Raw genomic sequence first — 72,089 nt, 5'->3', positions numbered from 1 at the left:
GGGCCTCAAAGAGATGCCCTATGCAGCTCGACTAAGGAAACTCCAGCTCTACTCGGTTGCTTACTGCCTGCTCAGAGATGATCTATGCCTGACGTATAAGGCCATATCCAACCTGGAATTAATGGACATGCTCCACCTCAAGAAAACCAAATCTCTTAGAGCCACACGCTCCAGTGAATTAAACCTCAGCACAGCAATAAACATGACATGCTGTAGGGATAGAGTCCTGTCGCAGAGACTTTCCTCACTCTTGAATAGAATCCCAGTTTATGTTAGGCAGAGCCCCTTGCTGACTCTCTTCAAGAGGAATTTTGACAAGTGGATGGGAAATCATAAATTTACCCCTGGGATCACTTCAGTGGCCCTGCTAGACAGAGGCCCAGGAAACTAATTTAAAAGGGAGGTGAAAGCCAACACATTCTGGCTAGGCTTATAAATGCCGTTGGGCAGATAGCCTAGTACCTACCTATGAACCTATAAACCTACACACTCTAAGGACCTAAACCTTGTCACCACAATAAACAGAACAGGCCAGAGGGATAGATTCCTTTCCCAGAGACTTCCCATACTCCAGAATAAACTACCTATCTATATCAAATAAAACTCCTCATTAGCACTCTTCAAGAAAAATCTTGATTGGATGGGAAATTGGAAATTCACCCCGGGGATTACTTCTGTGTCTCTGCTCAACAGTGGCACAGAAAAATAAATATCTTGGGTGGCAAAAGCCAGGGTACCTTTTTGGCTGGGCTTGTATAGGCCCCAGGGCCTACCTATGAACCTATGAACCTTTGCACCTTGCCTAAAAAGGTAATATGGGGACAGCAAGAGCCTTGGCCAGTATTCAGAAGTATAGGGGCGACAGGTGCAAACCATCTGTAGCGAAGCAACAAGGCTTGTCTATCATGTCATCACAGGCAGACATTGACCGGATCCCCTTTGAATGACACCAGAAGCTCAGCCAATTGTTGAAGTTTATCATCTTTCGGTTATATTGCAGTATCATGTAGGTGAAGATAAGATGCTACTCAAGGTCAGGGTCATACCAGCCTGGGCTACATGATCATAGAGCTACTATATATCTCTTGTCATGTTGTCCTGGGAGGTATGTTTCAGATCATTCACACTGACATGTACAAAGAACACGTCATATATGTACCTGTTCTGGAGTGATGTAAGTGCTTGTGTTATGTGGCGGATCATAGCACCTGACAGACAACTGACAGTAACCTTCCCCTTGTCCAGCCGAGTGGAACATCTGGGTGCCTGACTATGAAGTCACCTATTACTAGTGTGTTGGGCATGTTGTTTTGCCTTAGGGCATGTTGTGAGGCACACTGCTTTGGTGTATTATGTGTTTTCTGGTGTGTGCTTGGAGGTGCATGTTGCTTGCTTGTCTGCTTAGGAGGACACTCTCTCTTTTTCAGATTGATATTTGTATTCTCTGAGTATAGTAATGTGTATTTATGTGTGTGTCTTGCTGGTGCTTATATTTTAGGTCTATGTAAGGCAGTTGGTGTTGTGGTTGTATGACCCTACTCCTCCTGACTGGATTGTCCAATATTGGGTTGACAGAGCTTAGCCACCGGTTTGACCCTGTGTGTGCCAGCATGTAGTGCATCATCCCATATATGATATGGTCATGGCCTATGCATACAATACACTCACAAGACACCTAGTATGATAAGCCTGCTGAGGTTAGCAAATGTATAAAAAAACCTTTGGGCAAACTGTCAGCAAGTAATGTCTATTGCACCCTGTAACTCCATATTGCTTGCTGAAGTGTAAAGACGTACTTAGTTTGGATTAAGAACCCCGCACTTGCCAACTGTGTGTGTGTGTGTCTCCCTGGGGTGGAGCAACCTTGTTGGAAAATACTCACACCCCTTAAAAGTGGTATACTCATATTTGTCAAGTCTGATGATGTCACCATCATACAAATATACCTGTGGAAAGAAGAAACCCCAGTAATATGTATAGCATGTCGTGTAAATGTGTACTGCAATAGCATTATAATGTAGTTAGGTAGGGGTTTGAATCCTGCACTTACCAACTGTGTGTGTCTCCCTGAGGAAGAGCAACCTTTTTGGAGAATACTCACACCCCTTAAAAGTGGTATACTCATCTTTGTCAAGTCTGATGGTGTCACCATCCTACAAATATACTTGTGGAAAGGAGAAATCCCAGTAATGTGTATAGCTCATCGTGTGAATGTATATTGCTGTAGTATCATAATGTAGTTAGGGAGGGGTGTGAATCTTGCTCTTGCCAACTGTGTGTGTCTCCCTGGGGAAGAGCAACCTTTTGTGAGAATACTCACACCCCTTAAAAGTGGTATACTCATCTTTATCAAGTCTAATGATGTCACCATCCTACAAATATACCTGTGGAAAGAAGAAATCTCAGTAATGTGTATAGTGCATCATGTAAATGTGTACTGGTGCAGTATTATAATGTAATTAGGTAGGGTTTTGAACCCTGCACTTGCCAACTGTGTGTGTGTGTGTGTGTGTGTGTCTACCTGGGGAGCAGCAACCTTTTTGGAGAATACTCACACCCCTTAAAAGTGGTATACTCATCTTTGTCAAGTCTGATGATATCACCATCCTACAAATATACCTGTGGAAAGAAGAAATCCCAGTAATGCGTATAGGGCATCGTGTAAATGCATACTGCTGTAATATCATAATGTAGTTCATTCGAGGTTTGAATCCTGCACTTACCATGTGTGTGTATGCCCCCTGGGGAGGAGCAGCCTTCGTGAAGAATACTCACACACCTTAAAAGTGGTATATTCATCTTTGACAAGTCTGATGAGGTTACCATCCTACAAATATACCTGTGGAAAGGTGAAATCCCACTAACGTGTATAGCGTGTCATGTAAATGCATGCTGCTGTAGTAATGTACTTAAGAAAGAGTTTGAATATTGCATTTGCTGGCTGGTCTGATGAGGTCACCATCCTACAAATATACCTTTGGAAAGATGAAATCCCACTAATGTGTATAGTGCGTCGTGTAAATGCAAGCTGCTGTAGTATCATAATGTACTTAAGAAGGAGTTTGAATATTGCACTTGCTGGCTGTGTGTAAGTGTGTGACACCGTTGGTCAATGTGGAGTGGGTTTTGATTTTTTTAGTGTATGACATATCATAATGACAACTGTATGTGCATTACACATGTAAGGTAGCTGTGGGGCAAAGCCATATACATACATGTGACCTCAATTATTTCATAGGTGGGTACTCTGCTTTCTTCATGAATGCATCTGTTATCTTTGCCAGAGCATGCTGGCATTTTCCAGACCTTAGGTCACTTCTGTATGCTATTGACAAGCTTAGCCACTGCAGTGATCCCTGGGCTACGTCTTCTGTTTCACATCCACTCATCAAGGTTTCTAATAAAGAGTGTGAGTGAAGGTTTATGCTTGAGGTATATGACAGATAGCAACAACAGCATCACCCACAGCACAGTGTCAACCCATGTCATACACACACATGCATACTCAAGTTCCAAAATGTGTGTAGTACAATGCATACTGGCCACCAATAGAAACTATGGAGTGTTAACACTGGCCAATACAGGGCATGTCACCCTGCCCATGTGTCCAATATGCATGTACATGCAGACAGTGCACCTTCACCATGTTCACAAATGGAAACCTGCAAACCTGTGCTGCACACACCCTACACTTACTGTCCACTGTATAATGCATGCTGACACAGCTACACACATCAACCAAGTGGCACATGGGCAAACAAAACACAATTGGAATAAACGCTGGTGAAAACAATACAACATTGTTAATTACAGCTTTAATGCATCATGCCTGCTCAGCTACACCTTCAAGGATATCATTACACTTTACTGCTGACAACATGCTACACATATCCAACTATTGCTATACTTTATTAAAGTCACCCTGTACATCATTGATTGTGTTTGTTGCACTGCGTTGTGTTGGCTGTACTTGTCTTTGTACCTGTTTTTACAAGAATAAATATCCATTATTGCTGCAGATACTTGGAGAAAACTCTTCAGCGTGGAATTTTTGGTGACAGTGATAACAGTATAACTTTTGTGCAAGGAGGTAACGTGCATCCGCTGTGGTTTATCCCGACCGTGGAACTTCCTGGTCATATTTTACTAGTCTGCTAGGACAGTCTATGGACAGCCCCCCCCCCCCAACATTGCTGTGGCTTGTACTGGCACTACGGGAGAGGCTGTAAATTGCTGGATGTCCATGTTGACCTCCAGCTGCTGATGTTGCTGGCATATATCCATGTTGATGTCTCAACCATCCCGCACTGTCCTGACACATGGACATGACATTGTGGAGGACATCCAATGTCTCACACCAACATCTATCAATGACCTCAGTGTAGTTACGTATGGCACCTGCTAGGTCACGGATACTGTCATTTACATAGGTGTAATTAGCCCTCTGTGCCCTTAGCCCCTGTCTGGTGTACTGCTCCATTCATGTCTGTGCCTCCATGACAGCCTGGAACATGCGTGTGGTAGAAAGACATGTGGCACGTCTGCCAGGGGCATGATGACCAGCAGTGCTCTGACGAGAACCCCTGTGCATCTGCCTATGTGATACCGTTCCAGACATCTGGCTATGGCTGCTGTGTCCTGATACATGTGCCATAGATACCACACTGTCCTGGTCAGTGCCAACTGTACACTGTGCCTCAGCTAAGGGCAATGGTGATGATGGATGTACAGGCAGTATGACTGTGTGCATGGATGGGGTGGAGACTTGTGTACTGTCAATTGTTGGCCCAACAACAGACCCTGACAAACCTGCCTGTGCCTCAACACACCTATCCTCATCATCACTGTCTGTCTCAGTGACATCAGGTTCTCTGCTGTACTGAATCAGCCCCATCTCTGCACCTGTGAGAGGAAAACAGGAAACACACTTTAAGACCTGAACATGACTTCAGACCACATGCGCACATGCAACATGCACACATGTACACATGCACACACACACAAAATACACTCCTCCCTAAAGCAGACACACACAACACCAGCAATCACAGAACATACACAATAGCAGGTGATGGTGGGGTACAGTATCACAAGCAAAACAGTCATATCACACATGTCAGCATGCAGGACATGTGTTGCTCAACAGCATGCAGTGCAAGTGTAGTCAGTCCTTGTTACTAACAGCATACATGGCTTTGATGCATGGGTTTTGTTATTAGGCGATGGCCCTCCCCCTGGAACACAATGCATACATGGACACAACATTGCTGTGCAGATATTCATAACCCTGTAATGTACTGTGCACCATAACTCACAGGTGTACATACCTTTGCTGGATGTGTATCTGTGTGTCAGATAGGTATCCAATGCTGATTACAGCCTCTGTGTCTTTAGCAAATAATTGTGGACACAGTTTTAGCACATGCATGATGAGTATTCACACAACATCATCAGTGGTTCATGGATAATTGATGGAATACCATTTGGCCACATACCCAATGCATGGTACTTATGGTGAGTGTAGATCATATTGTGGACATGCCAGTCTCATCCATGACATGGCATGCTAAATCACAACTGCATATTTAAACACTACACATACCCAGTGTGTGTCATATGACCTAGCCACTCAATAGCATCACACGACATATATGTGTCAGTTGTGCAAATGGTGATTGGTATGCATACTGTTTAGAGGTGCATATGTGTGCACACATGCAACATTAAGGTGTACAGCAATGAAAGCTATATGTAGTACTGTGGTTACAATAACTGGATGGGGTATAGTACCATAGGCCATCATCATGAAGCATCAGGTGGTCACTCAAGGCTACACATGTTTCCCAAACCAGCACTAATCATGATGTGCCGGAACTGTACTACCTTGGCTAAATTCATCATTTCACAACCAGTTGTTACATGAGTTTGTAAGGAGACCAATAAGGAACATTCCCTGACATGAATGTGTAGTGTGTTGCAGAGTGTTTAAATGCCTCATGATAGGCCTCTACCCCTCAGGTATATTATGTGTAATGTGTGGATGAGAGTTTGGATACTGGAGTGTGTCTTTACAGAGGGTTTGGGAATCTTTTATGTGTAGCATGTTAAAATGCTCTATGTATGACATAGATGTGTATGTTATGTGCATGTTGAGTATCAACTAGGCCTATCCAACGGTCACAACAGTCTAGCCACTTTTGTTTGAGATGGTCTGGGTATTGCATGTGTTTGAGGCAGCTAATCACATTAGTGAGATGTGCGTGCTCTTACACCAAACATGCACAGCATGCATTATGGGTAGGTGTGTTACATGTGTACATGGCCTACACCTTAACTATGACATACACTTTTTATTTATAATAATAAATGTAGAACTCACTCACCAGCATCTGTCCGCTGCCTTGATGCCACCCCAGAGGGACCTACATAGAGATGAGACAGTTTGTCAGTGGCCACAACTGTGGCATTGCTACTGTGTGTTTGCAATCTTACAGTACAACAACAGTTTACATTCACAGGGATACAGATTATGTTCCAAATGATCAGTATTGTACAACAGGCTCCACATCTTTGAACGACACACTCCACATCTTACATATGCATGATCTACCAATACAGATAACAGTAGTGTACAGATATGCCATGTTACCTGCATGCTCCATGTGTGCTTGCTGGGTGGCTCCAACCTTGATCATGGTGTATGTCTGCTGCTGTTGTTGTTGGGCAGGTACCACCAGGCTCAGGAGCAGCTCCTCCACTCTGGTGAGGGGGGATGGATATTAACACCACCTCCTGTTGCAAGTTGTTGTCTACGCACATCAGCAGCAATCTGACGGACATGTCTGAGAAGATCACTGCAGTGGTGGCGTGCCTGCTCATATGTCTGGTTATGCAGGCCTACCTCATTGACCCTGCAGACAACATATTGCCACATTGCAGTACACTCCTGCTGGTCCTGGCTGGTTCGTGAGAACATGAGACGGTAGTGCTGAATCATACTGCTAGTAATGATATCATCTTCAGCACTACTGTAACTGGGGTTCCTGCGATGGGCCATGTTCCCTGGAAGACATAAATACAAAAATATGTCTGAGCAAGTCATATGGCACATTTAACATTATACAGTACAGATATCACTGAACTGCCATATATAGCAACCTATAAGCTAACCAAGAGTGAAACACTGTAACTGCCACTTATCACTGCTCACCCCACAACTGCTTGAAAGTGCCTTGCTCACTCTCTATTTAATGAACCATGTTCTTCACAGCAACAAAATAAAATCACTGTGTAAGACTATACAAGAGTACCTGGCACACTGTATGCAACACGATGCACCACTTAGACACAGCAGACATACATCAAGCTGATGTGTAAAGGAATATATCATCCATCACAATCAGTGTAAGGTCCAGTAAATGTATTACTATTATACCACACAACTTGTTAATGGCAAACCCGTGGCCAAAATATGCACACAATTGGGAAAATAGGTCGCATACTGCTGTAGTACACTATGAATGTTGCTAGATACGCAGTTATATGTTTTACCACACATATCTCAAAGGACATGTTACAGACATACCCACATACACATCAGACATAATTACAGGACACAAAGGTATGACAACTGAGATAAGCTTTCAGTGTGTACTATACAGTACTGTGTGTCAGTACTTACACAACCTTAATCTGTGATGAATACAGGGACCACACAAAACAGTGGATGCAAGCAATGTGGACATACACCATACTATGCTGTACAGGCCCAGAGCTTCAAGTAGTACTACAGTACACACAGGATTTGCATTCAACATTGGTACCAATCAATAATCATAGATGCAGTGCTTTAGCCTCCAATGACACACCCTAGTTAAAACCAAGGGACTTAATCACACTGTATGCAATAGCACTTGTTCTGCCTAGCAACAGAATACACAGCTTTTGCTAGGATCAAAGTAAGGACCTATAATACCATGACATAAACAGTTTCCCACTAAGCTGTCCCACAGATACATATCTTTGACGTATTCACAAACATATTGACCATCACAGTCAGTCAACAGTACAGAGAATCTATTGCAACAAGTAGATGTAGGTGTGTATGAATATATATAACTATATATATATATATATATATATATATACATATACATATATATATATATATATATATATATATATATATATATATATATATATATATGTATATATACATATACACATCCATTGGTCTACATATACATATATATGTAGGCACATATACATTTCACCTTTCATAGTGAGAATATCAATTATACAAAGGATGTAAGGTGTACAGTAATGTAATAAAATCGCACAGTCTTGGGATAAATGCATTGAAGGTGTTCACAGCTCAGGTAGCTTTAACAGTCCTTACTGGCTTCAACATTGCAAACTGAACAAACCACTCACAGTGTTTAACCACCACATGTCATATACCAGCACTGTATGCTGTCCTGTTTGTCACACACTAAAACCTACATACAAATATGCACATACTAACCTTCACCAACATATATATCTCCCCCATTGACAAACAGTTACAATATGTCCCCTGCTCTATGCACATATACAGCTGAACTGTTGGGCCTTGCTGCAACACAAACAGGTGTCACATATGAACACATACTAACATTAAGAGGGTATATATGGAAACAGATGCTAGATAAGCATAATAGACTGCTACAGCAGTTGCCAATGCTAAGCTACACTTTAATATTACTATCATGCATGTGTTGTTCTGTCACACCCATGTTTATACAATGTCAGCTCTAATCCCCCCAACAGCCATTGGCCACACTACTGTACAGAACACAGATAACATGGATCAGATCTTTGACATTTAATGCTGAGCTACACATTTCACAGGTATGTCCCACTCCCCACAGGTACACATAGTATTATCCATAGCAGTAGTTAAGCAGAACATCTGTGCATAAAGAAGTACTGCTGCCACATATGAATGGTTCACATTATGTAGACTATTCTTCAGTAACATCTACTACATGCCAGTAAATACATATGTGTCACATACCTTTCCTTTGTATGATTTGGTAATATTTATTTTTCCTTTTCTCTGTCTCTTTCTCTCTGTCTCTCTCTCTCTCTCTCTCTCTGCCAATCCCTGCAATAGAGTGATTGAGTTTGTTGGCAGAGATTGCAGCCTGCTTTTGTAGGAATTTGCACATGAGCATGTGATGGCCTCTGCACCAATTAGTGACCACTATTTGCTAATTGCATGTAGCCTGCTGTGTAGTAATTGCAGTAATCACTGTCATAGCAACCCAGTACTATAAATTGCTGACTCATATAGGCATGGACCTTTCAGCGTTCCAAGATGGAGATCATCCTTGTTTGCTGTGGAGATCATTGTTTCAGACAGAAGACTGGTATAGTTCTTATATCAGAAGCCAGGGGTGTAGCCAGAAATTTACATTTTGTACTCAGACCTAATGTTGCTGCTTCCAGTACCCACTTGTCAGTGTAGAAATGTACTCACCCCTCAAAATGCTACCCCAAGATACATGGAAAGATGTACTTTCTTTTCAACTGTTACAATTAACTGCCATACAAAACTAGTTATTGAGATGTATTCCTTTGGCACAAGAATTGTTTGTGAACTGCTATACTGTGAATATTCATTTACTCAGTTATAAACAGTTTGTACTTTTTTAGTGTTGACATTAGCACAAGCTGCTCAGAAAAACTGGACACATTTCAGTACTGTGAGTATGCTTACCAACATCCTTGGTAGACCCTGCACACACAGGTATATTCTAAATTTGGGTAGGGTTGCAGAAGTACAGAGAGCGTAAGTACTATTGTGTGGATTTTGTCTTGCTGGACTTACAGGTTGCTATGTACATGTTAGTTTATCAGTGCAAGTAGTCTGCGTATCTCCCAACTGTGGACCTATCCACATGATAGCCAGAGAATAGCCTGTTATTTTTTGTCTGTGCACCACACAGGTCTTTTCAGCAATAGAGCAATGACATTCTTACAGTTGGTTGCTACCAGTACATGGCTAAATCTATTTGTATTTCAGTGTTATATTCCTACATAAGGGTATGCTTCTGAAACACCTTCCAAAGCTATTTGCACAGTGTGTAACAGCAGAAATGCTGATATGCCTCTGTGTTTCTGCCTCTGCCAGACCTCTCAACCACTCAGGTACATATTTGAACAGACTCAGGGAAAAGTAAAGAAAAAGTCAGGGACAATCAGGGACACCTTTAAAATATTAGTGCCATTAAGTTGAGACATTGAGAGAACCGGAGCATATGAATTAATACACCTTTTCTGAAGTAAAAGAAATGTCTAACTCTTAATTATTGTCATTATTCATTAATTGTAATTCACTGCCTTTCTGGCCAAAGTCAGTAGTTTTCAGAGGGATTCAGAGGGACAGAGCTAAAATTTGTTTCAAAATCAGGAACATCCCTGAAAATTAGGGATAGTTGGGAGGTATAGACTTTGCCCTAAACAGATATGCCAGTGTTTATCCTGCTGTGATACTGTATGGGGTTGTAAAGTGATGGTGTAACATTATTTCCTGCTAGAATGGCTGCTTCTCTTATCACAGTCATGTAATATAATCCCACAACTGTTGGTCAACATCCACAGAACAAGTTGTGTGGTATGGTATTCCTATTTTTCCTTTGCATTCACTCATTCTGATGCATGATATATTTATTTAAACACCAACTTGATGGATATCTACCATGTCTTAGTGGTACTTCATGTTATGTAGTGTGTGCAAGGTCCGAGGTTCGAGACTTATAGAGGTGTTTTATTTTGCTCCTGAGCAGAACAAGGACCCTCACATACAGAGTGAATAAGGCACTTTTAAGCAGTTGTAAGCAGGTTTGTGCATGTTTGTGCATTGCTGCATATTGCTTAGCCAAGTGCAAACAAGCGCAAACTCGCGCAAACCCGGTAACTACTGCTTAATAGTGCTTGTTCCTGCTAACCCCCATGCTCATTTCTTTGAAAGAAAAGAAAAATGGGGAGATAGGAAAGTGGTGAAAAAGGGGCACATAGAGGGAAAGACAGTATGGAAAATAGCTCAGGATGTGCAGGATGGGTGTGGGGAAGGTCCATAGCTGCCCATTTCTTCAACAGCAACAGCTGTGCATATGCAATAAATTTGGAGGTAGATATGAGCACTTCAACCCCTGAGAGAGGGGTGAGGACAACAAAGTGTATTGTAATGCCAATTAAATGACATTTCATGTGTCCAGTGGACATGTGTGTAAAATGGGCAGCTATGCATGGGGCATATTTTTTTTTTTTGGGAGCAGATTGCCCTTTTTTTTTTAGGTGAGAGTGGAATTTGGGGTAGGGGAAGTAGGTATATTTGGGGAGGCAGGTTGTGGAGGTAAACGGACAAGACAAACAAGACACATACAGGGGTGGTATATGACACATGTGGTGGGTGAACACCTTTGACGGGGAGGGATGTTTGGAAATTGCAAGCCCATGAGCCCCCAGATGGAAACAGTGGGACTGAGGTCCCCACCCATGGGCAGTCACCACTGCACCTTCAGGACCCAGAGGGTGGCTGTGCTGGAGGCTGTGTAGGAGGGGCAGGCTGACCTGGGAGTTGTGCCACTTAGGCCTTAAGCTGGTGTAGAGGTTCTGCAACAGAACGTTCAATCTCTCTATGCACCACAGCCCGGACCGTTCAAAGGGTGATAGGTGGTCCTCCTCTGCCCATGCTTGCATGGGGGGGCAAGCCCCATCCCCTGCACCGCTTCCACCTGAAGGTGGCACAGGGCCAACAGAGGAGGAGGTCCCAGGCTGGGCACCAGATCTGCTGGTGCCAGGTGCCATGGCCAGCTGAGGTGGGACAGGCAGGTCTGCTGGGACGGGCCTTCACATACGAACTATGTTTTGGAGAGTATAATAAATATATGGGTTAGTAACATTCAACAGCATTCCCAATTAGTTATAACAGCATGCAGAAGTATTCACATTAACCCAACACACCAGATTTTCAACAGTTGAAAAGCAAGCATAACACATGCATATATAGAATAATAGTGGACATTACATTAGCATGCACGTTGAATTGATGGCAACAGGCCACCAATATTGTGGTATTTTAACAGGGCACATGTGTAGAAATAAATGCAAATATTTATAAACCAATAGGACACATGTCCCAACAAATGTTTTGAGATTAGACATACCGATTGAGGTGTGGAATTGCATTTTTTATGCACATACAGTAGGGTGGAAAAAGATAGCTCAATTAACAACTTATATATCCTTCTAGTTTTCACTACATTCCTATTAACTGCAGTTATATGCCCATTTCATGTATTATTACACTACCCAATGTCTTTATATTGTGCAATTGGATTTTGCTAGATCATTATATACATGAGCTGTATCTTACATACAAACTGTCCAAGATGCAGATGTTACTGCAACATATTTTGAGAGTTGCTCACACACACTACTGCTAAGATGGTACACTGACAGGTCTACTTTCATATAATTATCTAGATATATTCAGGTGAAGGTATCAGTTATATGTTAACAGCTCCCTAAATTTCTGGCAGCACACTGACATTTCTGGGGACCACAATACCAAGCTACTCATGTGCCAGATTAACCTGTACATGCTGGGCATGAACCAACAGTTGAGGGCTGTAAATATGCATAAAAGCTACTGGCACTCCCCTCATCCACATTATATGGGCCTATGCTTAATACAACACTACTATTTGTAGAATGCAAAAGTACAACAACATATCAAAGAAAATGACACAGACGCACTCTAGGAATTATACATTTATTAAAGAATTATTACACCTTTATTTATTGGGTTAAAACACTTTTTGAAGGCTCTCTCATTTATTTTATATAACAGTACATGCAGAATAATTACTAACCTGCCTGATGGCGCAGCCTTTGCAGCCTATCTTCATGGGCTTGCTGGTTTATAGCTCGGACACCTGCAGCTGTGAAGTAAATGCAGTGATATTGAGACATACCTATCCATAGTATAGACAAGCATAGCAATTCTTAACTACTTAATACAATGGTTACTTACTCACTACTGGGGCATTAGGCATCACACGGGATTCCTGGATCCACTGGTCCAGTTGATCCTCCCTATGATGCTTCAGGTCAGAATAATGGTGCCTGACCTGCTTACCAGTCCGAGGAACACCAGTGGCACTGGTGAGATCATGGGCAAGATGTTCCAGACCTCCGTTTTATATTGGGTACCCTGGTACTGGCCCTGTAGGAGTCTTTCCTCATGATTATGGACAAGGAGCCAAACCATTACATTGGACTCCTCAATGCCCCAGCATTGTGCTCTAAATCGAGTGCCTTCTCCAACACTGGCCATGCTGAATGCAGAAGGAAGCTATAAACAGTTATAGCAAGTATTCCTGCCTGTGGAGCTTAAATATGCCTCATTTCCCGCACTTATTTGTGATTGGCCACTTTTGGAAAAACTCAGCTGTAGGCATACCTGCTTAGCTGATGTTGGCAATGTTTAAAATTCCTTTGATAGATATGTGTCTGTTGAAAGTGCATGTTTATAAAATGCTGTCATGGCTTAGTGGGTAAGTACTGTGACTATAGTGCACAGTATCCTGAGTTTGAACCCTGTCACTGCTTTTTATTTTCCTACTGGGCAGACCTGACTGGTTAAGGTACAGTAAAGGAGGTATGGCCGTGTTTAACCGACTTTGCTCTACTTTGCCCGACTTTGCCCAGCGTAGCTCGACGTTGCCCGACGTTGCACTGGTTAGCACGATGTGCAGCTACGTGCAAAGACTTTGTGGTGGTTAACGCAGTGCGCAGCTACGAGCAATTGGATTTAAATGTGCTCAATACTGGTAAAATGTGCTTAGCAGTACTTTATATTGCTTGAAATAGGGTACTCATGCCTCAGAATGCATAACCATTTCACCTTCATATACATATATATATATATATATATATATATATATATATATATATATATATATATAAAATTCGTTCACTACTACATTTAACATTTCAATGCTTTTTACAAAACTTATACATAAAAAATGTCAGGAAATATTTTTGTATACAGATTTCCAACAGAAAATGGAACGTGCAGTAGTGAGACTTAAACCGGGAATGCCTCCTCTTTGTGCGAAGACTCTAACCACTACGCTATTGCTATTTTGCTTAATTTGCATATATTTTTCTTATTATTCTCTTCCAGTGTCTAAGCTGCTAACTGTAGCTAAGTAATGGGCAAACCCGCGCAAATACAGGCAGCTATATCGGTTGCAATATAAAAAACTAAAACAACTCTTTCTATTTTTAAGTTTGTCAGTTGTTTAACATATGGGGGAATGTAGTGTTATATTGTGAACATGTGAGCGAACTCGCTCATGTAACTTGAAATTGCGGCGTTTCTTCATTGCAGGGGCGTGGATTTTTGGACTGTTCAGCAGTCCGACATGCCCTCTACACTCGTCCATGCTCCTTGTAAGCTTTACAGTTGAGGCAGCGCGCCCTCATTAATATGCATGGCACGCTGCCATCATACTCTTAGACTGGCGCTTCCATGTAAGACTAATCTAGTCTTACACGGAAGATTAGTAAATCCTGGGGAGTATGTTTAGATAATTTGTGAAGATATAATATGGTGCATTTTGTCAGGTAATCTGTTTTTCAATCACCTACTTGAAGTCAGTGTGTATTTATTATTATTATTATGTGTTACTGCAATATGATTTTTGTAGAGCTATATAGCTGTATTTGCTTGATTTGTCTGAGCACTATGTGAAATTACTGCATTTTTCTTTTTACTGTGAAGTGAATTGGAGATGCTGTCTATGTTTTAGTTAATGCGCTCATTATAGCAAAGCAATCATATATACAAACCAGGAAGATTGAAGCAAAATATTATGCAAATGGATACATCTTCAAAATGTATGTCTAATAAGAATATTTTATTGTAAATATTAATACAGAGGTGTGTCTTACAGAGTGACGTTGAAACTGAAGTCACCACTATTTCCTTCCTCAGTAAAATTCTCTGTGATGGCAAATTCATGCTCAGCAGCACAATGCCAAATATTCCTTTTCCTTTTTTATCTTAAAATGTAGTATTCTTCCTTCATTGATCAAAAAGTACACAACAAAACATTTTAACTCTACCTGGTAAAATAAGTTCCATATCCCTAATGTTTACAGAATACTTTAGAGCACAGTACAGGATCGGTAAGCCATATTAATTCCCTTATGCACAGTGTACCTTTATAAGCAGTGCAAGCTTTACGTATAGAAGCTTGTGAATAATAACAGGCAGGAGATCTAAGGGTCATAAGATGCCTATCCATATACACCTTTAAGAAGATAAAACTATAAATTCTTGAAACACTTGCCATGCACTTAATACTGCGTACTTCCCAAATTAAGCAGAGCTCTATATAACAAGCCTGATATAAATTAATTCCTATCTATTCATTCATCAAGACTAACATTAATGGTTGCTAAAGTAGTACTTTGTTTGATCTGTAATAGCAACTTATTTCACAGGCTGGGAATACACTATGTTAGGAACCTATCCCCCCATTTTGCCTTATTTATGTTTAAGTGTATGTTTAGGTCACTAGTACAGGTGTTTATAGAGGCATAGGTTTTACGAAGAAGTAGGTCAAATGGGATTTATTCTTTCATGGCTTGAAAAGCAAGGCAAAGGTCACCTCGGAGATGTCAGTAGGCAACTAAGTATAAGAAAAATGGTTCTTATCTTCCCGTATAGTTCAAACTTTTAAAACCTTTAATTTTCTTGGTTAAAAATCTTTGTGGAGTCTTTCTAGCTCAGCAGTATGTTTGGATGTGTACATGCCAAAGTGGTCATTGTATTCAATGCAGGGCTGTCCTTGGATAAACTGGTGCCTTAGGTGAAAAGGCTTCATGCCCTCTCCTAAAAACTGCCCAACATATCTTGGCCTACTCACACTATCCATATTACTTTTCTTCTTCACTTTTCTCAGATTTTGTCTTACTATAAATTTTTCCGGCAGTTATTCATTCATTCATTCAACATGTATGCATGACTGTACTGCCATAACTATAAAGGAAACATCTGAGTTAAGCTGATGGGCTGGGGGCCCTAGATGCTGTGAGGTGCATTTTACAGTTTTTTAAACAGCCTTTTTATCCATTGATCGCGGAAAAAAGACCATGACCAATGATAGAAATTTAGTCTTACTTTTCAAGTTTGATTTTTTTTGCATCATTTCAGCACACCCCGACTAACTAAGAATACAGTGTAATAACTGGCTTAAACAGGGAGGAAATGGGAAGGGAAAAACAGTAAGAAGGCAATCCAGGAGAACGAGCATAGCTGGCAGGTGGAATGTATTAGAATCAGCCAAATACACATGCAGCAGCCCAGCACACCGCTATAAACTATGCAAACACCTTACAGACTGTTTTCCCACAAACACTACACCACTGGTGTACACAAGTGTGGAAATGTTAAACACACAAAACTAACAAAACATTTTAGTGGCTGCTGTGGCTTTGATTTACTAGTATGTGCAATAGGCGGGGTGTGTTGAGGAGCAGAATGATGACAACTGACCCGCTGTAAGGAGAAGGAGAATTTATTTTTATTTATGTAGTTATTTTTATTTTACATTTGTTTACTGGGAAAAATCCGACTGGACACAGGCCCGTTTTCAGCGGAGACCTGGGGAGAAAAGCTCGACAATACATTTGCACACATTAAAAACATATTTAAAAAAAAAAAAAAAAAAAAGAATGCACAGACCCAGGGTAACTTACTAGGGGCTACATGAGCTGGAGATAGTAGAGAACTATAGGGTAGACAGGAACATTCTACCGCAAATCACTGAGCTGTGCCAGCTTCTCCTCAGATCCAGAACCAACAGAGGGGATCCCATCCCAGTCAATACCAAGGTATGTGTAGCCTTAGGAATACTAGCCACAGGTACTTTCCAAAGGCCAACTGAGGATATCATGGGGTTCTCACAGGCATCAACATCCAGAGCACTCCACCAGTTCCTGGATGCCATGCTACCACATGCCGGTGAGCACATATATTTCCCCAGCACCTGTGAGGCATTGACCAGCATAATGCATCACTACCACCATATAACAGAATACCCTGAGGTAGTCAGTGCTATACACTGCACATACACATCAAAGCACCATCCGGTGAGCGGGGTATGGTGTACATCAACCACAAGGGTTCTTCCTCCATCAACTGCCAGGTTGTGTGCAATGCCCAGGGCATTATCATGCAGGTGTGTGCTGGCAGCCCTGGAAGCTATCACAACTCCCACATCTTGCATTCCTCACAGATGTATTAGGGGTTTGCCGGGTGGGGACATCCCAATTGGCCATCTATTGGTGTATGTTGGCTACGCACTGGAGCCGTAGCTGATGACACCCATCCGAAATGCCCACACCCCCAAACAAGAATGCCATAATGAGGCACATGCACAAGCCAGGATCATTATAGAGCATGTGTTTGGGATGGTCAAGTCACAGTTCCACTGCCTTGAGATATCCGGTGGAGCCTTGCAGTACTCCAGCTACATGTGGACAAATGTTCATAGTATGTGCCATGCTACCCCATATGATCCCGCGGAAATAGCTGCAGCAGGAACAACATGGGGAGGGGGCCACACAGCCCCTCACCATTACCAAGGTCATCACAGGCACAGAGGGACTTCGAGGAGGAACTTCCTGAGCCTGAACCTAGAGGTAGACAGAGGCATGCACAGTATGCCTGTGCCTTGGCAAAGAAGCAATGCATAGCACACACACTGACACTGTAGGGACCCAGGGACTGATACCTCTCTCTGACTCACACATACAGTAAAAGGGATGCCAAACATGACATTACCTGTGCTTTACCATGTGGAGAGAGTGTACTGCACGCATCCCACATAGTCATCCCTCCAGCATCATCCTCAATACAGCCCCAGGCTCAAGGTAAGTCACCCTTACTATCAATTACTGAATGGAGTAGTATGTTCTGATAGTTATATCTATGCTATGGATGCAAGCATGCAAGGGAATTGGGTGGCCAAACAGGAAAGCAGCAGATAGCTGACAGCTATATGGGACAACATGAAATCCATAACAAATACTGTTGTCCCCATACTAGGCAGTAGTACTCAAGGTGACAACTCCCACTGCAGTACATGTGGTGGCTCGACTAACTGTGGGTGTCCACAGGTCACGCGCATGGATGTCAATGAGTGTTCCCATACCCACCCCCCAGCCTCACCCAACAGGACAGGTGTAGATGACAGGAAAGAAAGGTCGGGCAAAGCTCCACAAATGCTGGCAATGGTGAACAGCCCCCATACAGACCTACACAGACATACTAAAACAGGTCTGGCAGTTGCAGTATAGTTCTGAAAGATAAGAAGGCTGAAACTGAAATGTATACCATTACAATCTAACTTGTGTACTTTACTGATATGCCTCCATTCTGCAAGATAGGGCACAATACGATACTTAATAGAAGCAAACAGAGAATAAATGAAATACCAGTGCAGTCAGTGCAAATGTGTAAAGTTGTCAGGTGTGCCCCCCAACCCCATGTATAAATGATAGTAGCATGTAGGTTTGTAGAGTAATATCAGTGGAGCACAGATTGCCTGAGCTGTCCCAATCAACATGATAATTAGTGTATGTCCACTATATGCAGGGGTCAGTGTGCCAATTTTTTGTGAGTGTTTAATATTGTCTGGAAGTGGACAGCATGTAGGCCTGGCTGCTGTGTCTCAATGCCCTAGGTACAGTACTGTGGTTGACAGGGCCATGTTCCAACAACTGCAGTGCCAACCAATCTGCTTCCCAGCTATACCTATGTCACTAGTTGTATACACTCACTGTCCAGATGTCAGTATGTGTCACTGTCAGAAAGATGGACAGGCTATGAACAGTTGTCCATACACAGAAACAGTACACAGGTGGAAGTACTCTATGCAGTGCCTAGAAAGTAAATCTGAACTGCACACACCTTTGGAATTAAATATAGAGGTTAGCATCACGTTAGTTGTCCCTCTAATGTGGAATACTGGTTGTCTGCCCAATCACTGGCAGCCCACAAAAAACACATTTATACAGTAATGATACACTGCTGATGTCCACATACAAGGCAGGAGTAGGTCCCAGTCATATCTGTGAGTCAGGTGCCATAAGCTTCATATCACACATGCATTCAGTCCCCCCCCCCCCCCAACAGCCACAGGTATTTCATCAGTCATATCCTTGCTGTTGGGAATGATGTCACAATCAGCAAGTCTTTTATGAAATACACATAGGATGCAGCATGCTGAAATGGTGTCCCATGCAGGTGTGTCCCTAGACGTAAGCAGCACCCTGCACACAACCAGACTGATGCATCACTATGAACTAAAAGGATTGCCAGGAACACCTCATCCACTTGCCCATGTCACCCCAGGGGAATCCACTGGCTTGCAGACTGGTAATGTATGAATGACAAAATGCAGTGGCCTGCATCACTCTCATGTGGCCCACAGGCCTCTGGCAAATGTCCATGGCTCACCCATAGTGCCATCATATGCTTCACCCATAGTGCCATCATATGGAATGTCATAGGGTCCTAACTAACAACATAACACATTAAGCAGAAAACAAATGCAAAGCCATGTTGACAAATGCCAGTAGCATGTCTCTTCATGTCTTAGCGCAAGCATTGTTTTCCAAGACATAAATAATGCTGTGATACAGGTCAGACTATAGAAATATATTTGAGATATTGCTCCCAATCTGTTGGGAAGTGGATAGAATTACAGAGAGGTGGGCATAAAAGCATAAATATCATGGAGTGTGTGAAGTCTGAAACTCAAATGTCTGCTCATACTTCCCCCTGACTGCAAACCCATGAATGCATAACCACAAACCTGCTTGTAAACCATAATGTGAAGGGGAATTGACCAGACATATGAGTCCTGCCTTTGGATAACCTGACCAAGTCTGTAAGGCTGAGAGGTATGCCTGCAGCAGGATATGGCCATTTAGTTAAGTTGAGAAATGCACAAGAAGGGAATTCCCCAGCCAGCATAGCACCAAGGTGCTGGACCATTTACACAGACCCATCTCTCAAATGTCTGTAGCCACCCCTCCACAATGGCAGGATTGTGCCAGAATGTCTATTCTTTGCCTCACAATATTGTTCTCTGCTTCATTGCTCTTGTGATTCCCTGGTAGACAACTATGAACAAACAATCTGGCGGTAGTTGATGACACAATACATTACACTATAAAACAGTACACATGTCCAAAAATATATGCTAAAACAGAACATGTTACACAAGCAGTACAGACAGTAATAGGAAACTTAGTTACACACAGTATCCCCCATGTTTTTACTAGCCGTGTCCCCATATTGGCAACCTATGTACAGATATCCTACAAAAATAGCTAGATAGGTGTAGCTGTAGCACACAAAACCCTGTACTGGAGTACAACTCTCCCTGGAATGGATTCCCAAAAGCAATATAGAAGGTCATACTGGGCATGCTTCTACACTTAGAGAAATAAAGCCCATGTCTGACACCACAGTGGACCAGAGATATCTGTTATCTGCAGATGTCCATGCACACACAACAAAATGTAAACTGTTTCATCTTCACGCACACACACACACGCACGCACGCATGCACGCACACACACACACACACACACACACACACACACACACACACACACACACACACACACACACACACACACACACACACACACACACACACACACACACACACACACACATACACACACACACACACTGGACAGGAAAACCCACAGCCAGCTGTAGGTGGCAGATATGTGGTAAATCTCCATCTGTATTGTGTGATACACGCACATCTCTAAGGCCAACATACTACAATAATTCAAACATGCACACACATACACATGGGGAAGAGAGAGACACAGACAGTGATAGAGACAGTACCATTATGAAGCCTTTCCCAGAAAGCAAGCATCCCATAGTCCCTTTCTACACTATCTGCTGATGTATGTTACCTTAGATGTACCTTTGGAACAAGCTTCAGCTCTGTAAGCTCAAGAGCGTGTGTGATAAATGCATAACTTACTAAAGCAAATAAGTAGATAGGTAAGGTTTTGAATCTCAGTCCTGGTAAGTAAGTGTGTATAAAGAAATTACTGTTTTACTCCATCCCCACCTAGTACACATCCCATTACCCAATATCAGAACTTGTGCTGCAGTAATTCACTGCACAAATTCCTTTTGTTAGCCCTCAGTCCTATAGGCTCTGTTGTGCTTGTGATAACTGTGTAATAGTAGAGTAATAGTAAATAACTATTTATGTAGCAGTCCTAATCACAGTCCTGTCAAATGTAAAGGTGTGTCTGTTTGTGTGTGTTTGTAGGTGAATGATTCTGAGGCCATTCCCACTCACTCCATTTCACATTGTCCTCCTTTATCACTGCTGCTGATGTCACTCACCTTTAAAGATACCTTTGGGCAGCTCTCAAATACATGACATTCATGGCACATCTGATGAATGCGTACTACTGTAGTGCAATAAATTAGTTAAGAAGGAGATCTAATCATGGTCCTGGCATATGTAAAATTGTGTTTGTTTGTGGGAAAGTGTCTGTAGATTTTGAGGCCATTGGCACTTACTACACTTCCCTTTCCCCTTCTTTCTCACTGCTGCCGATGTCACTCACCTTTAAAGATACCTTTGGACAGTTCTCCAATATGTTAGCTTTGTGGCACGTCTGATAAGTGTGAAATGCTGTAGTGCAGTACACTGGTAGGAGTTTTAATCTCTGTCCTGGCAAATGTAAAAGTGTGTTTGTTTGTGTGGAAGTGTCTGTAGATGAAAATACATTATTTTGAGGCCATTGGCACTTTCTAAACTTCCCTTTCCCCTCCCTTATCAAGGCTGCTGATGTCACTCTCCTTTAAAGATACCTTTGGACAGCTCTCAGTCCTGGAAAATGTGAAAGTGTGTTTGCTTGTGTGAAAGTGTCTGTACATGTAGAGATTTGATTTTGAGGCCATTGGCACTTACTACACTTCCCTTTGCCCTCCTTTATCACTGCTGCTGATGTCACTCACCTTTAAAGATACCATTGGACAACTCTCAAATATGTGAACTTTGTGGTGTGTCTGAAAAAGCATAGTACTATAGTGCAATAAACGAGTGAGGTAGGAATTCCAATCTCAGTCCTAGCAAATGTAAAAGTTTGTCTGTTTGTGTGAAAATGTCTCTAGATAAAAATACATGATTTTTGAGGCCATTGGCACTTACTACACTTCCCTTTCCCCTCCTTTATCACCTTTAAAGATACCTTTGGACAGTTCTCAAATATGTAAGCTTTGTGGTGCATCTGATAAATGTGTAATACTATAGTGTAGTTATGTGGGAGTTCTAATCTCGGGCCTGGCAAATGTAAACATGTGTTTGTTTATGTGAAAGTAGATGTAGAGACATGACTGGCATTTACTACACTGTCCTTTCCTCTCCTTTATCATTGCTGCTGATGTAACTCACCTTTAAAGATACCTTAGGACAGCTGTCAAATGTGTAAGCTTTGTGGTGTGTCAGATACATGTGTAATATTGTAATGCATTTAAGTAGGAGTTCAAATCTCATTCCTGGCAAATATAAAAGTGTGTTTGTTTGTGTGAAAGTGCCTGTAGATGTAAAGACATGATTTTGAGGACATTGGCACTTACTACACTTTACTTTCCCCTCTTTTATCACTGCTGCTGATGTCACCTTTAAAGATACCTTTTGACAGTTCTCAAATATGTAAGCTTCATGACACATCTGATAAATGCATAATACTATAGTGCAGTAAACTAGCTAGCTAGAAGTTCTAATTGCTGATGTCACTCACCTTTAAAGACACCTTTGGATAGCTTTCAAGCACTTAAGCATTGTGGTGCATCTGATAAATGTGTAATACTCCAGTGGAGTAAACTAGTTAGGTAGGAGTTCTAGTCTTGGTTCTGACCAATGTAAAAGTGTGTTTGTGTGAGAGTGTCTGTAGTTTTTGAGGCCATTGGCACTTGCTATACTTCCCTTTCTTCTCCTTTATCACGGCTGCTGTCATTCACCTTTAAAAATACCTTTGGACAGCTCTCAGTCCTGGCAAATGAGAAAGTGTGTTTGTGTGAAAGTGTCTGTAGATGTAGAGATTTGATTTTGAGGCCATTGGCACTTACTACACCTCCATTTCTCCTCCTTTATCACTGCTGCTGATGTTACTCACTTTTAAAGATACCTTTGGACAACTCTCAAATATGTGAGCTTCGTGGTGTGTCTGATAAAAGCATAGTACTATAGTGCAATAAACTATTGAGGTAGAAGTTCTAATCTCAGCCTTGCAAATATAAATGTGTGTTTGTGTGAAAGGGTCTGTAGATGTAAAGACATGATTGGCACATACTACACTTCCCTTTCCCCTCCTTTATCACTGCTGCTGACGTCATGCACCTTTTTAAGATACCTTTGGATAGCTCTCAAATATGTAAGCTTTGTGGTGCATCTGATAAATGTGTAATACTATAGTGCAGTTATGTGGGAGTTCTAATCTTGGCCCTGGCAAACGTAAATGTAGAGACATGATTTTGAGGCCATTGGCACTTACTACACTGCCTTGTTCCCCCTTTATCGCTGATGTCACTCACCTTTAAAGATACCTTTGTAGAGTTCTCAAATGTGTAAGCTTCAAGTTGTGTCTGATAAATGCATAGTATTATAGTGAAGTTAAGTAGGAGTTCTAAGCTTGGTTCTAGCAAATGTAAAAGTGTGTTTGTTGTGTGAAAGTGTCTGCTGATGTAGAGACATGATTTTGAAGACATTGGCACTTACTACACTTCCCTTTCCCCTCTTTTATCACTGCGGCTGATGTCACTCACCTTTAAAGATGCCTTTGGACAGTTCTCAAATATGTAAGCTTCACAGCACATCTGATAAATGCATAATACTATAGTGCAGTAAACTAGCTAGCTAGGAGTTCTAACTGCTGATGTCACTCACCTTTAAAGACAACTTTGGATAGCTCTCAAGCACTTAAGCTTTGTGGTGCATCTGATAAATGTGTAATACTCCAGTGGACTAAACTAGTTAACTAGTCAAATGTAAAAGTGTGTTTGTTTGTGTGAGAGTGTCTGTAGGTATAGAGACATGATTTTGAGGACATTGGCACTTACTACACTTCCCTCTCCCTTCCTTTATCACTGCTGCTGATGTCACTCACCTTTAAAAATACTTTTGGACAGCTTAGAAATATGAAAGCTTTGTGGTCTGTCTGATAAATGTGTAGTGCTGTATACTAATTAGGTAGGAGTTCTAATCTTGGTCCTGGCAAATGTAAATGTTTATTTGTGTGAGAGTGTCTGTAGTTGTGGAGACATGATTTTGAGGCCATTGGCACTTACTGCTCTTCCCTTTCCCCTCCTTTATCACTGCTGTTGATGTCACTCACCATTAAAGATAACTTTGGGCAACTCACAGATATGTGAATGTTGTGGTGCCTCTCATAAATATGTAATGCTGTAGTGCAGGAAACTAGTTATGTAGGGGTTTGAATCTTGTTCCTGTCAAGTGTGTGTGTGTGTGTGTGTGTGTGTGTGTGTGTGTGTGTGTGTGTGTCTCTCCCTGTGTGTGGTTGTGTCACTAGCATTGTGATCCCTATCCATCGGGGTGGATTTTGTGACACTTTTGTGTGATCCACCCAACATGCTACCAAATGTCCACTGTACAGAGTCTACTTTTGTGGTAGCTGTGGACACTCTTCAGTCCTATAATCTGTTTGTCATGTGATATTACTATAGAACAATATTGTACCTAAACAAGATATGTGGCCCTAGTAGTGCTGTGATGCAATTCCACACTCAGGAATCATAGGCAAACACACTCATCTATTCATTAATCCATATGTCACTAAGTGGTCTGTAAACTAGCTCACAGATGGACCTCACAGTGTGAAAGCAGTGGACTCCATGTCAGACTGAAAAACAGTCATGAGTGTTGTCAGACTGCCAAACAGTCATGTGTGGAGTACCACAAGTTCTTGTCCTGTGTCCAGTCTTGTGTGTTGTGTATGACTCTGATATCCAGCCTAACAGGAATGAACTGTGGTTAACAATTTTTGCAGACAATTGCTAAGTGGAGGTTCTGTTTACATCCCCAGATTATGTTAACATTCTGCATAAAGTTGCCACTGACACCTCCATCTGTTACCAGAACACTGGCCTTAGTCTCAATGTCAAGAAATGTGTCCCAATCCCCTGTTGAATCAAAGTGTTGTCCACAAATAACCACATTGGTGGAAGTCCAATGGAGATAGATGTCCTTATAAGAGGTCTGTGAACACAGCTTTACAACAACCTCTCTTCTGACCACCACACTGCCACTGTGGAGAGAAAGTCCTTCCATATGGCACATTGCATACCTAAGGGTATATCATCCAGGAATGAAGAGGTCAGTGTCTACCTTTACTCCTCGCTCATTAGGCCAATCAGCAGGTCAAATGGCCCATTTGCCATGTAACTCAGTAGACACCTTCAACAACTGGGTAGGCTACAAGTGTACCTGACATGTATGACCCTAGGTATGAAACAACTGACTGATATGGAAAGAGACCAAAACCTCCAAGTGTTCCCGGTCACATCTTGGCTACTTACAGGCCATCCCTGCTTGACTGACAGCTGTGTTACAAATGCCACAGCTAGGAAACCCCAACCTGTATGCACCACATGCCATGGATACCTCAACCGCATTACGACATTCAATAGAACATGCTTGGGGACAGGTCCATAACCCAGACACTGGCCACATTATGTGATATATGCTGCATACATATCAGTCAAATCACCTCACTGGCACTCCTCAGGAGAAATTCAGATGAGTGGATGGTGAATATAACTGTCACCCTGGGGATCACTCAAATGGCAGTAGTTGATAGATGGCATGGTGACAAATGTCAGGTGTCATGATACCAGTGTACTGACATGCACTACTTGTCTCATATTTCCATGGACATTAGCCTGGTACACACCCAGGGACACCTGCACCAATGGACCTTAGTACTGACAAATGTGCCTGTGTGCATTACTGAGTAGAATAGTGTTTGTGAGTTGTAAACTTGTAGCTGAAAATACTTTGAGGACCTTCTCACCCATTACACCCCCCATTGCTATACTTAGAACGTGCTTCTGCTGTACTGCACTGTAAAGGTACTTTGTGACACCCTTCACCCTATGGGCTACCTTGAGCTTGCAGTGCCAGCATAACACTGCTCTACCAATGAGTAAACAGGTGTAGTTTACCTTCTGAGTTTTGGCAAATGTAAGTATGTGTGAGTGTGTGTGTGTGTTTGCAAGTGTGTGTGTGAGTCTGCATATTTGTAAAAGGCAGCATTATGAGGCCCCATTCTTCAAATACACTGCACAGTGCCATACATTACAAGGATGGTGATGTTGCTCACATTAGGAGAGCCTACTAGCTCTGTGGCAAATGCAATAAATGCATATCAGTGCAATAGCAATAATTAGATAGGCAGGCAAAGGTTTGACTCTCATTCCTGGTAAATGTGTAATTGTGGGTTTGTCAAAGCATTATCATGGGTATGAGTGAGTACTATATCCAATATGGGAGGGGTGCTGGGTATAATATGTTTACATTGTGGTACCCCCAGTACATGTCCCAAGGTCCACTGTATGAGGACTGCTGTCACCATTGACCATACAGGTAACTGATGAAACTCTTCAACCCAATAAGGCATGTGATGTGTGCCAAAACTCTGTAACAGTATGGACTGAATGACGAGATAGTCAGGGCTGCTAACCGCAGGTGTGGCAAATGTGTATATGGCTGTATCTGTGTTGGTTATTGTGTATATTTCTGTAGCTGGTAGTATTTCCTGGCCATTCTCAGCCAGAACATCTCCCATTGACATACTGTGCAAGGCCAGTGGATGTTGTTTACCTTAGAGGAACTTTGGAGCACACTTCACCCTACTTTCTCCATGGCATGTGCAGTAAATGCAGAACACTTTAATAGCAAGACCTAGGTAGGTAGTAGTTCTAATCTCAATCGTGCCAAGTGTGTATGTTTGTGTGTGTGAGATCAGTATTCTAACTGTGTGCATTTGAGTGACAAATGTTGCCATAGTTTATAGTTTTACACCATTATACTCCCAGCACATGTGCTGTCCTATGTCCACATGGCTGACGCCTAAATCCTGCCCCATGCTGTAGCACAGACATCCCACAGTCGAGGATTGCTACTATCTCACCCAACCATCTATCTATGATAACATAATAATGGTGGGCATCTCCAAGATCAAGGGTGTTGTCACACATACATGAAGAGTTGCATTTGTGACCCTGAGAATATGTCACGTGCCTGTGCCTCCATGACAGTCCAAAACATGTGTCTGGTGATACCTGCTGTGGCACTTGTGGCAGGGCCATGATTGGCAACGGTCCACCTATGAGCACACCTGTCCATCCATGTGTGTAATTGTGCCTGTTGTCTGGCTATGGAAGGTGTATACACACTTTATAGATCTCTTAGATTTACATGACAAACATGTGTATCATACTCATATTCACAGGTAGCATATGAATGTGTACAATATCCCTATAGCTGGCCTAGCAATGGCACAGTCAGTAGTGTTTGACAGACACTCCAGTGCTTGTCATATGTGAGCTGTCCTTTCCTGAGGTGAGTTAGGGTCCTGAGCTGTGTTCTATGTCACAGCAGAGAGAGACAGATGCTATGGTCATAGGTGCTGTTTAGCAGAACATCATTACAGCAAGTCTTGTTCGGACATAACTCTTTCAAAATCCTATTTCTCATTATTAGAAAACACGCACTAAATTCACTTATATGCATACTTGTTTCACATACCTTTTTATTATTTTACACTGCACTGGGTTGTATCAGAAGGTTGCTCCACGTCTTTTTGTTTCTCAACGTGGAGTACTGGTAGACAAATGTTTGGAATATGTGTCTGTTTGCCCTTTGTAGGTAATGGTCTTGACCAGGTGATGGCCTGTGCACCAATTGATGTTCCCCACTTGCTAATTGCATGCAGAGCATCTGGGTAGTTTTTCCAATATCCATTGTCATGGCAACACACTCCTATAATTAAGTACTTAATGTGGGCGTTGTCCCTTTGCTTTGGCTGTGAGGAACACATCCTGGAGGTGTATGGCTACTGAGTGTTACACAGAGCAGGTGGGAATAATTCTTACAACAAGACTTGTGGAGACAGGCCAACTAAATGGTGGAGAAGGATACAGACTTAGGGACCGATTGTGAGTATTGCTGTTATATGGTGTGAATACTGCTAGTTTGACAGGCTTTGTGTGTACATGCTGCTATTGCATGGATGTCAGTCTGACAAAGTTATATGTCTGTATAACTCTGAACTGTAGGCCTATCCACATAATGGCCAGAGGTTTGCCTGTTGTGTTTGGTGTGTTACCCAGACAGGTGTTGGCATTGGCAAATCAGTGGCATACTCTGGTCATTGCTGACAGTAAATGGCAACATCCATTTCAGAGTCCAACTTCATATCACTCAGAATAGAGATGTTGCAACCAACCCTATAATACCAGCAACTTTCTCAGTGTATAACAGCAATATTTGAAATATGGCCCTGTGTTTGGACCTCTCTCCTTCACTTATATGACAGGCTTTGTCCAGTTGTCATGCAGTAGAAGGTTGATAGGTATGGTCTATCAGTATTTAGTGCTGACATTCCTGCTGTCATCACAGTGATGTTGTGGAATAAGAAACATTAAGTGAGGTAGGTGCCATACATATGATTGCGAAGGCTGGACAGTATGTACAACTCTTTACAGTCAAGAGGTGGGTCTGCGGAATAGAAGGCCATGCCTTAGAATTGGTCTGTTAGAACATGTAAGACATATTTGTTATTACATGGACAAACATTCTGTAGCTGTTACTTTTCATACATTTCACCATGGGGACTATAATGGGTTACAGTGTACATTTCTGGTAAAAGTCTGTTTCCCAGTTTGATCGAACACTTAGAATCATTGTTATGTGAAGAATCAATTTATATTGTATCATTTGATACTGTATCCACTAGGGGGTTAACTGAGGCATGTAATTGGAGGCTGTTTAAGAACATACATAAATGTCAATTGCTTCCTGTATTTAAGGCAAATATGTTTTGTAATGTAATATTTGACGGCAAAACACATTAAAACATTTGTGTGTATTGATGACTGGTTGTCTGTTGTTTTACTATCTTCAGTCATTTTAGTTATACTGCTAAGAGATCAGTGTATGTCTGGCCATTGTGTATGGCCTATACTGAATTTGTAGCAGTGTACTGTGTACTTATTAGTTGTACTGTGTAGGGGGGACAGCAGATGTAAGTGGCATGGGTCCCTTTGTATCATTACCCATGTGTTTGTGTGTCCATAGACTGGTCCCCCAACTTCATCTGGTGTTGTCCAGAACTGTACTAAGGTGCTCTTGGCTCTGACAGTGCTGCAAGTTATTGACAACTAAATCATTACTGATTCCTTCCTTATGATAAACCGACTACACTGCATGCTATGGTTGAAAACAGACAAATGCAATATAGGGCAGATGGCTTAGTGGTTACATGCTTTGACTATTGTGCATGGGTTCCTGGGTTCAAAACCTGCAAGGGCTGTGTATTTTCTTGCATGCCAAGTGTATATTCTTTCCTTTATATAACATGTCTATATGTGCTGTCGTTACAGTAGTAAGGGGTGTGAGTATACTGTATGGGACACATATACATGGGTGGTTGCACATGTGATATCCACTTACACATCCATTGTACACCAGCTACACTACCATGGAGACAAATATAATATAACAGACACTTGACTATTAAAATAGTGCTAATTAGTTACCTTTCCTGTAACTAGTCTAATCCAGATACAGATTTGCTGTATCCAAGACTGTATGCTAGCTTCTGAGTGTTGCCCAAGTCTGCTCCTCAGTTTGTCACTTAGATATGCTAGTTCTCTCCTCTCCTGAACTTTCAATAGTTTATTACTATAGCAGTTTAACAGATGTCTTGTAGCAAGTATTTTATCACACAAAAGTGCTTACAGCACTAAGTGTTCTATGAGGAAACAGCTCCAGTAATTATTATTAATGGCCACCCCTCCAGGCATGTCTACAGGGCAGTTCCCTCTGCTTTCACCTATTAACCTGCTGAACTTGGCCATACTGAGGCAATGTAGCAACTGCCTCATGTTCACTGACAACCTTCACCTCTTACCTCTCTGCACTCAGACTTGCAAGAAATGCACTTATATATCCCAAATGAAAGCCACACACTCTCCAGCCAAGACCAGAATAGTTGGTCAAGAAGAGACGGTCAACACTTGCACCACACTACATGGAACACATATCCCTCCAGAACACAAACCAGCACTGCCTTCATATAAAAACACAAACCACACACCCACCTTTGCAGAGGTTCTCAATAAAATGCTGTACAAACAGCAGAGACCCCCAAGGCAGACATGCACTACACCACCACCACGCAACATTAACCACAAGACACATATGTCTCCTAAACAGTGTGCCAGTCAACTAAAGGGCCTAAGGCAAAACAGCATGGCCAAAACACTAAGAATAGTTGACTTGATAATGAGGAACAGTGATGTCCCACTCACTAGGTTGAGAAAGGAAAAAGTGACAATCAGCCACCTGTCAGGCACCAGGATCTGCCACGTAACACACACGCTGAGGTCCCTCAACAACAGGTACACATATGACTCTGTCATTGTACATGTGGGTGGGAATGACCTGAGATGTACCTCCCTGGACTATATGGAAATAGACATGGAGGAGCTCTCCAGCTATGTAGCCCAGATGGGTATGACCCTAGCCCTGAGCAGCATCCTATCATCACCCAAAATGATACCACAGCACAAGCTGAAAATGATTGATTTCAACAATTGGCTACATTTCTGGTACCATTGTAAGGGGATCCACTATCTGTGTGCCTGGGATGACATGTTTGACAGACCATGATCCTTTGCCAGAGATTGCCTGCATCTGTCACTCCTGGGCTTCCAGATACTGGCCAAGGGTCTTGCTACCCCTATAGTGGTATTTTTAGGCAGTTTTCCAAAGACCACATTACCACTGTAACAGCTACAACCAAATGTAATCTAAGGATCATGTTGCTCAACACTAGAGGTCTACATTTCAAAATGCACTCACTCAAAGCACTACTTAAACTGGAGAACATCGACATTTGTGTTATAACAGGGAACTGGTTCAAGGCAGCAGGAAGCACACCAGCACTACCAGGCTATTACTCATTCCACACCTGTTTGGTCCAGAACTTGGACCGAAGCTGCAAAAGTGGTGGTGTTTCAATATTCATAACAGATGTGCACATCTACAGACTGTTAGCATAACATAAAACATTTGAGATACTTCAGGTGCAGCTAACATTGGGTAAGACAGCAATACAGGTCATAGCCTGCTGTAGGTTCACAAACATGGCCCAGGACTCACAGTCACCATTCCTAAGCACCCTGGGGAATATTAGGTTCCAACCCAACACTCTCATACTGACAGACATTAACTAGCCCACCATTAACTGGAAAAACTACTCATGTACTAATACACTTGTCCAATACTTTCTGGAATTCATTAATTCCAATGCCCTGGATATGCTTGTTCTTACTCCCACTAGAGGTAGCAACATCTTTGACCTGGTCATTACTAACATGGGGAGAAAGTTGCTCTTCACCAATAGTCAACTCCTCCCTAGTTAGATACTAACACAAACTAATCACCTTGGAAATGCACATCCATCCCACCACCCCACAAAGGTACCCACCATAAAATCTTCCCCAAAGCTAACTTTGGGATCCTATAAACAGAGGTGGCTAACTGCATGGAATCCATGCAGATGGAGACTAGTTGCATGACCACAGAATTTTACACCAATGCACTGCACGAACACATATACAAATGCCTAGATCTCACCATATGCAATAAAACCAAGATGGTCTCTTCAGAAAAAAGGACGCCAATCTGGTGGTCCCCTTCCATAAATAAACTCTACAACAGAAGGAGGAAATTGATGCAGAATAAGGTGAAGTCCCAAGACTGGAAATACTCCCTTATCAGCCTCAACCAAAGGTTGAAATCTCTCATCAAATCCTGTAAAGGTAGCTATGAAAACATGATTGCAGCAGATAGTGAAGACAACCACAAGGCCTTCAATAGTTATGTATAGAATCTCCACAGCACAGTATCACAATCCTCAGATTATGTATGCTTGTATCTGTTAAGGTGGTTCTTTCTTTTGGTTTCCAGACATTAACTATGAAATGCACTAAAGTGATATTTATGTCAATATATATATGTTAGCAGGAACAGTGTTACTACAGCAACCTTCTTAGCTGATCTACTCACATCATTTGGATATGTTTCTATTGTCATGCCTTTGTTCCCCCACTTTGTCTAGCTTGTTCCAGATTCATTGCATTAAAGGGTTGTGAGCATACCTCTCCACTGCCAGGCTGTTTGAAGACTGTCCAGGTGTTTGGCCTATACTTTGTTTCCGTCACAGTGTTTATTTGCATTTCTCTAGGTAACACTGTTATGATGCAAGGATTTATGTCAGTGAAGACTGACATACATGTCAATTCCCATCCTCATATCAGTCAGACAGTTCTGCTGATACAGTCCCTGTTGCTCTACAACTGTTCAGTTATGACAGCAATATTCTGATTATGTCCGTACATGTGGCTCATTTCCCACCCTTTGTACAGCCTTTGTTCATTAGTCTTGCACTAAGAGGTTATGTATGATTCTGAGGTATGTCTGCACTGCATATTATATGACTACACACACACACATATATATATATATATATATATATATATATATATATATATATATATATATATATATATATATATATATATATAGATAGATAGATAGATATATATGTATATACATATATATCGGTGCATAGGTTCATAGGTAGATACTAGGCTATTGGCCGTAGTACCTATATAAGCATAACCAACAAGATTCCCTGGCTTTTGCCACCCAATACATATAATTTCCTGTGCCCTTCTCGATCAGACACACAGAGGTGAATCACAGGGTGGATTTCCTATTTACCATCCAAATGTCAATATTTATCTTAAAGAGGGCTAATGAGGAGCTCTGTTTCACATAAATGGGCAGTTTGTTCCAGAGTATGGGAAGTGATATGGACAGTAGTCTATCCCTCCAGCATGTTCTGTCTATTGTGGTGACAAGGTCTAGCTCCCCGAAGCATGTGTTTTGGAGGGGCTATGATTTCTTTACATGTAGCATGTCCAACAGCTCTGGGTTTGACATGGCTTTGTATGTTAGACAGAGATCAGCTCTGAGTAGGCAATATGCAATGTATTAAAGCTGGTGTCTTTTGAGACAGTTTGCGTAGGGCATCTGTTTGAGTCCGGTGATCCTCTTTGTAAGGTTATTCTGCGGACTTTCCAGTTGTTGTAGATGTCTTGTGAGGTACATACCAAACAGGCCGTTTTACTGTAGAATAGGTCTAATGAGGGTCGAGTAGAGAGGAACAATGATCTCCGTTTTTATGGATGAGTCACCTGTTGTGATGTGATTTGCCACATAGAAGGATTTCCTGAGTACTGTGGCAATGTGGTTATCAAAGGAGAGACTACTATCCATCTGTGTACCTAGGTCTCTTAAGTTCATAGGTTCATAGGTTGGTACTAGGCTATTGGCCCTAGGGCCTATACAAGCCTAGCCATAACAATTCCCTGGATATTTCTTCCCACAATATTTACTTCCCTGGACCCCTGCCTAGCAGGGCAACTGACATGATCCCCAAGGTGAATTTTCTATCTCCCATCCAATTGTCAAGGTTCCTTTTGAAGAGGGCCAAGGAGGTGCTCTGCTTGACATGTATGGGCAGTTTATTCCAACATATGGGGAGTCTCTGCATCAGGAGCCTATTCCTCCAGCATGCCTTGTTCATTGTGATGGCAAGGTTTAGATCCCTGGAGCGTGTGGCTCTGAGGGATTGGGATTTCTTTAAGTGGAGCATGTCCAACAGCTCAGGGTTTGACATGGCCTTGTATGTTAAGCAGAGATCAACTCTGAGTAGACGATATTCCAGAGAGAATAACTGGAGTTTTTTTAGACAGTCAGCATAGGGTATCTGTTTTAGGCTTGTGATTCTTTTAGTGAGGTATTTCTGTGGCCTTTCCAGCTGTTGCAGATGTCTTGTGAGGTACATGCCAAATGGGGCGTTGTACTCTATAATGGGTCTAATGAGAGATGAGTACAATGGGACAATGACCTCCTTTTTTCTGGAGGAAAAGCCCTTAGTGATGAGGTGTGCCACATAGAAGGATTTCCTGACTGTTGTGGCAATGTGGTTATCGAAGGAGAGACCACTGTCCACCTGTATCCCTAAGTCTCTCATCACACTTTCAGTGTTTAGTGTACTGCCACCTATGTGGTAATTCATGGGTACATGTTTTTTTCCCAAAGGGGATAAGTATACATTTCTTGGCATTAAGTTTGAGCCCATGGCTCTGGCACCAATCATCTGTTTCTGTAAGGCCCTTTTGTAGAATATCCACATCATTTCAGGATTCAATAATGGCTCCCAGTTTGTAGTCATCTGTAAACTTTGTTAGCCAGGGTCCCTTAGTGTTGGCCTGTACTTCAGAGAAGTAGATGCTAAACAAGAGCAGTCCTAGGACTGATCCCTGAAGTACTCCACTTGTCACCTGTCTGGAGATGGATTTGGAGTCGGCTACTTTTACAGTCTGGGTTCTGCCAGTAAGCCAGTTGGCAACCGATCGAGTGATGTAGGGATTTATGCCCAGATTAGTAAGTTTATCTATGATTCCAGAGTGGGGGATGGTGTTAAAGGCCTTAGTGAGGTCCAGAAAGGCTGTGTGGACATCCTTACCCTCGTCCACAGTGCTGGAGACTGATTCGAAGAAGTCAATCAGGTTCAGGAGACAAGATCGGTCCTTCACAAACCCAAACTGGGTGGGGTCCAGTGTTTGAAGGTTGCCAATGTCTTTGTTTATAAGTTCCATGATAATGCGTTCCATGCCCTTGCAGATCAGGCTCATCAGACTGATGAGAAGGTAGTTCCTGGGATCCAATGTGGATCCCTCTTTGTGGAGTGAGATAATTGTAGCTGTGCACCACTCAGTGGGCATGAAGCCTGAGTTGAGGCTATGATTAAGCATGACACTTAGGTGAGGTACCAGTTCATTTTGTAGTTCATGTAGTACACAGCTTGGGATGTCATCTGTTCCCATGGATGCTGTATTCTGAGCACTGTAGAGTGTGGTTTCTACCTATGTGGATGTGATTACCGGAATTTGGCAATTTTTTGTAATTGAAATGGGCCCTTTAGGGGGTGAGAGGGGGGTGAAGTTGGCACTAAATCGTTCTTCCAGGATATTGGCAATATCCTTGGGATCAGTATATTTAATGCCATTCTGTTGTAGCTCAGAGCAGATCTGAGCATTGCCATTTAGATTCTTGACATAACTATAGAATGCTTTGTGGTTGTCTTTGGAATCTTTAGCAATTTTATTTTCTTAGCTTGCAGGATTTTGTGAGGGATCTCATCTTCTTACTGAGGCTGGTAAGGGAGTATTTTGCATCCTGGGATTTTTCTTTTCTGCAACAGTTTCTTCCTTCTGTTGTATAGTTTGTTTATGGCAGGGGACCACCAGATTGACTTATTTTTTTTTTGGAGGAGAGCGTCTTGGTTCTCTTTGAGATGGCACAATTCATGTATGAGTGGATGTGCTCTTACAGTGCCTTAGTGTACGATTCAGCAGTTGAACTTTCAGCTCCTATCTGCATGGTATAGGTTCATAGGTTCATAGGTAGGTACTAGGCTATCAGCCCTGGGGCCTATACAAAACCCAGCCAAAAAGGTACCCTGGCTTTTGCCACCCAAGAAAATTATTTTCATGTGCCACTGTCGAGCAGAGCCACAGAGGTGATCCCAGGGGTGAATTTCCTATTTCCCATCCAATCATCAAGATTTTTCTTGAAGAGTGCTAATGAGGAGCTTTGTTTGATATAGATAGGTATAGGTTCATAGGTAGTTACTAGGCTATCGGCCCTGGGGTAGCCTGAAGTTTGTTACTTCTGATTTGAGTAGCATGAAGTTGGCTTTGAAGAAGTTTTTTTACAGAGGTTTCCTTACTGGGGGTGGAGATGGGATGTGGATTTCAAGGGTGATTAACTTATGGTCAGACACGACCAATGAGGGGTTGATCACTGGTGTGGAGCATCTATCTCCCATGTTGGTAATGACCAGGTCTAGGGAATTGGAGTCCCTGGTGAGACAATGGATTAGTTGATCTAGGGCACTGGAATTTATGAATTCCAAGAACCGTTGGGAAATGGTGCTGGTATTCGAGTCGTTTTCCCAGTTAATGGTAGGGAAGTTGAAATCACCCAGTAGTAGGGTGTTTGGTTGTATCTTAATATTTTCCAGTATGTTTAGAAAGGTGTAGTGAGAATATTGGGGCATGGTGGAAGATCTGTAGTAAGCTACAATTTGGATTGTAGTCTTACCTAGTGCTAGTTGCACCTGGAGAATTGAATTTCAGATGCATTGTGTTGGGCAACTAGCCTGGAGGTGTGAATATCCTTGGTGAATATGGACACTCCTCCACCTTTAGTGTTTTGGTCTTGGTTTGGTGGCCGAAAAGTGTAGTAAGAGTTGTAGTCTGGTATTGCAGGGGTGCTCTCTGGAGCCTTGAACCTGGTCTCAGTTACTGCACAGATATAGATATTCTCCATTTTTAGGAGTGCCTCGAGAGAGTGCATTTTGAGGTTTAGACTTCTAGCATTGAGTAGCATTACCTTCAGATTTTGCATCCTTGTATCTGTTATGGTGGTGGTTTTGTCCTTTGAACCTTGCCTAAGAAAGGCACTATAGGGGTGGCATGAGCTTTAGCCAGTAACCTGAATCCCAGGTGTGACAGGTGCAGACCATCTCTGGCAAAGCATCGTGGTTTGTCGATCATGTCATCCCAGGCTATCAGATACTGAATCCCCTTTGAATAACACCAGAAGCTTAACCAGTTGTTGAAGTCAATCATTTTGTCCTTATACTGTGGTATCATTCTGGGGCAAAGGCAGGATGCTACTCAGGGCTAGGGTTATACCTGCCTGGGTCACATGATCTGAGAGCTCTTCCATGTCTCTTTTCATGTAGTCCAGGGAGGTACGTCTCAAGTCATTCACTCCAACATGGGCAATGACAGAGTCGTATTTGTACTTGTCGTGGAGTGACTTGAGTGCATATGTTATGTGGTGGATCCTGGCACCCGACAGGCACCTGACTGTAATTTTCTCCTTGTTCAGCCTGGTGAGTGGGACATCAGTGTGCCTGACTATATAGTCACCTATGACTAAAGTGTTGGGTATATTTTCTTGCCTTAGCGGCTGTTGTTGGGTGGCATACTGGTGTTGTGAACTAAGTGTCACTTTGGTTGTCACTGGTGTTTGTTTGCGTTTCAGCTTCAGAGGTCCTTGTTGCTTGCGCAGGTTAATGTTAAGGGCCTCTGCATATGTGGTTTTAGTGTTGCTATGTGTTGGTGTTGATGGTATGGGTTTTGAAGGGCTAAGTGTTGCTTGAGGTGTAGTGCAGGTGCTAACCTTCTCTTGACTGTCTAGCACAATCTTGGCTGGAGAGAGCTTTGCTTCCAGTTTGGCTATGTAAGTGCATCTCTCGCAGGTTGTAGTGTTGGGTGGTAGGAGGAGAGGGTTGTCTGTGTGCATGAGGCAGTTGCTGCATTGCCCCAATATGCACAGATTCACCAGGTGGACAGCAGAAATCACCGGAAGCTGACCCTTGGACATGTCTGTTTAGGTGCTTTTTTTGTAAAGTACAAGAGCTGTTTTCCCTTACCTTTGCAAGGTACTTTGCAATTATAGGCTGTTTAGTGCCTATGATTAATTTCTGCTTATTAACAAGGAGAGTTGAGTGCTTGTATCAGTTTAAGGCTTCCCAGTGCTTTCCAGCAGGTTCTAGAACAAGTGCTAGTCAAAGGAGTTCAGATTTTAATGCTACTACTGAGAAACCGTCTAGTTCTAAGGGAAAATTTGAAGAGCAGACTTTTTGGCACCTGCAATATTTTAACCGTAGCCCTGCGGTGCTTCACGATGTAAAAAACATGCAAACAAACGTGTTTTTAAGTCAGAAAGTTGAAATTTTTAAGTGTACTAGCAGCTATGTGGTAGTTCATGGGCACAGAGTTTTATCCAGAGAGGATGACAATGCATTTTTTGGTACTGAGTTTGAGGCCATGGCTTTGACACCAGGCATCTGTCTCAGTGAGGCCCTTTTGTAGACTGTCCACATCTTTATGGGATTCAATAATGGCTCCCAGTTTGGAGTCATCTGCAAACTTTGTTAGCCATAGACCCTCTGCGTTAGTCTGAACTTCAGAGAAGTAGATGCCAAACAAGAGAGGACCAAGGACTAAACCCTGTTGTACTCCACTTGACACTGGTCTGGAGTTAGATTTTGGAGTCTGCTTCTTTCACAGTGTGGGGTCTGTCTGTAAGACAGTTGGCAACCCATCTCGGGACATAGGTATTTATGCCTAGTTTAGTGAGTTTATCTGTAATTTCAGAGTGGGAGATGCTGTCAAAGGCTTTGAGAAGGTCTAGGTAGGCTGTGTGAACCACTTTGGCCTTGTCCTTGGCTCTGGTGACTGCTTCAAAGAAGTGAATCAGGTTTAGATGACATGATGTACCTTTCACAAACCCAAACTGAATGGGGACCACAGGTTGAAGGTTACCTATGTCATTGTTTATAGGTTATATGATGATATGTTCCATGGCCTTGCAGATCAGGCTTCTCAGGCTGATGGGGAAGTGGTTTCCAGCATCTGTAGTGGCTCCCCCCTTGTGGATTGGGATAGCTGTTGCTGTGTGCCATTCAGTAGGCACAAAGCCTGAAGTGAGGCTATGACTGAACATGGTACTTAGGTGGGGTGCCAGTTCATTCTGTAGTTTGTGCTGAACACAGCCTGGGATGTTGTGTGGTCCCATGGATGCTGTATTCGTGGCTGTAGAGAGTGTTTTTTTTACCTGTGCGGCTGTGATTACAGAGGCTTTAAATTCATCCAGCACTGAGATGGACCCTTTAGTGGGTGAGAGAGGGTGGTAAAGTTAACACTGAACCTATCTGCCAGGATTTTGGCAATATCAGTTGGTTCTGTATATTTACTGCCATTGTGCTGTAACTCAGAGCAGATCTGAGTGTTGCCATTGAGATTACTGACATAGCGATAGAATGCTTTGTGATTGTCTTTAGAATCAGTTGGAATTTTGTTTTTGTAACTAACTTTGGTGGATTTTATGAGGGAGCTCAGCTTCTTACTGAGGCTGATAAGAGAGCTCATAAAATCATGGGAGATTACTCTTTTTTTGCAACAGTTTCTTTCTTCTGTTGTACACTTTCCTTATGGCAGGGGACGACCAGATTGGCTTCCTTTATTGGGAGGAGAACATCTTGGCTCTATTTGGGATGGCATGATCCATGGACTTGTGCATGTGTTCATGCAGTGCATTGGTGCAATATTCACCAGTCATACTTCTATTTTCCATCTGCATGGGTGTCATGAAGTTAGCCACTTCTGTCTTAAGAAGCATGAAGCTGGCTTTGGAGAAGTTCTTTTATGGTGGTTTTATATATATATATATATATATATATATATATATATATATATATATATATATATATATATATATATATATATATATATATATATATATATATCTATATATAGATAGATAGATAGATATATTTAGGTTCATAGGTGTGGACTAGGCTAATGGCCTTGGAGCCTTTACAAGCCTAGCCCATAGGATTACCCTGGCATCATGCAACCCAACAGTAGTTCCTAGTACCTCTGTCGAGTAGATCCACTGGCGTGATCCCCGGGGTGAATTTTCTATTCCGCATCCACTCATCAAGATTTCTCCTGAAGAGGGCTAGTGAGATGCTTTTTTGACATGTATGGAAGTCTATTTCATAACATGGGCAGTCTCTGGGTTATGAACCTGTCTCTCCAGCTTGTTCTATTGATTGTGGCACTGAGGTTGAGGTGTCTGGAGCGTGTGGTGCAGAGGGATTGGGATTTCTTTAGATGTAGCATTTTTAACAGAGCTAGGTCACACATGGCTTTGTAAGTCAGGGAGATATCACCTCTAAGTAGGTGATATGAGACAGAATAGTGGAGTTTTTTGAGTCTGTTCATATAGGACACATTTTTAAGGCATGGGATCCTCTTTGGGGGGTGGTTACCTTTGTGGGGGTGGTGGGTGGGATGTGGATTTCCAAGGTGATATGTTTGTGGTCGGATCTAACCAGGGAGGAGTTGACTATTGATGTAGAGCAACAGTCACCCATGTTAGTAATGACCAGGTCAAAGATGTTGCTACATCTATTGGGGGTAAGAACAAGTTGGTCCATGACACTGGAATTTATTAATTCCATAAAGCATTGGGCAAGTGTATTGGTACATGAGTAGTTTTTATAGTTAATGGAGGGATAGTTGATCTTGTCCAGTATGAGAGTGTTAGTTTAGGGTCTAATATTCTCCAGGATGCTTAGGAATGTGGAGTGTGCGTCTTTGGACATGGTTGGGGACCTATAGCAGGCTATGACTTGAATCGCTGTCTTACTCAATGTTATCTGTCCCTGAGGGATCTCAGATGCATTATGTTGGCTACCAGTCTGGAGGCATGTGCACCCTTTATGAATATGGAAACAACACCAACTTTGGAGTTTTGGTCCAAGTTCTGGGGCTGAAAGGTGTGGAATGAGTTATAGCCTAGTAGTGCAGGGGTGCTTTCTGCTACCTTGAACCAGGTCTATGTTACAACACAAATGTCAATGTTCTCCATTTTAAGGAGTGATTCAAGTGAGTGCATTTTGAGATTTAGACTTTTAGCATTGAGTAGCATGACTCTCAGATTGCATTTGTTTGTAGCTGTTATGGTGGTAATTTGGTCTTTGGAACAGCATCTACAGAAGACACTACAGGGGTCCCAAGAGCCTTGGCCAATATCCAGAAGCCCAGGAGTGATTGATGTAGGACATCTCTGGCAAAGCATCAAGGTCTGTCATTCACCCTTAGAATGACTATATACATATGCATATATATATATATATATATATATATATATATATATATATATATATATATATATATATATATATATATCTATATATATATATATATATATATATATATATATATATATATATATATATGGGTCTATATTACTAGACCGAAAGATCACAACAGTGAATGTATGTACATCGACACATGTACGTCAAAGTACATGCAGAGCAAAACACCTAAACTGCGAAAACCGGAACACCGAACGTGTTTTGTAGCCAGCAGCACGATGGTGGGGATAAGGAAATATATCCTTTTTCCCCACTGTAGTGCGGTCTCAGAGTTGGTATATTTAAGTAGGGGGGTGGGGGGGTGCAGGGGGGCTTGCCCCCCTGCAAAAGCTAATTAATTTAATATTTAGTTTAGATTTTACCTACCTGTGTGGCGCATTATGATGATGAAACACGTTCGGCGTTCTGGTTTTTGCCGTTTAGGTGTTCTGTTTAGTATGTACATTGACGTGCATGTGTCGATGTATATACATTCGCTGTTGTGATTTTTCGGTCCAGTAATATAGACCCTATATATATATATATATATATATATATATATATATATATATATATATATAGATAGATATATTATGTGTGTGTGTGTGTGTGTGTGTGTGTGTGTGTGTGTGTGTGTGTGTGTGTGTGTGTGTGTGTGTCTATGTTTCCATAAATATGTTTCAACACACACACACACACACACACACACACACATATATATATACAATTATAAAGATAAATACAACTATATCTATATATATATATATATATATATATATATAAAAACATAAATATATCACATTATGAGATAGATAAGTGCAGATATATATTCATATATATATATATATATATATATATATATATATATATATATATATATATATATATATATAAATGTATATACAACACATGATTGTTTCCAGAGAACTTTTTCACTATTGTTGTATGCCTGTATTGCATGATATGTTTGAAAAAGCAAGAGTATTTCATATAGCTCATATGGTGCAGTAGTATGGTCTCAGACTGTAGTGTATAGGTTCCTGGTTTTGAGATTTGGCACTGATGTTTTTTTCCATTAATGTTATAACCAGACTGCCTGCTATTTTTGGAAAAACAAAAAATTCTCCAGCTCAAATGGCTTAGTGGTTAAGTGCTTTGACTATGGTGTATGGGCTACTAGGTTAAACAGTTGGGCCTGGAAGTTTTATTTCCATTAATGTTAAATAACTGGACTGCACAATGTTCTGTAGCTCACATGGCTTACTGGTTAATTGCTTTGACTAAGGTGTATGGGCCCCTGGGTTCAAGACCAGGGACTAGCATTTATTTTGCATTAGTTTAATAACCAAAGTGCATGATATGTTAGGAAAAACATAATGATGGTATACATCTCAAATGGCTTAGTGATTCACCATTTTGACTATGGTGTATGGGGTCCTAGGTTCAAGGGCTGTTTATGTTGTTGCTACACTTTAAATTTTATTTCAGTGGGGAAAAAATGAAAAAAAAATGTGTGTTGAGTATTTTACTAGGGGTATGGACATTGCATTCTGCACTATTATCTGTGTGGGGGGCTGTGTGAACATTGCTAACATGACAGGGGCTTTGCATTACCTTGTACTTGCACACATTCTGGGAAAAGCATATAATGATGGGGGAACAAATAGGGACAGATTTTAAATATTGCTCTTACATACTTGGGAATTTATCGTGTGTGCTTTACTGTTTTATGTTTTATTTTTTATTTGTTGTATCCATGGACACTAACAGTAGTGTCTATGGATACACACTCTCGCTGCTGTTGACTTCTGTGTAGGGGGCATGTATATTGTGAGAGCTCTGCTCTCAGACACACACCCCTACACTCATACACAGATCTGTGTCAGTGTAAGTGCTGAGCAGTGCACCTTCATGAATATTCAAGGTGCACTGCTGCTCTACACGGAAACAAACCACTCCCTGTCAGAATAATGCTATTCCAACACAGAGCTTCATAAATCTGGGGAATTGAGTACTGTCACTTCAGTCATCCAAAGCTGAGAGATTGCATCCCCTGAAAATGATACAAAACACGTAAGACAATGTTGCAGTCAATCATCTGTTGATAGTACAGCAGCATCATTCTGGGTGATGGTGGTATACTGCTCTAGCCTACTGTTTCACCTGCCTTGACCACATAATCAGAGAGTTCAACCATGTCTCCTGTCATATAGTCCAGGAAGGTGTGTTCCAGATCATTCACACCCACATGGATGCAGAGTGATACTCGTAGTTGTTGTGGAGTGCCATGATTGGCTGTGTCATGTGTTGGATGCTGGCATGTGATAGATATTTGGCTGTTACCTGCTCCATATTCAACTTAGTGAGTGGGAGATGTGCATGCCTCAGTAGTCAGTTTCCCATGGGCACTGTATTGCACAAAGTGGTTAGCCTTAGGAGCTTAGGTTGAGGGGCACACAGTGTAGATTAAATATGTGTCCCTTGGCATGTGCCATGTCATGGTGTCTGAGTGGGTGTCTGTCGTGCTGGTTTGTGCTGTTTGGGTAAATGTCCATTGAGTGCCTCTGTGAAGGTGGGTTTATTGCTTTTCACTGTATGTCATGACTGTCAAAGTGGGTGTCATGGTGAGCTATGTGTTCCACATGGTGTGGTGCAGGTGTTAATCTTATACCTACTTATGAACCTATGAACCCTCTTGACCTGCTAGGCCAATCTTTGCTGGAGAGTGCATATGTCCACATTGGGTGATACACGGGTAACTCACACAGGTCTGAGTGTTTGGAGTTTAGAGGGGAGGGTTGTCTATGTACATGAGGTAGTTGCAACAGTGCCTCAGAATGGACAAGTGCACCAGGGTAATGGGTGATAGCACAGAAAACTTCCCTGCGATCATTCCAGGAGGGGTGGACATAACTAGTAAGTACTGAGGCTACTTCTGTGATGAATGACTACTGCTGATGGCTCCCAGCTGTGCCACACTTATTGATAGATTAACCTGGTGAAGTGCCAAGCCATAATGACATCTGAAGTGCAAGACAGAAAGAACTAGCATGATGTAAGGGTGGAATGGAAGGCAAACTTACTGCCACTTGTAATACTTTACCTCCACTGTGCAGTTATCACCAGCTTTGGCCATATGAAAGTGCAGTAAGCTTTGTAGCACATTTAGTAACTGTGATACACTATAGTAGACATAACTAGATAGGCAGGAGGTCTAATCCCAACACTAGCAAGTGAGTGCGTGTGTAAGAATCATGTACTGTGTGGGTTATACCATTTTGATTTGTGTACAAACCTGTAATTGTACTATCACCCTACTTTACTAAGTCTGCTGTTGTCATTCACCTTAGAATTTACTTGGTACAATGAGAGCTCATGTAAGGCTCTGTGGCACATCTGATAACTGTGTGACACTGTAATGAAAATAACTAGACAGGTAGGGGTTCTATTATCAGTACCTAGTAATATAGTGGATGATGCCTAGCTTAGTGAGTTTTTCTATGATTCCTGAGTGTGGAATTGTATCAAAGGCCTTGGCCAAATCAAGGTAGGCTGTATGAACCACCTTGCCTTCATCCGCAGCTCTGGTGACTGACTCAAAGAAGTTGACCAGGTTGAGCAGGAATTATCTGTCCTCCACAAAACTGAACTGTGTGGGATCCAGACTTGGGAGATCCCCTATATCCTTGTTTAGTAGGTCCATGATGATGTGTCCCATAGCTTTGCATATTAGACTTGCCAGGCTAATGGAGTGATAGTTTCCAGGGTCTGTAGTCATTCCTACTTTGTGTAGAGGGATGATTGTAGCAGTGCACCATTTTGTAGGCTTTGATTGAACAGGGCACACAGGTGTGGTGCCAGGTCACTCTGTAGTTCATGTACGACACAGCCAGTGATATTCTCAGGTCCCAGAGAAGATGTATTCCTGGCCTTGGACAGTGCCATTTTAACATCTTCAGCAATAATTCTGGGTGCCTGGCAATCTACTTTTATTATGATTGGTCCTTTGGGGGGTTGAGAGGGGTCAGGTTGGCACTGAATATGTCGCACGGTCTATTGGCAATATCTGTTGGCTCAGTATAGGAGGTACCATTGTGCAGTAGCTCAGAACACATTTGGGTATTGGTGTGGAGATTATCCACATAACTATTGAAGGCCTTGTGTTTGTCTTTCCTATCTGCTGCAATTCTGTTTTCATAGCTAGCTTTAGAGGATTTGATGAGTGATCTCAACTTTTTGTTGAGGCCGATAAGGGAGTTTTTCCAGACTTGGGACTTCGTCTTTTTCTGCATCAATTTATTTGTTCCATTGTCAAGTTTGTGTATGGCAGTGGATCACCACATTGGCTTCCTGTTTTGGAGGACAACATCTTGGTTCTCTTGGTCATGGCAAGATCCATGCATATGTGTATGTGTTCATACAGTGCATTGGTGTATGATCTGGTGGTCATGCAACTATTCTCCATTTGCATCGGTGCATGAACTTAGCCACTCCTGTTTTAAGGAGCCCAGTGTTAGCTTTGGAGGTGCTTGTCATGGTGGTTACCTTTGCAGGTGGGGTAGGAGAGATGTGTATTTCCAAGGTGATTAGTTTGTGTTTGGATCCACGCGTTGTTATTTGGATGTGTGGACCCAGCAAGGTCATGTATGTCACCATCTACATCAGGGAGAGTTGCATCCACCACCCTGAGTATTTGTGTGTTGTGGCGTTCACTATGTGCCTGTGCATCCATGACAGCATGGAACATGAGTCTGATAACTCCTTCTGTAGCACTTGCCACAGTGGCCTGACAAGCAGCATTCCTCCTGCAAGCACCCCTGTCCATCCACCTGTGTGGGACCTTGCCTGAATTATGGCTATGGCCAGTATCTACACTCACACCTGCCATAGTCACCACACTAGCCTGCTCAATGCCACCACCTACCAATTGTCCATCATCTGTGGCCACTGGTGATGGGGTATGTGTGGGCATTGTCACTGTGTGCAGTGATGGTGTGTACAAGAGTGGGATGCCAACTAAAGGCACATATTCAGCCCCTGTCAACCTCACCTGTACCTCAGTATTCCTATCACCATTGGCAGAGTCTGCAGAGATATTGACATTGTTTCAAAAAGGGGGGCACAGACCCCATTGCCACCTGTGAGAGGAAGACAACATATGTACATTAATACCTGCTCTTTGATGTTGGCTGGTACACTCACACACACACATACACGCACACACACACACACACACACACACACACACACACACACACACACACACACACACACACACACACACACATTCACTTACAGGTGGGATGGCACAAATTTGTTACACAGACCACCCATTATCCATATGGTGACATGCATGACACATGGCTGTCAACACTATGCATTGCAGCCAGTTGTACAATATGTAACTGACGATATAGAGCTCTGGGATATGTGCTTAGTGTTAGTGTGTGATGGCCATTTCCCAGCACAGACTGCAGCCATGTACACATCATTGCTGTCTACTTGCATAGCATAGTGGCAAGTACTACAGAACCTACCTCACAACTGTACATATCCTCACAGGATGTGTAGTGGTCTGGCTCATATGTCTGCTCTATTTCTCATAACCCCTGTGTTTCTCTGTGACATACGTGGGATGATCTGAGGAGTGACATCACTGATTAATGACGTACATGTGAGTGTCAGATCTTCAAATGAGCAGTGAATGTATGGTCACACAATCCCTGTTACACCACCAGCATTGTAAGCTTACAGTGGATATGATACATGTACACAACCCTGTTAACATGCCATGTTCTTGTAATATAGAGGATGAGACCACAATAATGCATTCAAATATATCACCCACCTTCCATGTGACATATAACCTGTGCAATCCAATCAATAAACAAATACATGTGATACATGTAAAATATGATGACTGCAATATGTACAATATGTTGATTGCATACATGTGCACACTCTTAAAATGATAAGTTGTTGAAGCACCTTGTAAGTGATTTACAGCATTCACTCATCTTGTGAAGGTTTTTATCAGCATGGCACATCCTGACTTGACATTATTTGGCCACTTTTCCATGCAAAGGTCACTCATCTCTGTCAGAATACAAGGGCAGCTCATGTGCACAGCCCTCATCAGGTCATACTGGGTTTTTTTATCTGGTGTATGTCTAGGCTCTGGTATGGCCAATCCATACTCATGTTTGTGTTCAGGTGGAGCCATTCTTAGGTAGGTTTGGTTGTATGCTGCAATTCTTTGTCACATTGAAGGTTGACACACCTCCTCATCCTCAGCATTCTTGCAGATGCTTGATGGATTTTGGGTAGAAGTGGGTGTTATTAGGATATGTTCAGAATTCACACCACTTTGACTACAGGCCTGTTCTGTCTGTGGAACAGCAGCCCCACAGCAGGATGCTGCCACCTCTGTAACCTTTTTGGATAAGCTTAGGCAGGGCCTGCTCTTCCCAAATTCAAACTGCTCAGGATCTAGTTCATTTAAGTTGCCTGGTGAGGCTATTAAGCCTATAATTAACAGGTTCTACAAAGGGGAATGTTGGTGTTCAGGTTATGATAGGTGTTGCTTGTGCACCACACATACCTGTTTGTATTGTTGCTGTGAGGTTGATCCCATGTCTCATTACACCATAACACATTTTCACACCTGCCTTTGGGAGACATGATGTGCTGCATTGCAATTTGTATCCACCCCTGGCTATTTTTGGTGTGTGGGAATACTTCCATCTTCTGACCCTACCTCATAGACCAGACGTATGCAGCATATGGGAGAGTGTCCTTACAGGTAGTACATTACACCAGTACTAGCAAGGGGCTCCTGCAACTCCCTCAGTGTTGCTGTATGTCCCCTGTCAACCTCCCTGGCCAAGTCTTGACATGTGTCACCATCAGTTTTTGGAGAGACATCAGGTTCTTATTAGCAGCACTATTGTCCTATATTCACCCCACCTTTAACAACTGTCTCCACTGTGTTCCATGGCATATGCACTGCTGTGGTAATGTTGTTGTACCCTACTCTTGACTGATAGCTTTCAAATATGAGATCCCTTTACTGCTTTGTACACTGACTGCAAGCCATGGCTGTTGCTGTTGCAGACAACTGAGCATACATCATGGTTATCCCACTTGGACAGCAGACTGTTATTTGGTGTTAGTCAGAGTGCCTTTACTTGATGACTGGTGTGTACCCAAGCAGACTGTATGCTGTCAGTAAATCACAAGCTACTGCAATGACATATTATTTGAAGGGTGTGCACACATATGCATCCAGCGTATTGTGGAGTTTGTATACTCCATATTTGGTAGCCAACAGATTGATTGTTTGTACAGGGAAGTGTTCAAGTCATAGATCACATTATAGTTTAGAAAAGATGAGTACTGACATAGTGTAGTCTCAATTTGTATAGACATCACAAACACGTGGCATCTTAACTGGGGTGTGTACACTGCTTATATCCACTATATGACAGTAATGTTTCACACATGTCCCTACCTTAGGCCCTTTGTCCATCCATTGTGTTGCTCTCTGTCCAGAAGTCTTGCATTGACAGGCCATGTGTTATGCTACAGGGATGATGCATTCCCATCAGATAGGCCCCTGTAATGACCATTGGGATGCAATGCAGTTGACCCCAACACAGGTGAACATGCACATAAAGTAATATGGCTATGAATGACAGTTGTGTGCATGGCACACTGCATGGCCTTCATTGCCTGGGGTATTGGCAAACCACAACAGTACAATTGCATACTCACCAGCTGCAGGCTGCCATCCCACATGCAGGCAGGAGGGACCTGGGTAGTTGTGTGAGGGGAGTATGTTCAGCAGACCCACAAGTGGCATTGGTACAGGATAGATGTAGCATGTGTGCACATGTACAGTACAACCCCAATACTACACAATTTGCGGTCCTTCACCATAGATGTGCATATCTGTGCATTAGAAAATCCCATCCACAACTGCAATCTGATCGGACACATGTACATAGATACTCTACAATTACAAGTATGTCTGCTACACTAGTCTAGTAATCTACACTGGGGCCTTACCTACACACTCCTCATCCATTGTCTGGGTGCCTACCACCTCCAGTATGTGGGGGTCTGTACACTGATGTTGTACAGGGATGGGTATCCCAAGGTACCAGTGGAGCTTCCTGGTGGGTGCCAGTGTGGCTGCAAGGACAGGCCCATGCCTGTGGCTGTGTGGTCCTTGGCCACTGCAGCAGACCTTTTCCAGGCATGGCGTATGATGTCACTTTTATGATGCCAGACTTTCTTGTATGTACATGCGTGCAGGCCAACTTCTTTTACACTGTGGACAAGGTTGTCCCACAGGCCACTCCTCTCCTGCAGATGTTGCTAGCTCCAGCCAAACATTATGGTATGGTTGTTTATTATGGCTTCTATGATTATATTTGTCTGTGCCACTGAGAATGTTGACCTTTGCTGATGTGACTTTGCACCTGGGAGACATTACAAGGGAGACACATCACAGGACCCCATATATTTGGCAACCATATGTACAGAACCTGCACTTCTACATTGAATACCAGTAGCCACCACTCACAACCACACCGTACCCTGTAACGTATCAGCACTGTTCCTGCTTGCATTGCACTGCTGGCCCTGAGGTGTCATATTCCCCCCAATGAGGCCTACTTTATTTCCTATTCCTGTACTCCTCATTCATGTCTGTGTCGAGGGATGACATTGGCCATCTTCCATGTGGATGTGGTGTGGATGGTGCCAAGCCTTGTTGTGACTACAATGTGTAATGTTGCTGGGTACACATGCTTGAGTTCATGTAGGATGCAGACAAGGATGTTATCAGGTGCCATGGATACCTACATTTGTTGGCTTTCAGTAGGCAATATGTACCTGCTCACCGGTGGTGAGGGGAGGGGTGTGGGTGCTGTGCATATCCAGCTATAGTGCTGCTGAGCCAGGGGGGGATGTTTGCCCTAAACCTATCTGCAGTGGGTTGCCTATAGCTATGTTGTGTGTATATGTGGCCTGATTGGCCACCATTACAGGGTGGGCTGGTATGTGGCCTCAGAGATTGCAGGCATATGTGAAGATGACCTTGTGACTGGCCTTGGTGGATGTGTAAAATTTGTACTCATAGTTAGCCTTACAATACTCCACCTGTGACCTTATATCCTTGATCAGACAAAGGCTGGCTTGATGCCAGGTTGGGGCGTGTGACTTATTTGGCTTGTACAGCCAATCTAGGGTCCAAGTCTGTGGTTTGTGTATTGCTGCTGTCTACCACAAGCATTCAGCCTACCTTGAAGGGGTTGATGTTATCCTGTCGGGTATTGCTGAAGCCATGCAGCTATATATGTCCCCACATAGTACTGTGTTATGGGCCTGGACACAGCTGCTAGTTCCACCATATGGGATGCCCTTCATGTGGGCCTTGCCAATTTACCTGGCCTATGGGGGGGACATTACGGAGGTATGGTGGCTACAGCTTCACAACAGTAGGTGGAGATACCTCACAGAACAGGACATGTGGAGACAGCCCAGCAGCATGGGGAACAAAGCTCCAGAGTTTGGTACAGCTTGTATGTCATTAGCATTGCTATATACATAGGGGGCTGCTACATTGACAGGATTTGTCTAGACATACATTTACTGTGTGACTTGACAGCTGACAGTGATATGCCTCTGATATAGCTCTCAACTGGCATGTTATTCCCAGTCTGGCAAGATGTTTGCTATTATGCTTGGTTTGTTCCTTGACCAACATCTGTTTTTGTGGGATTTGTAGGATAATGTGAGGATTGTAGTCAGCACGTGTTGTCATCCATTGGTTTTCCACACATCATTCCTTCAGGGATGTGATGTTACAACAACACATATAACAGCAGCCACTGTCTCAATTTGTTACACCATTATGTGTGATATGTCCCTCTTTCCAGCCCCCTGTCCCATACGTATGCCATGCATTGTCCAGATGTCCTGCACTACAAGATGCAGAGGTATGGTATATCATTAATTACCAAATGCACACTAGTTAGCATGACAATGACCTGGCAAACTCGTGGCCATGGTATGCAGCAGTGGCCAGGGTAATGCGTCCATACCCTGGTAATTCTGTGGAAATCTGCACATATGACAATATGTCTGTCTGGCCATTGTGAACAGACTGTCAAGGTTGTGTAGCAGTGTTGTGTGTTTATGTTTTTTAGGCTGGGTAGGGAGAGTAGCAGCTGTGAGTGCCTTTCTACCTTTACCTATCTGACTCTGCATGCTGCTACAGCTGCTGGTGGTCTATTAGGTCCATATGTTTTTACAGGCTGACTGTGAAATGTCATGTAACACCACCGGATTCCCAGTACATGGTGAATTGGGGCAGTATATGTAGGGGTAATGTGCGAGTGGAAAACAGTATGTGGCTGCTCTCACAGTATTATACTGTCATGTTCAGTTTGCTTACTGGTATGTTGCTGTCACTGTGGTGCACTTGTTTGGGGGTATGCACTTTCACACCAGTGTCTGTGTTCCACTAGTATCACATCCCTGTACTGCCTGTTATATTGGCTACTGCATGTGTACAGCCGCAGAGCTGGACCTGGGTAGTGTTATGTCAGTCTGATTGTAGTCTGGAGATTGATCAGTACCTCAGTGTAGTTTCCCTACTGTTGTGTTATGTCCACATATTCATAGGATGTCCAATTGTGTGGCCAATATCTTTAGTCTGGTCCCCATAACTGTTATGTATGCATGACACATCAATGGGATGATGTGAGAACTGAGGTCAGTAACTAATAAGAAGCAATTGAGTCCTGGAATTGTGATATTTCAGTTGATATATGTTAAGACATACACTGTTACTAGATGAACGTTCTCAGCTTATCTGCTGACGTATTTTGTACATGTCCCTATTTTTATGCCTTTGTCCCCCCACTTTGTCAGGCTTGGCCCACATTCCTTGCATTATGGGGTTCTGAGCATAACTCTCCACAGCCAGATTTTCCACAGAATGTCCAGATGTTTGAACAATATTTTTGTTCAGTTCCACAATTTATTTCTGTTTGTCTGGTAAATCATGGTGATGATCCAAGGATTTATGTCAGTAAATACATGACATGACATTTCAGTTCCCATCAACATATCCTTCTGTGATTGTCTGCTGAAACACACACTGTTGATGTCACACATCTTCATTTGTAACAATGATTTTCTAACTATGTCCATATATGTGAGCCATCCCCCACCTTTTAGAGTCTTTGTACAGGTTCCTTGCACTAACAGGTTGGAAGGGATGGTTAGGAGATATACCTCCACTGCATGTTATATATATATGTATATATATATATATATATATATATATATATATATATATATATATATATATATATATTTTTTGTTTTTTGTTTTTTTTTATCATCAGATTCACTTCAGAAGCTCGAAATACTGAAATATCGAATTTCAATATCTCAAGCCCAAGAAGTCGAATCCACAGAACAGCGAAAGTTCAGAAGCATAAATTTCGAAACCTCGAATACCAGAGGTTTTGAATTTCGCACTTTTGAACTTTCGCTGTGGTTATGTATTTAGGTAAGTGTGTGTGTGTGTGTGTGTGTGTGTGTGTGTGTGTGTTAAGGGTTTTGGGTAGGGACTGTGGTGTGTGTCAGTGTGTTCTGTTGCTGTGATATGTGTGTGCAAGGAGAATGTAGCTTGTGTGGTGTTGTTTTGTGTGTGTTTGTATGTAGTGCAAACTTGGAGTGAGACTATTTAAGTAGGGGGGGTGTGGCGGGCACAGGGGGCTTTCATGTAGTAGAGAGGTTATGTGTGTGTGTGGGGGGGGGGGATGGTGTGTGTGTGTGTGTGTGTGTGTGTGTGTGTGTGTGTGTGTGTGTGTGTGTGTGTGTGTGTGTGCAGTAGTACCGCGGAATTCAAAATCTCTGGTGTGCGAGATTTTGAATTTCGTGGTTTTGTGGATTCGACTTCTTGGGCTCGAGATACTGAAATTCGATATTTCAGTATTTTGAGCTTCTGAAGTGAATCTGTTTCATCTGATATATACATATATATATATATATATATATATATATATATATATATGATTCCCTATCAGAAGCCTGAAACACTATAAGCCTGAAAATCAAAATCCTGAAACCAAAAGCCTGAAAATTCAAAATCCCGAAAACCCAAAATCCTGAAACTCAAAATCCTGAAAACACAAATAATGCTAATATGTCACTATAAAGACACTAATATCTACCAACTGACCCTGACCCTAACCCTAACCCTAAGGTCCGTCACTATCACACACTCACCTGACCCGCGCCCTAACCCTAACTCACTTAAACTGCCCCTAACCCCAATATTTGTCACTATTGCATACAAGCCTAACCTGCGCCCTAACCCTAACTCACTTAAACCGCCCCTAACCCTAACATAAAACCAACCGCACACTTACCTGAACCCAACGCATGACCTAACACCACAGGGCTAACAATAGCAAAGCCACAATGACGTAGGTATGTCCATTTTGTGTTTTCAGGATTTTGGGTTTTCGGGATTTTGAATTTTCAGGCTTTTGGTTTCAGGATTTTGATTTTCAGGCTTATAGTGTTTCAGGCTTCTGATAGGGAACCGTATATATATGTGTGTGTGTGTGTGTGTGTGTGTGTGTGTGTGTGTGTGTGTGTGTGTGTGTGTGTGTGTGTGTTTGTATACATCTCTATATACAATGCACAAAGGGTTCCACAATACTTTTCCCCTAAAGGTGTATGCCTGTATTGCATGATATGTTTGAAAAAGCAAAATTAATTCCTACAGCTCAGCTGGTGTACTGCTACATTCCTCTGACTAAAATGGTCAGGGTTACAGGTACAACACTTGGGGCCACTGTTTTTTTTTTTTTTTTTTAAATTAATGTTAAATGACCTGAATGCAGGATATGTTCATTAAAGCACTATAACATTTTTTTGGTTAGATGGTATAGTGCATTGTTGGTATGGTTGTTGAAGGCAGTGTCCTGGGTGTGAGACTTGACAGTGCTGATTTTTTTGTTGCTGGGCAGAACAAGGCCTGATGGATACAAATGGATTAAGGCACATTTCTGCATATCATACCTATAATGTTATATTTAAGCAATAACCCACAGCTGAGTGTGGGTAATACCAGATTTACCCAAAGTAGGTGTGGTTTGGTCATGAGGGCAATGCCTTCATGACTATACAATGCCAACCGTGGGTAGGTCCAGCATTGCCCACACTCATCCATGGGTTATTGCTATTATACAATTACATTATTTAAGGAAAACAATATGTACCTTTCTTAAAAATGTCATTGCAACATGCCTCCATGCTGCCCTTCCACAGTTTTCCGGAATCCTGGGCCATTTCAGATGCACTGCATATGCTAAGGGACATGTTCCCACACTTACGCAGTACATCAGTGCTCTACAGAGATAGCATCGGAGAGAGGGGGATCTCATTTGCTTTTTTTTTTAGATGTCTCGGTATGTTATACGAGTTGATGAACTCGTTTAGCATAGTGAGATATATTAAAAAGGCAACGGAGATCTTCCTTTCTCTGTTGACAGGAGGATCTCCATTGCATTTTTATATGATATCTTGCATGTTATATGAGTTTTTTGACTCAACACATAGCAAGATATGTTTGTAAATAAAACAGAGATCTTCATTTCCCTATTGCTATCTCTGCAGACTTGAAATACAAACAGGTGGTAAACAAATGGAAATAGTCCAGGCATCCAGACCTTTTCCATCTGCATACTCTCAGATTTACAATGGGCACTCTGTTTGGGCTAGCCAATTAGCATACTCATTTTTGTATGTTAATGGCCAGTCATTGTGTAATATAACATAAATATTATACATTTATACTTTTACATTTACCTTCCATGACATCTCCCTATGTGCCTTCATTACATTATATCCCTGTGTAATTATACTGTATGGATCATGTGTGTTTATATGGGTGTTTCACATCTTTGCTACACTAACATCTCACTTTTGGAACTGCTACTCTACCCTGGTTGGCAAAAACTAATTGCTACATAGTTTATATTTACTAAAATAAATTTAACACTACTTTTACATAATAAAATAAATTGTCTGTTTTGGGACTCAAATCGTGAACATGTACATACAAAGCTGCTACTCTAACCACTATATTATCATGGCTGGGGGATTTGCCCTTTTCTATTTTCATTTAGCTCCTATGGGATGTTTAAGCTGTAATGTACACACCCAATTAGCTACACTTAAACATCCCTTAGGGCATTATAAACAGGGATATATTATTATTATTATTATTATTATTATTATTATTATTTTCTGTAGGTTATGAGGGTGTGTATTGTGGTGTTGTGACAACTACTTGGGACTGTGTTTGTGACATATTCAAATGATTGGGCTTTCAAGGCTCTGTGCGTGTTTCATGCTGATGCATGACATGTTCAGTATGTGCTTCATCTCTTTTGTGGGGCTGGGGTTGTGCTTGTGTACACATGCAGGATTTATCCCCTATCATACCTCTCAACCTCCGAGAGCAAAAAATCTGGACAAAGCCTAAAAATGATGAGGGGACAAATAGGGACAGATTTTAAATATTTCTCTTACAAACTCGGTTGATAGAATAATATTTTTTTGCATTAGCATGAATTTTCTGAAGGATGTTGAGTCTTAAACACACGTGTTTGCCATTATTTAATGACTTCAATCCTCAGCTATTTGCCAGAAAGGAACAGATTACAGGGGGAACACACCAAAAATATGAGACAAATATCTGGGCATTCTACGAACATCTGTGCAGTTGAGAGGTATGTGAGCAATATTTAAAATCTGTCCCTATTTGTCCCCTCATCATTTTAGGCTTTGTCCAGATTTTTTGCTCGAAGAAGTTGAGAGGTATGGTGCTTTAGCAATACAGGGGGTGTGTCACAAAGGCTGTGACACACCCACTGTATTGCTTTCCTACTGCCATTTTACATTTCAGTGTCCACGGACACTGAAATACTGGCATAATATTAGAGCTAAGCACTAATATTATGCAAGTACAGCTTCAGAAGTGCTGTACAGCATGCTCTGAGCACAGCAGGCATATTTAGTGTCTGTGAACTGCATGGATATGCCCTCTGCGCTCGCACACAAAACCATGTCCGTTTTAGAGCACGGCAGCGCACCTTCATACATATGCATGGTGCTCTGCCGTGCTGCACGAGATCAGTCCCGTCCATGTAGGAATAAGCTGTTCCTGCATGGAAGTTTGCTGAATCTGGCCCTGGGATTAAAATTAAGGAGAAAATGCCCACAGCCATTTATTTCAAGATGCTGTTTTATCATATACAGAATTCCTCCTCACCTCCACCCCAAAAAGACAACCATATTCTATATACCCTTCTAGTGTTGAACTGAGAAAAACTGAAAAATACAAATAGAACATAGCAGATTTGATGTCAGGCATATAAAACAGCATGCTTATTTACTCTCCACCAGAAGGCATCCACGTGTATATTCATCAGATATTTGATTACGAGGAAAATGAAAAAAGAACAAAATAATTACAACAATGTCTCCAGCTCATTACTTCCTGACAGTACAATGCTCCTATATAATCTACAATGGCCCTCTATTGTTTGTGAGGACAGTAAGGAAATAATAACCATACTGTAGCTCAAAATAAGAGTTGCCTTTAAAGTCTGCAAGGAATGTTAAAGAAATAACAAGATCGCCCCCACCCCACCCCTCACACAGGTACAGCAACCATCTCTGTACACTTATGAGCAGGGCTGGTTTTATACCAGGCTGGGTTCATGGCAGAAGTGATTATTAAGCCCATGTTAAAAATATGCTTACAAAGCATTGGGGTATAGGGGCAATTGTCCACAGAAGTTATAGTTGTGGTATTTTTTAATGCATTTATCTCTCAAAAAAAAAATAAGAGAAGAGTGTTAAACCAAGCAAGTGGCAACAGGGCCAGTAACTGTCACCCATACAACTCTTAACAATTCAGACATCTAATTTTGATAAAAGAGGATGCCTATGTAATAAATTTTACCTTTGTTCTAAACAAATAGCTGCCACACATTAAAATATTACACATTGCTTCACATAATCACATTAGTCCTGTGAAGCCAAAATAATAAGTAAAGAGCAACAAGTTGCTTTTCATCTTCCTCCACAGAAGACAACCAGAGTAATTATGCCTCCTCTGTCTGTACATATCAGGTGTCCATACCTCTCAACCTCCTAGATCAAGAAAATCCAAAAATAATTGGGGGAGGGATGATAAAGGGCAAAAATCAAGGATAGTTTTTAAATATTATTTTTATAAGCTAAGAATGTTGCTAGAAGAAAAGGTTTTTAATTAACATGAATTTTCCGAAGGATATGAAGTCTGAAAGCCAAATGTCTGCCACTATTTAGTGACAATGATTTGCTAGAACACCACAAATTTTATGAGGAACAGAACAACAATCTTGACATTCTATAAAAATCTGGGCAGTTGAGAGGCATGTGTCTCCAGTTAAGTAGTCCAGTGAATGACAATTGGGTCAGGTACTTCCATCAAGCCAACCTCAACTCCCACTTAACAGTTATAACCATGATGTCTGATGGCTATGTAATGGTTTCACCCCCACACAGTCTACACAAAGAAGTTGCCACACAGTAAAGTATTCCAGTCTACGTTGCTCCACATAAATCACAAAAACAGAAATATTGCCAGTGCCAAAATATCTGGTTGATTATAGCCAGTATCACTGTAAAAATAATGATAACACTTATCTCAACATGCCATTCCTTCCTCCTCAACTGTCCACATAAGGCACTAAGTCAGAAATATTGCCAAGATATCTGGTTAATCACTGCCACCAATACTAAAATAGCTGTATCATGCCTCTCACCATTCTTCTTACCTCAGCTTCTCTACAACATCTCTATTCCTATCACCTTGCAACATTTAGTCAACCTTACATGAGCTGTAGCACTGCCCCTGGCATGCACTGGGTGCACCTTCATTCAGCTGATCTGCCTTTTTATTTATTAATTTTTAAGAGCAAAGAAGCATTACTCTAAAAATAAATAAATAAATGGAGACAGGGTGCCCATATTAGTAGGGCAAGTACAGCATCCTTGGCAGTTGCCTAGTTCACCTATGCATAAAGTTGGCCTTGGATAATGAGTCTGATACGGGAAAAATACAGGAGTAGGGTGATTTCTTTGGCTCTTGAAGATGTCCCTTTGGTAATTAATTGGGCAAGTTAGAAGGATTTCCTGACCATGCTGGGAAACATGATGCTCAAATGAGTGAGATTTGTGCACATAACCACCCAGGCCACTTATGATCATCTGTCTGAAGAAGAGTGGGAGCAGCCTTTTGCGGAACAATACTATACTCCACTTTGTTGCATTTAAATTTATACTGTTTTCAGTAAACCAGTTATGTGCATAGCCTAACCCTTGCTGGCTCTGTTTAGTATCAGTGGATGAGCAGATAACAGTACCCATCTAGAGTCATCAGTAAGCTTTATCAACCACAACTCTGGGATATTGGCTTGCATGATTGCAAAATAAATGTCAAACAAGATATGGCGTAGCACAGATTGCTGTGGCACAGTATTCATTATAATTGTACATGCAGAGAATGTACCAGTAATTTCACAACCTGAGGTCTGTTCATAGGTAGTCACTAGGCCTGCAGTCCAAGGGACCATTGAGGAGTCTAGCCTAAATTTTCAGTAGATCCTAAGCATTCTCTGGTAAGTGAATTGTGAATGTTCACACATAAGTCAAAGGAGGACAAATGGATTCAAACCCTCTGTCAAAGAAATGACAGCTTAGCGTCCTAACTTTCTGTGCAAATAGCCAACATGCAGTCCAGTGGGCAGTATAAGGCCTTGCATTTAGTTGGCCTAACTATTCAATAATTCCAGTATGTTGAATAGCATCAAAAGTATTGGCTGGATCAAGATAAGGTGTGTGTACAGAGCGACCTGTGTCCAAAGCCTCTGTAACCTTTTTGGATAAGCTTAGGCAGGGCCTGCTCTTCCCAAATCCAAACTGCTCAGGATCTAGTTCATTTAAGTTGCCTGGTGAGGCTATTAAGCCTATAATTAACAGGTTCTACAAAGGGGCAACCCTGATGTAAGGAAGTCACCAGCCAGCAGGCCCAAACACTAGGGCTGAAAATTTTAAGTAATGATTCAGTGCATAGATGGCACTAATGAGAATGCAACTTGGTATGTTGTCTGGTCCTAAGGAAGTGTTATTTTAGACTTTGACTGGGATTCTAATATTTGTTCCAGGGTGATTTCAATGGAAATTAAATTTTCAGGATAGTTAGCAGTAATTTTGTTTGTTATTTTATTGGCTATATCCTTGTGATCAGAGGATGTGATATTATGGATGACCTCAGCATATTTCTGGACATAATTCCTTAATTTTCTGACACAGCTGTAGTTTCCTTTGGTATCTGTGACAACTTTAAGTTTGTATTCTGCTATATATTTTCTAATAGTTCTAAGTTTATTGCTGATATGTTTAAAGTGATCTGGAGGTAAGGGATGGAAATTTCTTGAAACGTTTCATTGTTTTCCTTTTTTTTTTCATACAATTTATTTATATGAGAGTTCCACAAGAGATTATTATTCCAGAAATTACCATTGTATTTAAGGTGGAGCTCTACTTAATTTTCAATGCACCTGTTTAGGTTCTGGTAAAGGTCAGAGGTGAAGGCAGCAGCCCTCTAATTTGAGTCTACATGAAAGGGTTTTGGGGAATTGCTCATATGTTTTCTACAAACTGGCATATGCCTGCCCTAAAGAAGTCCCTAAAGTGATCTCATTTGTTGATGGGGTAATACAACTAGGCCTGACAGAGAAGATGATCACTTTATGGTCAAATTTAACCAGGGATGAGTAGATGTGGACTGGGGTACAGGCTGGGGCTAGGTTGGTAAAGACCAGGTGAAGTATATTAGAGCCTCTACTGGGAAGTTCTGCAATTTGTTCCACTGCACTGCTTTTAGCAAATTCAAGAAAATGCTTAGCATAACTGTTTTAAGAAGTGTAAGCATTTCCAATTAATGGTTGGGTAAATTAAGTGCTGCAGCAACTAGGTATTTTGTTTGATATTTTATACCTCAATAGTGTTAAGGTAATTTCCATGATCATAAAGGGGCCCTGATTTGAATATATAACTAGCAATAAAGTAAAAGTTGGATTTTTTAAGGATGGTTTCGATCTCCAATTGGTTCAAGTAAGGGACTTGGGTAGTAAGGTTTGAGATAAGGTGTTTCAAATACTGTTACTCCATCACAGTTACTTAAGGGTATGGAGCATACCTCTCAGCTCCAGCTTTTCACAGAATGTCCAGATGCTTACCTCATATTTTGATCTGTTTCTAATAAAATTATGTTTTTCTGGAAATCAATGGCAAATCATTGAGGACTGACATCAGAAAATAATGAAAAACATTTGAGTTTCAGACTTCATACTCTTCAGAAAAACCCATGGTAATGCAAAATCTGTTATTCCATCTACTTTCTAAGTTTATAATAGCATTATTTAAAAATCTTTCCTATTTTTTGGCCTTTACCCTCCCATTACAAATGGTTTTGTCCATATTTCTTGCTCTAAAAGGTTGAGAGGAATGGTCTAAAGATGTGACAGGTGCTGAACTCTGGTAGAGAGTAGTGCTGTCATTGTGTAAATACCATGTCTCAATAACTGCACAAATATAAATTTGTTTGAGTTGCAGGGGTGCCTCAACTTCTGGCATCTTATTATTTTAGACTCCTAGCACTGAGTAGTGTCACCATGATGTTGTCTTTGTCTGTTATGTAAGAATGCACAGCAGGGGGTGCTGCATAAAAAAGACACTGTGGGGACAGCTAAGTCTTTAGCCAGTATGGGAAAGCCCTGGTATGACAGGTATAAGCCATCCCTGGCAAAACTTCCCAGGCTGATAAAAACTGCATCTCTATAGAATGAATGATGCCAATTACATAGCCAATTATCTTTTCCTGGTATCTAGGCATCATTCTTGATGAAGGCAAGATTTTACTCAAGACCAGCATCTTTCCTGCCTCTAACTCTACATAGTAAGTTCCATTGTGTCTCTCTAAATGTCCATCTGGGTGGAGCACCTCAGGTTATTCACTCTCACATAGGCCACTACAAGGTCATACTCATATTTCATTTATATTACTTATTCTTTGTTGATCAGGTCAGTCCCACTAGGCTAGCTGATATTTCTACTATTAGGGAAAATTTGGCCAGGAACTGGGGAACTTCCCTTTCTATTTTTTACTCGGCACCATGGGATGTTTTACATCCATTGGAGCTGTCACCAGCTCAAGTAGATGGGGCTGCAGTTTAATGTGTTAGCCAACATATGGCACATTCAGGAGTGTAGTACTCCACTGACAGCACCTGGAGTGGGAATAAAACGAACATCCTTCTAATCTTCCTGTATGACATGCGAAAGTGCTACCCATTGTGACATAGATACACTTGTTGGTGTGAGTCAAAATAGTGGGACACACATACCTATTGGTATTCCTGGATATTACATTGACTAGCGTGTTCAGCAGCTCAGCAACAGCAAGACAAGCTGCACAATATTTGTCTGGTATAAGAGTCCTTAGAGGTCTTGTAACATCACAGATCCATGCACCAGACAAGCAGATTATAGTCACCATGTTCTTTTACAGTCTGCTGAATGTGGAGTATGTATGCCTGACTGCAGCGTCACCTATGACTAAAACATTTCCTTGTGTGGAAGCAACCTCTGTGGGCCTTATTGGCTTATGCCTGGTTACCTGATGACTCTTGGGTGATTTATGAGGAGGTGCAGTATGTGTGGGTGCAGGAGTAGTAGGTTTAGTCTTTTATGTTGGAGGCTGGGGTATTTTAGAGTGAGTCCTTGGGGGTTTTTGCAATTTTTTTCTTTATAGTTCCAGCCTAGTACTGTGATATGACTGATATTGTGTCGTGCCGGTATGGTGCTTAACAATAGTAGAGTGATGTGAAAGATTTAACTCTATGTTTCTGAAATATTTACATATCTTATAGTTTGTACTATCTATTGGTAGCAACAATAAGCATTCTGTAAGCATAAGGCAGTTGCTGTAGTCCCATAAAATGCCTAATTGCAATCATACCTTTCAACTTCTTAATGCAAGAAATCTGGGCAGACCCTAAAATAATGGGGGGACAAAGGCCCAAAAATAGGGATAGATTTTAAATATGCTCTTATAAACCTAGAAGTGAAATCTGAAACTCAAATATATGTCATTGTTTGGTCATTATTTAGTGACTTAAATCCTCCATGATTTAACAGAAAACCACAGATTTTTTGAGGAACAAACCAAATATCTGAGGCAAAAATCTGGACATTCTACAAAACTCTGTATAGCTGAGAGGTATGATGCAATCAGACTGCCCAGAGACAAGTGAGAACAAACTTCTGAGCCATATTCCATATTGTTAGAGGAGGACTGGATCTTGTGTTGTATTGGGGGGGGGGGGTGTTGAAGAGATACTGCTGTACCAGATTCTAAAGATTTATGGATGAAGTATTTATGGTCATATTCTGAAGATATTTAATCTATAAGTACTTAGCAGAAGGGCAGATCTTGCCTATTGGTATTTCTGGCTATTACTAATTTTGATCTTACCATAGCTTCAAACAGTTAGGAGTCAATTTCTTTTTGCTCCTTCCCTCGCCAGAAGCATTATAGTAGCACTAGTCCCAGGCTGGACCTGAGAAGTGAGTTACAGGTTCTTTGGTGATCAGCAGTCTTGTCCCAGATATTGCTGGTGTCCATAGGCTTGTTGTAGCCTTTTCCTGGTAGATGCATTGGCTAACTTGTTCGGCAGCTCGGTAGAAGATCAAGGCATGCTGCACAAGAATTCATAAATAAAAGCAAAGTAATCTCCAACAAAATGGCTGAAAGACTAATCAGGGAAGTACCCAATAAAAAGCAATCAGAAATCAATTACCATCTGGTCCTTCTCTCTCCATGAAGAAAAGAAAAAAAAAACTAACGATAACTCCATACTGACTTCTAAGAAGCAATTATCAGGTTTTCCATTGGTCGGTAGCCTTTAGTAATTCTCCGACACCGCTCTTCTCTTTCGTTCACCAAGAGCAAACCAGAAGCACAAATCCTGAGAAAATTCCTAAGAAGTGGATCTTATGGTTTCAAATTATTGTTAGCCCTGTCCAAAATGTTGCAGATTGTAATAGTAAGACGGTAAATGCAGGTCAGCCTTCAAGATGTTGTAAATGTATGAAGGTAGGAAGATGGGAAAGAAAGGATTATTCAAGCTTTAGCAGTCAAGGGGAGTGCCTCCCTAATCTGATCTCCCATTACTCAGTACTATGTGTAGTGAAATTAATACAGACTTTAGGTGGCAAGCAGATCTGTTTTCAACAGCTTACATTATAATATCTGTATTTTGTACTAAATTATTTCATATTGACAGAATAGCATTGGTCAAATATCAGAGACCATGATTTTTGTAGCAGTAGTAGTGGAATTAATGCAGACTTCATATTCTAAGGAAACTAGGGCACGATTGAAATAATACAGAGTTTTGTAGTTTTGTTTGCTTATGATGCTACTGATACATTAACCTTTTTAACAGTATTTTAAAATTTCACGATTTAACAAACTATAGCTACCCTCAGTCATATAGCAATTAATCAAATAATTTGTATTCAAAGACTCAAAACAGAAAATACCTGAGCAGTAGCTGTGTTAACCAGCAAATGTGGGATTATGAAAGTTGTCTCTTAGATTCAGTTTGTTTATATTGTCAAGGAATCTTTTATTTCATAAGATACAGGCTATTTTTTGAGAAATCCAGGATTATTTTGTTGTTTTACTCCCAATGAGGGCTGGGATAGGATTTTTTGTCTCCCTCATAACCTTAACCTGGATAACATTGGTAATCTTGGAGTGAATAAACAGTGATTATACAATGATCCCCCCATTAATATTCCAAAATGTGCACAGTGATTGGCCAGTGTGCCCATTGTAAATCCCACAATATACCAATGGAAAAAGGTCCAGTCGCTGGACTTTTTTCCATTGGTATAAAGTGCTCAAAACATTTTTTTTAACAAATAAAAAAAAAGAAAAAAAGAAAAAACACAGCAACGGAGACTTTCTTTTCTCCATTGCTTTCATTTCAAGTCCCATACGATTGCTCAGTACATCAAAACAAGGGAGCAGTGTACCACAACCAGTGGAAGAACAGTAATGTGTCGTTATACAAAGACATTATTTAAGAAAAGTAATGTCATTGTATAATAGCAATAACTGACTCGGTGGTTGTGGTATATTGAATATTTACCCATGGTTGGCTTTATTTAATCACTCGGGCTTCACCCTCATGATTAAACCAAACCAACCATGGGTAAATCTTCAATATACCACACCACATCGTTGGTTATTGCTTAAATATACTCATGCAGATTATGAAAAAAATTTAATTTTGGCATCTAGTGAAAAATAAAAGGAAAAGGGCAGTGGATCTTTTTGCCATCTAAAACAAATGCTTAAACCCAAAACTTCACAAGTGCAGGAAAAACATCACTAAACCTGCTTTAGCACTTCATATAAGCAAACTCTTTGAAAGAGATGTCATTCTGTGCCTCACTGCATCCAAAGAAGTTGTTTGGAAAAGTGTTGTGCATAATAAACAGATTTTGTATTGATCTTTGCTTGGGTCAAAAGGACCTGTGAATCATGAAGCTGGTTCAGCCATTGAAACACTGCTGCAGTCTATGCATAGGTATCTATCGATGGTCTGAAATATGCTACTCACAGACACTGCTGATATCAAAAATGTTACAACACATAATACTGAGGATATATAGGCTTGGGTGACAAAATTCAGTTTTGAAATAGACAGTCACCATGACCTCATCAAAGTTTCAGGTCACACAGTATGATCTGTACAACTATCTGCCCTGACCTTACAAGCAAATGTAAATGAGACTGAAAATGTGCAGAATAGGAGTATGATATGATATCATGAATATGATTATTTGGTTTTAAATAACAAAGAGAAGGGCGGGATAGTGAAGCATTTCTAGTGGCACAGCAGCCTTAAGCATTTAATAGTTCCTTTAAAATTCAGTGAAAAGGAATCATTACTCATTTAATCTCTACCCCTCACCCCCAATTGAATGTAAACTTCAAAGTAACTTTTAGGTTTTTGATTTCAGAGACCTTGATAGTCTAATGTACATGTTCAAAAGATGGCAGAAAATGTATAATCTATAATGAAAAAAGTCTTGTTAAATCAGGATTTCTTGGTAGATGTGATGAACAGACGGAGAACTTTTGCTAGAGTGCAATCCCTATGTTTTTTGAAATTTCATCCTGAGAGTGCATACGTACCCACCCATGCCTCAGATGCTGAGCTATGTTTTCTAAAGTCTGTCTAATAACTAGGGGATCAACCATAGTTATAATGGACCCAAGCCCCTGAAGAGATGGCTAAACCAGGCATTTATATGACAGGGCAATAAAGCTATAGCTCCTGTAAATATGCTATGGTGAATATAGCCCTTCATTTCTCTGCTCAGTCAAGCTTGGACAAGAAGGATTAACCACCATCTCCACCAAGTACTCTAGGAGACAGGTGAAGGAAGCACAGTGGCAGTTATTTGCTATTACAGTGAAATACACAAATGAGGTCTTGAAATACTCCTTCCAAGCAGGTAAGATAGGTACATAAGGTATTATCCTGACTATTGGCTACGCTTAAAATGGCTCGCAAGGGCAGTTAGCTTAGTACTAACCGATGAACGATGATGCCAACAGTATCATGACTAATTTGATTCTTGAATAACAGCATGTGAAATATTTGAGTACCTTACTCAATATGGGTCAACAGGCGTTGCTCAATATGGGTCAACAGCCAAAGAATACAAAGGATATGTGAGAAAATAACTTGATTAACTTACAGAATCTGGAGATTCATCCAGCCAGTTAGTAAGCCTTCACACTAGTGTTAGCAGCTGATCAGTGCATGCACAAGTGTTTGAATAATTGGTGTTAACTGGTACTTATGAAGGCTTCAATTTATTATTTTCTTCAAATAGTTTATCTTCAAGAGCTAATTTATATGATTATTACTTTTTCCAAGCTTTAGTTGTATTCATACTTAACTTTAAACATAACTGAAGACGTGTATATTACAACCAACGAGTGTCTTTCTGTTAAAAGACTGCTTTAAAATGTTAAACATGACATTCAATGCATAACACTAAATGTCTAGGAATTTAATCCTAAAGTGAATCAAAATTCTGCCTTATATCTGTTTATACAAGAATAGAGCAGATATTGTGCTTCTCTGTAAACTGAAAATATCTATGAAGTGTTAAGTGTTGTCTCAGTTGTATATATGGAGGTTTGCCAGTATTACTCAAGTACATGCTCTAAGAGGTCGATAGGAGGTACATCCATCTATAGGGGTAGACATGTCAAAGTGCTTGCAGAAAAAGAAAAACAATTATTGTACTCTGTAGAAATTTAACACAGTTCAATGCTTTACAGTCCTGTGGATTGCATATGGTCCTAAAAAGGACAATCCTACCATATGTGCACATCTTTTAGTCCTTAACATGAATGGCAGAAGGGTCTGCTAAAGTGCTGCTGAGAGAGTACTTCAACACAGCTATTGAGCCTGCCCAAGATTCATACACAAAGATTTTCTGATCTATAAGTAGGAAGGTCAATAACATTGATTTATGGAACGTCAAACTGCATATGGTCAAGACCATATGACTGATTGATCAACGTTTCACAACACATGAAACTTAAAAATGAAATAGAAAAAAGAAAAAAACTGCACTACAGAGGAGAAAAGGGTAAATGTTCCAATCCCCATTGTACAAAGTCTGTGATGTTTCAGAAAGTCAGTCATATGGTCTCAACCATATGCACTTTGACTTTCTTAAATGCCGATATTCTAAAGAGGAGCCAAGGAGGAAGAGCCTGGTTACACCTATTTAGTAATATGGAAAACTGATTTTCACAGCAAACAGGACCACAGTTTGAGTTCAGTGTTCATACTGCAACAAGTAGAGGGGACGGAATGTATTTTACATTTGATATCAAATCAAGATAGTGAGGCAATAGACATTATATTAACAATTTCAGACAACAATGTGCACAAAAAGTAAAAAGTGAACCCACTGGCAGTGCGGGATTAACAGGGTACATCAGTTATAAGGGAAGACAGGGCTCTATATATTTTCTCAATAACCATATGAACAAAATGACTCTCCGATGTTGGTGGGAGAGCTTTAAGTGGATTGTACAAGACATATAGAAAGTTGCAAAGCCACTAATATAGACTCTGTTGGCCATGGGTAGAGTCCCAGTGCCTCTCAGCCTTTTACTTCTATAGTATGGGGCAAACCCAAAAATAATCAGTGACAATGATCCAAAATCAGAAGCACTTTTTAACAATTGGCAGCACTGTGTTAGGAAGTAGATAAAATTATAATAGAAATTACAGACGGTGTACAACAGTTGAAAGAAAGAACATTACACCTTATTAATGTTATGTGACAGAATCAAGAAGGGCAGAGTAAATGTATGAGAACCCACCCAGTCATCCGGGTTTAATCTGAAGGATGCTAAAGTGTTATTCTGTGTGTGTGTGTGGGGGGGGGGGGGTATGTAAGGGGTAAGAAATGTGTCTTCCCAGTACAGGTTTGTTATATGTTGGTGGGTGGTGATTTAAGTCCCCAGTTTAGGTTTTAATGGAGCTATTTGACATACAAAGATGCAGGAGTTCAAGGAAGATAGGGTCTCTAAGGGAGTAGAACACAAGGTATAGATCACCATAAAAGCCCTTGAAAGAAACTGAGAAAAGGAAAAGTGCTTCAAGCCATTATTGCCTGTGCAAGGATTTTACACCAACAGTATACTTAGAAAGGAAGCCATGCGGACTTTCCCGTTGTTTAATATTACTAGAAAAGTACATCTTTAACAGGGGATTGTACTCAATAATTGGTCTTATTAGGATTGTGTAAAGATGGATGATAATTTCTTTTGCCTTGGAATATATGATGCAAGGTATTACATATGCTTAAAAGGAATATTTTCTGATTATTGTTGCTAAATGGTAGTTGAAGGAGGGATTACTTGGCTGTATTATCATTTTGGAGAAGAAAACTGGTGATAGTGTTCTTCGAGGGAGAGAGTTACTAAATGTATAATACTGCACTGTTTCACATTTAACTTGAGCCCCTTTTCTATGGAATTGTTTTTATGAGTGCTAGTTCCTTCTGTAATGAAGAAGAGTCAGAGAGAGTTTGGACAATAATGGCATGATCGCAGTAATCGGAAAACATAGTTAACCAAAGCATTCCTGGTCTGGAGATCACAGAAGTGGATGTGAAAAAGGAGTGGGGCTAGTACTGCGCCCTATGGAATACAATTAGTTACCTTCATACTTTCTGTCGAAGTGCCTGAACCATAAATGTGTGGGTTCTATCTTTCAGCCAGTTGACTACTCACCAATACAGATATGCATCTACTTTGTAGACAATGAGCTTGTTAACGATGCCAGCATGGGGAGTACTGTCAAGTACTTAGGCCAGATAGAAATAAACTGTGTGAACTGGATGGTCACTGTTAACAGCCTGTGTGATCTTTTCAAAGAAGTTAAGGTTCATAGGTAAATACTATGCTATCAATGAGCACAATATAAAAAGCATAGCTCATAACCAGAGATCAGAATTAAACATTGTACCTTAATTTGTGAGGTAAAGACCTTTACCATTAATCTAACTCGATCTCCTCCCCATTAACTAAACATAGTAAGCAAGAATTCCCTTTTGACACAGCCAAAATGATGTAGATATTGCCAAATAAGGTTTTTGATATAATTAATGTAGTCAGATATAATGCAATCTATGGCTTTGCAAATTGGACTACTCACACTAATAGGTCTGCAGTTGCCTAGACCTGAGTTATGGCCACCTTTGTGAAGGGGCATCATCACTTCAGTTTATCATACTGTGGACAAATCCTGTAGACAATCTCAGGTTAAGCAATTTGAAGAGAGATTCAACAAGAACATGTTTGATGCTCTCTCTCTCTATATATATATATATATATATATAATATATACACATAATAGATATAAAAAAATATATATATATATATATATATATATATATATATATATATATATATATATATATATAAATATGGGATCTAGGTAAATTTCATGCCCCATGGAGTGAATAGTTTGTTTTTATAGATAACCTTGAGTATGTGTTCCTTGTGATATAAGGAGTTCTAAGTAATTTGGAAATAAGTATAATTAATATGGGTGTTTCAGAGGGAACTTTTTTTAAATTTATCTGCTAGTATTTGTTATATCTAATTAGTCTGAGTGGGTTGTGCTATTTTGAAGAAGTTCAGAATACTGATGCTACATCAAAGTTTTTTAGTGCAACTATCGGATTCAAAAGCTAACTTATGAACATGATTTGCCTTATTAGACCTCATAGTAGCATGTACAGCCTTACTGATGCTTATATTGTGGAATTCTAGATCTTTAGATGAAGTTATATCTATTGTTACATTGTTTATTTGAGTTGGTTGACCACCAGGGTGGTTGTTTTTTATACTTTTCATTACATCTGGCTTTTGCAGGGATGGCCAAGTTGAGGTACTCATCAACGCTGGAAAATAGTTTTGTTTTATTAATAGCAGCTGTGTTAGTGTCAGGTCTGGTGATATTACTAGGGAATTTATATAGCTCATTGCAGAGTTTGAGCAAGCTGGTCCTTTTGAGATTAATAATTTCAAAATTCTTGATTACAGACATCTTAAGAGGCTTAAAACTTGAAGGTTACAAGTTTATGGACATACCTAACTAGAGCAGAGAAAATAGAGGAGTGGTACCAACACTGGTTATATTAATTAGGATTAGGTCATGAATATTATGGCATCTAGCAGATTTGTTAGCTATTTGTTCCAAATAATTGTTGCTTTTTAAGTCTATGATTATAAGAATACCTGGTTTGGAGGAGTAGGTGCTCCAATTTACTGAGGGGTAGTTGTAATCTCCCATTACAAAAGGTATTTTTGGCAAAAGTTAGTTCCTCAAGTACATTTAGAAATATTACATGGTTATCTGTCAGGAGACATGGAGCATTAACAGGATATAAGCTGATAGTTTGCCATCATCAGGGTATGTTGGAGTTCAAAAAGTTCACATTGTGGGTATTAAGTTAATTAGCAGTTTCTGAAGTAAATGAAATCTGCATTTGATATGCCTGTCATTATTTTCTGAGCATAATTTGGATATTTCATAATAAATCACCAAGTTTGAAAGGGACAGAGGAAAACTTTGAGCCAAAATAAGAGATATCCCTAGCAATTAAGCACCACTAAAAAATATGGTTTCCAGGTTTAAATAAGAGCAACTGATAAAGGAAACCAAGATCCAGTATTGCAGGTAGGAAGGACTATTTCATGCTTGATCACCTTGGAAATAGTTAGGAAAAAAAATCAATTTTGTGCTACAACCAATATTACTGCCCTAAAACAGTGGGTGAAAATCATTACCAATCATTACTGATGTCTAATTGCTTTTTATGAGCAGCTATATTCAGATACTTATTACTCATGGCAGGAGTACTGTAAGCCTGCAACTTCCATATCCCAGTTTGAAACAGTCATCCCATCTGTTATATCCTATAATTCAAGATCTTTGTCAGTCTTCTAGTAAGATGCCTGGGCCAGGCGGCCCTCATAGTATGCTTATACAAACTGAAAAACAAAGAAGGCATTTGTCCCTCAGGTGGTCTGTTTGACCAGATGTATGGCATAAATACCACATCCGTGTTGCCGCAGTCGTCTACTACAAAAGAGATACTAGATCTAGGAAAATAGCAGAAAAAATGAAAAGCCACAAGCCGTTCTCCCTCATTTGAGAAGAGGAGAATTTGTACACAAAACAATTTGTCTGTGGGTTGAAACTTACCTTCCCCTATCTCAATATATGATAAACAGGAATGCTTTGTGAAAGGTTTCTCTAATCATGACCATGTGAAGGCTAGCTTGATCCTTATGTAAACTGAGAGGACCACAGGCACCCCAGCCACTTGCCATTTCTATTAATTAAAAAAATATATTCTGTTTATTTCTTATTTATAAGTTTGACACCAGGGAGTCTTGGTTTCCTTATGCAATTCATAACAGCAATTAAGGTACTGTATAACTGCACGGGCCCAAGTCCTTAATGGCATAACATTATCAACTTCCTTTTATTCTTTTAAAGGTAATCGGCAAGGTTACCCACTGTGTTCTTCCCATACCTTCCAACTGTCCTGATTTTATAGAATGTCTAAATTTTTGCCTCATATTTTTGTATATTTAATGGGTGTCCATATGTGATTAAGTATCAGCACTCTGTACTTAGCATAATAATGAACAGGTGATGTCTGATTCAGCAAACACAGTAAAAAACATATACAACAATCATATTGATGGCTCACTCAATATCATGCTAATGTGGCCATCTTAGCAACGTTATTGGTCTAAAAAGTATATAGAAGAATAGCTTTTAAGCAATAAAACAATAAGAAGTCTGGTGGTGTACTCCTAATATTTGAGTATCCTGCAAAAGTAATCAAGTATTTTCCGAAACAAGTTCAACTGCAAATAATTTTAGCTGTCATGCTATATAATGTAGCCTGCTAAGTGCAGGACAAATACCTGTCCATTCTAACAAAAGTCAGACAAGCTACTAATGATGG

The sequence above is a fragment of the Protopterus annectens genome, chromosome 4.part0 (assembly GCF_019279795.1).
Source record: "Protopterus annectens isolate FY-2018-M chromosome 4.part0, PAN1.0, whole genome shotgun sequence".
NCBI classification, from domain to species: domain Eukaryota; kingdom Metazoa; phylum Chordata; order Ceratodontiformes; family Protopteridae; genus Protopterus; species Protopterus annectens.
This window is presented reverse-complemented; position numbering follows the sequence as displayed.